Source organism: Lissotriton helveticus, chromosome 1_1, assembly GCF_964261635.1.
Source record: "Lissotriton helveticus chromosome 1_1, aLisHel1.1, whole genome shotgun sequence".
Classification (NCBI taxonomy): domain Eukaryota; kingdom Metazoa; phylum Chordata; class Amphibia; order Caudata; family Salamandridae; genus Lissotriton; species Lissotriton helveticus.
The window spans coordinates 1323926176-1323998264 of record NC_136057.1 but is presented as its reverse complement, the minus strand read 5'-3'; the positions used below and the strand labels follow the sequence as shown (position 1 = coordinate 1323998264).

The following is a 72089-nucleotide window of genomic DNA, read 5'->3' as shown; positions in this document are numbered from 1 at the left end:
AAACAGGTCAACGCCGTCTCCTCCTCCTGCTTCAACACCCTCCACATGCTCCGTAGGATCTATAAGTGGATCCCCACTGAAACGAGAAGAACAGTCACCCAGGCCCTTGTCAGCAGCAGGTTGGACTATGGAAACGCTCTCTACGCAGGAGCCTCGGCCAAACTCCTGAGAGGGCTCCAACGCATCCAGAACGCCTCTGCACGCCTGATCCTCGACATCCCTCGCTGCAGCCACATCACACCCCACCTGAGAGACCTGCACTGGTTCCCGGTCAACAAGAGGATAACCTTCAAGCTCCTCACCCACGCACACAAGGCACTCCACAACACCGGACCAACGTACCTCAACAGACGACTGAGCTTCTACACCCCCACTCACCAGCTCCGCTCCGCTGACCTCGCCCTCGCTACAGTCCCCCGCTTCCGAAGAGCGACCTCAGGTGGCAGATCATTCTCCCACCTTGCCGCCAAGACCTGGAACACCCTCCCCATCCACCTACGGCAGACCCAAGACCTGCTGACCTTCATAAAACTCCTCAAGACCAGGCTTTTCGAGCAGTAGCAGCATCCCCCACCACAGCGCCTTGAGACCCTTACAGGTGAGTAGTGCGCTTTACAAATGATATGATTGATTGATTGATTGCAGTATTTCAGGATGTATTTGTGGGGTACACGTTTCAAACTCTTGACAGATCACAAACCCCTTATTAGTGTTCTTTCTCCAGGCAGTTCTGGTAAGAGTTCTCAGAGATTGGCTAGGCTTGCGTCTAGACTTCAGGAATATCAATACGATATTTCCTTTAACCTCAGGACGAAACACGCTGGAATCAGGAGTCAGGACGGCCACAGCAATCGTCGCCAAAATGAGGTAAGTAATAATTGCAGGAAACCAGCGATGTCTTGTAATCAATATTAGCAGTTTATTCAGGAGCAAAGGTTAGAGCAAACCACCTCAGAGCTGACCCAACTCGTAACTGTCAAGAGTGGAATCTAGCTGAGTCAAGAAACTCCTAAGAACCTCATAAGGCTCTAGAACGAACGGCATATGTGACAGACACAAAGGAAGGGTTAGAGAGAAAGGGAAGATAAACATTTACAACAGATACATAAGTAGGTATGCTTTGTAGGTGATGCAGCTGCTCTTGAACTTGATCCGCACCTCCAATGAAAGCCTGTGGAGTTTCTCTCAGAATCGGGGAGATAGGAAATCTTTTTTCTACGCGATGTGTCTGGCAGTGGAGTGGAAAATGGTTTTGAGGAAGACCAATGTTGATGTGGGAAAAACTGGTAGACAACTAAATGGATTATGTGTGCCGGGTACTATCTAATGCTTGCTGTTGAGTGCTTGAGTACTGCTAGGAGAGTGATGGTGTAAGTTTAACGATACCCAATTATATTACGTATCCACAGTTTGTTGGCAATCAGAGGCGGCTCGTGCAGGTAAGAGCGGTAAGTGCCGGGTTGGGGGGGGGGGGGGCATTCAAAAGATGACATCTTGGGAAAATTAAATAAATAATTCATTTTCTCACAACATCGTCTGTTGAAACCCTCCCCACCCGTCCCCAATGCTCTTACCTTTACAGGCCACAGCTGTTGGCAGTGTGCATGCTATTCTGTCATATAATTCAGATTTAAGACAGAGCAGAATGTCCATATAATCTGCCCAATAGAAGCAGGGATATCTATATGAGGGAAGACTGGGGGCAGGGCAGCACATGATATTCTTTTACTGGTACACAGATCCAGACAGGTGCCGCCTGGCCAGACTATACACAACAAATACTGGAAGTCATGCTTCAAAGCTGGTTTGCTTTCATCCTCAACTACAGCATATTCAAGCACAGAAACCTTGGCAGGCAGGAGCAAATGGATTTCTGATGTCTCATCTTCCGCCATCTTCCAGCCAGGATAGGAGTCATGGTTGGGCCGCCATATTCCCTCCTCTTAGCTGTTGTAGTGGTTTAGCTGAACTTTTTAAACCTATCATAGCGGTTTCTCTTTCTTAGTCCAAGCAGGCACTCCATCTCCCACCTGGCCCTTGCTTTGGTATGTATGATATATTGTATTGTCACCATGAACCACTTCTCTCTCTCACTTGCTCATGCTTTTCCCTAAATTTCAAACCCTGGTCATTAGCACAAGGTCAGATTGTCCCTGGGTGTGGAGAGCCCTGATGTAAATGTAAATGTAAATGTACCGGCATTTATAGAGCGCACAGCTACTTCCCTGAGGGTAGTGTCCCGGCGCTGTACGTATACCGCTTAGGAACCCTTCCTGGTTTTCCCTGTAAGTGTCCACTCCTGGGCACCCCCAGGGTGCAACCAGGCATCCCAGCGCTTTTGGGACCGTTGTGGAGATTAAGCAAGCTATTGCCCAGAGTCACTGAGTGGGACCCATGATTAGAATAGGCACCGAGGCGAGAATTATCAGGTCCGAGGAAATTGAGCCCAAGACCCGCCAAGGCGGGAATTGAACCCTGGTCCCGGGCCAGATCTCTGCATCAGGGTCTGCCGCTCTAACCATTTGAGCCACAATTCTCCACACTGATCACCATCACTACTATATGCCCTGTGGAGATGGGCTGCATACAAACAGAGAGGTTCCTTCCAGCTCAAACAGATGGGCTCCCAGACCACAACACGACGAAGCACCACACATTAAATGCTTCCAACTACCTGAGGTCACTCTCTCTGGCGATGACCAAGGAGAGCCCCATCAAACCTTACTATGACCCAAATTGAATTAACTAACCTGTGGAAAGGCTCCAGCCATCAACAAGAAGGATATTAGGGCCTACGAGCAAACAGTGTAATGTGGGGATATGAGATTGGAAAACTGATGTTGTAAGAAACGAAAGGCCCGTGTTCACTACTCACTAAAATGCTCAGCACAGAAGGGGCACTGGAAAAAGCCTACGTAGAAGAAGGAATCTCAAGTAAATGGTGTGCAGATGAATGGTTCTTCAAAGAACCTGGTACCAGGAGTATTAAACTACAGACATCAATGTCAGTAAAGACACTACACAAGAAAGATCCCCCCGTTTAATCACACAACTCAATCCAAGTCCATATGATCACCCCTTGTTCTGCTTCCCATTGACTAGTTTTCACAGACCAATGAAGCCAGTCTACAAAGCTCAACACCAAAGTGGCACAAGCCCTCACTCTATCCCTTTTACCCATTGTTACTACCAGCCACCAATGAACACTCTTAAGGATAGAAAAGAGTGAATGGCACAGTCCTCAGCTGGATGTCATCATACCTTCAATGCCACTGTCAGGAAATGAAATTGGTAAACAGTGTCAGACCCCTCTATGCTCTACCAAATCAAATCCTCAACAGTCTATTCTCTAGTCCTCTCTTTCCAAATGTTTTATGGAACACCTAGCCACCTTTCTCAATCAAACATCTTATATCACTCACAGGCAGAGGGCAACTCGGCTCTATCAGAAAATGTAATCCCCTGAAGACATTGAAACTGTAGTCCAGTTTTTGGCCGATATCATCTCAGAACTAACCTGCTTACGGCATAGTTCCCTTTGATTGCCCCTACAAGTTGCTCCACTCGTGTTCAACACACAGTGTTAAAGTGACAATCTGCCACTGATGCGCCAAATATCCCGGCCTCTTCCTGGCGAAGAATCTCAACCTACAAGCACACCTCAACACATTGGCTAAAGGAGAACTGAAACAGCAGAGAATTCTATAAGCTAATAAATCTTTCATCCCAGAAGATTATTTCAAACTAGTGAGCAAACTGCAAGTGCTGCCAGGGAAAGACTACAGAAAATCACTAATTGAAAAAACTCCCAAACTACAGTTGGCCCCTCTCAAAGTGGCCCTACAAGACACAGGAGCTAGGCTAGACACAGGCTTGAAAACGTTTGCTTGTATTACCTTCTTTCCCGGTCTAAGGCAGTCCACTCCAGGTCTCTAACTATCTTGCCAAAAAGTTTCCCTTCTCAGTGAGCCAACACCAACGCTGGACTGCGGACAACCTACTTTTGAAATCTCTTTCTCGAAGAAAGCAAATATGGGCTGCCCCTAGGCTCTGGAAATCCATCCCACCAAACATCAAATCATCCTCTAAGTCTCTTTCAAACTGGCATTTGCAATGCAATAGGTCTACCATTTATGAGAATTTGAGCTATTGGCATTGTAAATGAGAATGCCTTTTAATTATGTGTTGTTTTTAAAACAGATAAATTAAAGGCATTGTCATTTACAATCAGGGCCGTCGCTAAGGCGGTGCGATCAGTGCCACTGCACCGGGCGTTGATTTGGGGTGGGGGCGTCATTTTCGAAAATGTATATTTTCATTTTAGAAGCACCTGCTGCGTTCCTGGCCTCCAGCAATTTTCAGACATCAATTAAAATGTCAAGCTAACTCTGGTGATGAATCCTCTTTCTGTAAAGAGACCGGAGGTTTGTCTTGGGGAAGTATGACTCTTACTAAGGTAGCTTAGAGGGTTAAAATGCCTGCTGCTAAGAACGTGTATTATGTAGATAACAAAGTGCATATAATGTAAATAGATCAGTGTGTTACTGCTTCTGTAAGAGAGCTCCTTTTGTAACTTGTCCTTTATAAGTCAAAATCATCCTAATATAGAAAATTGAGTTATTAACTGTCATCAAAGAGCTGCCTGCAAACTGCAAGGTATATATTAGAGCTACATGTTTTTTTTGCCAAGTCTTTTATCATCCTAATCTTGTGAAAAGGGTTAATTTGGGTTGAAAACAATTCTTATTATTAAAGAGAACCCTAAAAATGATGCTATGTTTTAACTTCAGAATTTGTGTTTTTTTCAGAATAAGAACTCAAACTATATTTCCTACCATGATAGATGACATGTCACTCCTATACGACACCTTGTAGTCCTGTCTGATTTAACATTTCCTATACACTGATTTACACATGTATGATTGTCTCTGTGCAATGTGTGTGTGATGTAAAGTGCTGCGACACCTTACACTGGTATGAGTGGCGCCATAAAACTAAATTAATCGGAGAGACAGTGGTTATGGTGACTTAAGGGGCACTGTTAAAGGGTGCTAGTGAGGGAATCCATGGCAGAGGTGGTCATTGGGGGGGGGGTGCCAACAGACATTGCTGCACAGGGCGCCACCAGTGCTAAAGCTGGCCCTGTTTACAATGCCAATAGCTTACACTCTCACAAATGCGAGACCTATTGCATTGCAAATGCCAGCACCCTTGCTATAAAAATGTTTAAAAAGCAATAGGAGAGAGCATGTCCTGCCTGCAAGAGCAGGCAGGGCAAATCTATTTGAGAAAATAGTGCTCAGAGGCTGTAATTTAAACCTACTGAGTAACAACACATATAACAGCGGTAGATATAACATCCTCCAGGCAGCAACGGGGTAAACACCTCACACAACTCAAATCCTACATTCCCAGCACAGATGACTCTGATTTTATCTGGCTCCTCTGTTGTAAATGTACCACGCTCTCTCCACACACTGTACACTGGGTGGGGAGACTAACTTCATACTAAATGGACAACTGGACTGCCCTCACACTTGGGGTTCCGCAGGAAACTTAAAACCCTCCTGTTCCCCAAATAAGGCACTCCCTCTCCCCCCCTCTGGATCCTTACAGGTTGATTAGCGCGGGGATGCCTACGGGTCACCAGGCGCTTTAGAAATCGCAAAATAATAATAATAATATTCCCACAGCACAGTACTCACTCAACACACAGATGCCCAATCTAACACTATGGAAATGCATGGGTTGCATGACATCTGGAAAAACAGCTTCCCCACTCAAATGGAGGGGACACACGTGTAAACAGCCCGCGGGATGTGGGCAAGTCTAAACTACTGCCTAGACAAACTGGACAGATGTGGGTGGTTGGGGGGTAGAACAACTCCCCCACACGCTATCCGATCACTTGTCGATTACTTTCACTACTGAAACTCCAGCCCCTAAACACTGCTCACTCATCTGGCATCTCTCTCCAAAGTCCCTGCTAAACACTGCATTCCCAGAGGAACTAAGGAGCGAAACCCGGAATATTTCCAGGTTATATCATCGGATATATTTTGGGAGGCCTTCAAGCTATATATGCATTGCATTTATGTAGTTAAACAGCACAGAGACCACGCCGCACTCCACACCAGCCTTGATTGGACTGATCGCAAGCTCAAGACATTGGAGGTTAACTACTCCACCACCCGTAAATCCCATTCAATGGGGGAAATCAGCCAAAAAAGTCCAGAATTCATAGGGGCAGCGGAAACAGAGGTCAAACATCTCCATAAACAAACTAGGGCTAGAACATACAGGAGAGACCCAGTAGAACCCGTTCAATACTATTGTGACCTGAAAGGCGCATGCAAGCCATCACACAGTTACTGAAAGACGATAACATCACAATCCATGATGCGATGAAATACTGCCAGAATTAGTTGACTATTACTCAGGGCTTTACACATCCTGTCTAACTCGAACCAAGACAAGATGAATCAATATTTTGAACGTATAACCCGAGAGTGGATAGAGGGACCTCAGTGAAGTTTCCTGAAGTTCCTTGACGTTGGAGGAAATTCGAGCCTCAATTGCGGGACTCCCTACATGCAAAGCTCTGTTGCTACAGGTATAAAACTGGGCATTGCAACAGGGTACTTTGCCACCATTACTGAAGGAATTCTCCACAAGCTAGGTAAACCGCCAGCTGACCCATACTCAAACTGGCCATTGTCACTAAAAATATACAACTAGATTCATCAAGCGAAATGCGCTCGCAAAAGGGCCAGATTCTGAGAATCTGGCCCTTTGCGAGTGCAATTTTTGCATTTGGGATTCATCATCCCAAATGCAAAAATCGCTAATAAAGAATTCGCAAATTTGCGAGGATTAGCATTTAAGGAATCTCTATTAGAGATTCCTTAAATGCTATTCATGAAACATTTAAAAATTGCGAATTCGCAATTTAGGACCGCTATTTACCACGAAGTCAAACCTCGTGGTAAATAGCGAAAACTTAGAAAAATGCATTTAAATGCATTTTTCTAAGTTGCATGTTACACACACACGTCCTTTGGACATGTGTGTGCACAACATCAGTATAAATTCACATTTCAGGGGTGCTACAGGGTGTCCTTTGGACACCCCTGCACCCTTGAAATCGCACCCTTATTTGTGATTAGCAAATTGCTAATCGCAAATAAGGAATAACTCCCGATTCATTCCTATGGGCCTAGGCCCATAGGAATGAATGGGGAGTTATTCCTTATTTGCGATTAGCAATTTGCTAATAGCAAATAAGGATTGTGTAGGAATCGCAATTTATTTAGCAATTCCTACATGAATCCCGTTTTGCAAGTCCTTAATAGCGATTCCTTATGAAACGCTATTAAAGACTCGCAAAACGGCCCTTTCATGAATCTAGCTGTAAGAGACAAAAATCCTCGCTAAAACGTTTGAAAATTCCACCTACTGCCCAAGCTGGTCCTTCCAGGACAGGCAGGGTTTATACCCTGCAGATCTACTATGCATAATTTGAGAACCTTCTTTGCCCTTATACATCAGCTGAACCCTAGGCAAGCTGTGGCTGTATTCCTAGATGCAGCCAAAGCCTTTGATTCTATTGAATGGCACTATATATTCATAGTCCTGTTGCAAATGGGTAAAGTTATTACCTACAGCCCGACCTCTCGGATGAGACTGAGTGGCCTACTCTCAGATCAATTTACTATTAGAAAAGCCACTCAACAAGGATAGCCCCTCTTCCCAATACTTTGGCTAGCGAGATTCACGGACTACGTTGGAGACATTGGCTAGCGTTATCCCCTCGCACCTTAGGTGTGTCATTGTATGCAGAAACAATTATGCTTTATATTGTACTGTTCCAACTCCCAGCGTGTCACAAGGTGATTGCGTGGTGCTCACCCATGTGCGTGGGAGTAATGGTTTGTTCCTCAGAGGTGTGTGTAATGATAATAAATTATCCGGGCGTGTCTTGGGCTTTACAGTAATGCGCCGGCCCGTGAGCACCATACCTGGCCTCCACAGTTTATTTCTAGTTACCCTGGGGCCCACAATATATGAAAAGGCCAGACAGTTCACTGTCGACAGAGTAGGCTGTTTGACCCAGCGCCCGGTCACCATCTGCTGCAACCTGTCTCTGCGAGGAAAGGCTGCATGTCTGCCACATCGCGAGACCACAGCCGGCCCGACAGAAGTGGCCATAACGCTTTAACCAGCCTCACCCGGCTGCATTGTCTTAACCAGCCCCACCCGGCAACCTGCGCTCAACATAAGGTTTACACCATGCCCCATCCAGCCTTCTATCAGGCAAGGCACATAGCAGCATCACGAATAATGCAGTGAGTGCCCCGGTACCCTGCAGCACTGGTCTCGGGCCTATGAACACGTGGACCTCAGAAGACACCTGTAATGCCCACTGTGGCTATGATAGGCTGTAATCCTGACATCAATAAGACCTGAACGTGGCAGCCCTGCACGGCCCCTACATTTACTGCTCCCAGTGTCCAGCCAGCTCACCAGCAGGGGCAAAGCAACCTTGGATGACCTTAGGCCCTGCCCATTGCTCATCTCCTTGGCAGGGAACTGCTGCCTCACAAGAGTACAAAATTAAATTAGATTAAATAAAAGCCCTAGCCAATACCGTCAACCAGCTGTACTGCCCTCCCTGCACCACCTGGAGTGGACTGCAATCGTAATTCGGGTATCGCCCAGATCAACAGAGGCTCTCGGACAGGCGGCTGCACAACACCACCACGTGGATCCTAGCGCTCGTGCCAGGAGGCGCCACAGACATAGCGAGTGACCCACTGGTATCCCATGGGTCCATACTCCACGATGACCTCAATACTGGCCACAGAGCCCTTGTTAGTAGACGGAGTGCCATCTGCGCTAGTCACAAAATGGAAGGACTGGGTTGAACGCCTTCAATTTTATTTTGATGGTGCCGACATGGCTGTTGAACAGCGCAGAGCTTTCCTCTTACACCTGGGAGGAAAAGACACTCACAAAGTATACAAGAAGTTAGTTGAAGCTATGTCCAAGACATATGCAACATTACTCAGGGCTCTCAACGCACACTTGATGGCGAATAGGGGTTATGAATGCTTTGTATTCCGACAAGCACGTCAGGAACCAGACAAATCCATGGCCACCTTCCATTGTTGCCTCAAAGATCTAGCAAGCACCTATGGCTACCACGATGAACAGGAAGAAATTAGAGGTCATGTAGTAATACAAGGGTGCTTTTCATCTAAACTGAAAGAGACGATCCTCCAAGAATTTGGGAAATCACTGCAGGGCCTCCTGACACTTGGGTGGTAGCAAGAGCTGTCCAAAGCGAGAGCATCTCATATGGAGCCTGCACTCCACTGGACAATTAAACCCAAACCAGTTTATATAGTCCAACATCTCCGCGGTCTAGTGACATTTAAATTGGCTCCAGAACGGCGCAAAGACTGTGGGTACTGTGCTGGACCTCCACACAAGCTGTCAGAGTGCCCTGCCAAGGGGAAGAAATGTTCCGCCTGCGGAAAATACAACCATTTTGAGGAAAATGATATTTTACCTGACCAAATATGTCCACTACATATACCCTATGTTACATGTCATGTGCATGTCACCCATGCATATTACCCGTAGTGGCCTGAATCACTAGGCCTCTGCAAACATGTCCTGCAAGTCAAGTCACAAGTCTCCCAAACGTTAAGCTAAAATGAAGGCCCATGTATTTGCATTTTGCATTGTGCTCTTTTAAATAAATATCGTACTGGTTGAGCCTGAAACCACTTTCTGAATTAATGTTTTCATGACTCTTGGCATACTGAGCTGCAGTCACGTCAGCAAGAAGTCTGCCAAGACAGTATTATGAATAACAGTTATCCGTCTGCTGTACAGAGTGGCATCCCTGCCCGGTGAGGAAAAGTAAACAGAACCCGTCCGATAGCCATTCTGTCTCCATTTAAGTGAATTACAGTGCTTGCACCCATAGAAAGCTCATGCAATGAACGAATAAATATGCCCTCTCTGTCTTTTAGTGACGAACAACCTTTTCTTCAGATAATACATCCCCTGACTCTAGATATCAGTTGTACTAGACATGCTCAAGTCGCCTTGACACAAGAGATCTCTCTACTAGGTTGAAAGTCAGCTCTCCTCCCAGTTACACGTCAATTGCACGTCATGCTCAAAGTTGCACAAGTAGGGCAGAGTTCCAGCTGGTCATGCAAACTCCTTCTAAGTACCCACCCACCTATGACACCTACCTATCACCTACCTATGACTCATCAAAGTACACACCCTCATGTACACCCACATGTTCTTATCTCATTTACTTTCTTGCTCTGCTTAGCCTATGTACAAGAAATGTATATATACTATGTTCAGTAAATAATTGTTAGAAGACTCTTCCTGAACCTCTGTGGTGATGGAACTAATTCTCCCTTTGACTCGAGTTATTGGAATAAAGCCCATTTTAACTCAGATACCACGGACTCTGCTTCTCACTTGATGCATGATACTTTGTTAATGCCTAGAAATTCTGCCAGGGTAATCTTTTATTTACCACATAATTTGGCGCCCGAATAGGTACATATCCCTTTCCCCACTCGCCGGAGTTGTGGGTCTAGTCTTTGCCCCCTTCTACAGCCGTGACGGACTTCAAAGTGCGCACGCCATCGGGATTTCCCGCTACTCCCTCAGGCCCAGGAGGAGGACGGACTGCGACCAGGCATCCATGTGAGGCGGTGAGGAACGCGGATCGTCTCAACCAGAGGCCCAGCCCGTGAGAGAGCAAGGTCCGAGGTCTCCAGAGGTCCACCTGTTCCAAGGCGCAAGCGTAGTCAAGTCAAGTTTCCGAGGCCTTCAAGTTTCAAGTTCTGCTTTCCCGGTGAGTACCACTATGGGGAATGCATCAAGTTTCAAGACGGGCTCATTTTAAATGAGAACGGTCAAGACGGGCCCACGGCAAAATGTGGGAACGGTCAAGACGGGTCCACGGTTAAACGTGGGCCCGGTAAAGACGTGTCTCATTTCTGAGACCGGTATGGTTGTACTGTATTTTCAGTGCACAAAACTGTTTTTCAAGTACATGTCTAACTCTCTGTAATGGTATCTGTTTTAGTGTTTCAATGTTATGTTGTTTAGTGTGAATGATTGTTGATTGTTTCAGTCTATTTTTGTGTATTGTGTTTTCATTGTATTGATTTCAAACATGCCACTGTTTTCAAAGTTGCGTCAGATAGGGACCAGAAAAGGTATACTAGAATAGACAGTTAATATCCGGCCTAGAGACACACCTGGTCATGATATGTGTTAAAAAGTCAAGACCCTCTCAGAAAGACGCTATTGAGTTATGGCGCAAAGAGTGACACAGGAGATCAGAGAAAGAATTCAATAAAGCAGAGAGAACTAAAACAAGCAGAGAAAAAATAAAGCCAAAGAAAAAGAACTACGGGATAAGGGGGAACAGGTCAAGACAGAACAGACTGTTAGAGAAAGAAATTCCGTCATTACTGGTATTTATCCCACCCTGTCAGAAGAACTAGTTCAAGTGACCACCTCAGAAAGACCCAGTAGGTAGAGAACGCCACCACCTGTACCCTTTAGAGTATGTAAAATAAGTCGACAGCATCTGAAGCGTTCATTTCCTTGTATCTAGACGAGTCCCTTCTGGACTGCGAAAGTGCCTTGTGAGTAACTAGTTGGTTTATTTGTGAATAAGCGCCTTGTGATTAAGACTTGTGAGTAGTATGTTGAATTTTCCTAAGTATAGCTCCTTGTAAATATGCCTTGTGAATAGCGTGTCATTTTTGTGACGTGTTGAGTTTCTTGTAAATATGGCTTGTGAATAGCGCCATGTAGTTATGGCTTGTGCAGAGCATGTTATCATCAGGTCCCTAGCCATTACGTTAGGCAGGAGAGAGCTGGATCTCTTTCAAGTGCTTGGAGAAAATGTTTTGAAGATGTGCGTATGTGTTATGTGATAACGCGGAGAAATGAGTTCATGACTTTCCCATGTACTGCAGTCATTGGGGAATGATTGTGCTTCAGCTGCCAAAGAGTTAATATCTTGTACTGAGTAGGCAGTATTTGTTTTAACATGCTGTTTAACAAGGTGTTGAGGGATTTTGGCGTTGTTTGGTGTTTGCGGGGGGGCGTGTTTTTGAGCGGAAATTCGTACCCGTTCCAGTGGAGGGATTTGGTTGCTTTTTGGTGAGGATTTAGGGAATAGCTTGGACTACTGTGATGCAAAATTTGAAAAGGATCTGAGCTGTGGAAGTGGTGGAAAGGCATGTTTTGTGTGGAGGTGCGATTTGCCATGTTATCCAATGGGCGTATTTCTGAAATGTGAGATAAGGGTTTGCACCACGAAGAGTGCTTTAATGTTTTCACGGTTGAGAAGAAAATATAGAACAGACCCATTAGAGAATGTGCTTTAAATTAGTGAAATGCAACAGTGTTTTTTGTTTAAATAGGAATGTTCCTACAGAATATTTTTCCCAATGCAAGCTGCCCTTTAGAATAGCGTTGTGACAGTTAATAGACTCAATTAGAAAACATGGGGGTTTTTATGTTTGAAAAATTATGAATCTGGCCCTTTTAATAGGTAGAACAGAAGAGCGTGCACGCTTAATTAGGAAAGTGGCTATTTGTAAATTAATGAACGTGGCCCTTTTTGATAGCTACAATACACTACCATCTTAATGCATTGCTAAGAGTCCCCTACATTAGTTTGATTTGCATTCATTTAGTTTCAAGGCTCACCTATGTACTTTGACAGGCTGCTGATAGAAAGGTATAATCTTGCACGGTAAAAGCAGTGTTCATTAAACAAGACTTGGAAAATAGGATTTATTATGTCTGATTCAGGGCTACAATACTTACACAGATGGTTTCAGATCAACATTTAGTGGAGAGGCTCAATTGATATATGCAGAGAACAGTCCCAACGCAACAGTCCATGATAATTCGTTTTTTTTCTCTCAACTGCAAAGTGCTTAGCGTTGTGTGCAGAAGCAAACTGTCCCTTTTTGTGTGGTAATTTGCATGCTAAACAAATGCCCATGTTTCAAATGTCTTGCCTTCTAGCTGAATTAGTTAGACAAAAGTGTTTTTTAGAAAGTGGAGCTTTTAAGTAGCAGTACAGAATTATTTTGAGATGCTAGCATGTCACTCAGTTACAGAAAAATACATGTCTTTATTAATTTGCTTTTTAACACGTTTTAAATTCGCTTCAGTTAGTTAGAGAATAATGGTTCTGGCCTGGGAAGAGATATGTTATGACGTACAAGGAATGTGTTTTTTAACCTTGAGACAGTCCGTCCGAGACCGAGATGGCCTGGCTCCCAGTAAATGTTTATGTAAAGGGAGGGCCCTGTCTTGTTGATATTGGCCATACTCCAATTCTTTCCGCGATCCTTTTGTTTATGTAAAGGGAGGGCTGCTCATCAGACTTACACTAGCTTCATTCGCATGTAAAGAGAGGAGGCTTGCAGCTCACTCTTTAAGGAACTTGGCAGACGCTTGACTCTTTCAATGAGCTCAGCGTTGGCAGCGACCCAATTTTAGAGAAGCAGAGACGAGTGAGAGGCTTGTCTCCTCTTAGTGATGTTTGACACTGAGCCAGCTCCTGGCTCTGAGGGGAGGGGTAGGTGAGCAAGGAGTGAGTTCGTAGCGAAGTTACCTCCCCAGCCCCTCTGACTTGTGTACAAATAGTTGCTCTTCCTTACAGATAAGTCACGCTTGCAAATGTATAGTTTAAAATAGTGTAACAAGCATAATTGGCAGGAGTCTTGCTCTTGCAATGGGTTCAGCATCTGGCAGTCATTCAATTTTAGATCACAGTGTAGCCCGGCTTGGAGTTGATCCAAAGTTCCGAGCGCGGACATCTTTCTAAAGGGAGGGGCTGTTTCTCACAGAGGCTCCAGCCTTCTGTCTATGCTGGGATAATTTGGATTTTATTCAAATACATTTAGAGAACATATTGTAGGTAGTATGGTCATACTATTCCCAAGATTTAGAGTAGGATTTTAGTGTAAACTGCAGAGCTTTTGGAACGAGGCTCCACTTAACTTAGAGGTTAACAGAGGTTCGTGGGCGTTTGTTTGAGGTTCCCCCAAAATAAAAATTGTGCTTTTGAATTGAAAATTCATTTTTATTTATTCATTTATTTTTATGTAATTCATTTTTGCTGGATTGATGACATAGGGTCCTAGCATTTGCAGTCAAGCATTAAAGCGACAGCTAGTCAGTGTTTACATGCCTACCTGCACAGCGCTGATACAAACTACATTCTAATTACAGCAAGATCAGAACCAGACTGTGACATTGCATCTCTGACAGTCTTACACTTTCTGTGAAAAGCAAGTGGTGTACAACACTTGCTTTCCAAGGAGGGTACACCAGGTATACAGCTAACAAAACCATTTATTGGCCTTACTTCTTACTGTAGGCAATGGATTCCCCAGTATGCATATCTAGCCAAACCACTCATACAGTTAACTACACAGGAGGCAGCCATTTTGACTGTTCTCCCTAGGACACAAGAACACACCTTGGCATTTGAGGAATTAAAAAGAGCATTATGTCAAGCGCCAGTTTTAAGCGACTCCATGTTACAGTAAACATTTTATGCTTTTTTATGCTTTTTTATTTTTATTTATTTTTACATTTGACTGTAGCGAGACTGACAGGATATGGACTGACATTATTTCAACCACACATAGAGATCAGACGTTGTAATATTCTGAATCCTGCAACATTTTTTCCCTCAAGTACAGTAAATGCACCGCCACATGACTGTGTGGAAGTTATGAATATAGTGACCAAGACAAGACCTGACAGATATTGTACTCCCAGACCCTGACCTGACACTCTATGTGGATGGTTCATGCATGAGAACAAGTACAGGAGACTTAGTAGCAGCGTATGCCGTGACCACAGAAGTCATAGAGACACAGAAAATAGACACACTGTCTGCTCAAGCAGCAGAGCTTATTGCTCTGACACAAGCCTGCATTTCTTTTTTGACCTCCCATGGGACCAAGATTCAGCACAGCCAGCTTATTCAGGCCCTGTTAGAGGCCATACATTTACCTACAGCCATTTCTATCCTGAAATGCAAAGCTCATACCAAAGTTACAGACACCAACAGACACGACAAGGACAGAGGTACCATTACTGACATAAAGTATGACAGTCAGGGACCCTACACAAGATGTACTTGACATACAGACACATGCCACAACAGATGAGATAAAGAATTGGACTGAACAAGGAGGGGTCCAGACTAACCAAGGTTGGATGACTAAGGGAAAAAGCACATGGTTTCTTTCAGCTTTTATGTTACAAGTAATCATAAACACAGCACATAGTCCAGCACACTTGGGAGAGAAGGCAATGCTAGACAGCTTACAGAACATTTGGTTTAACAAGCAGCGAACATGTATGATCTATTGCCAGTTCAATCCAGGAAAAGGCATTCCGGTGGAACAAGGCGGATTTCATCCTCCTGACCACCCTTTTGAAGTTCTCCAGATGGATTATATCCAAATGGACAGATGTAGAGGTTTAACAAGTATGTCCTAGTAGTTGTGTGTGCACTGTCTAGATGGACAGAAGCATATCCAGTTCCAGATTATACTGCTGTGACAACAGCCAGACAATTAGTGCGCAGTACTTCCCCAGATATGAATTACCTCATGTGATCTATTCAGATAACGATCAGCCATTCTCCTCTGAACTAATGAAACAAGTGTCCCTTCTGTTAGGTTATACATGGAAATTCCATTGTGTCAGACACCCAGAAGCCGCAGGCCTTGTAGAAAGACAAAATCAGACAATTAAGACATAGTTGCTGAGATCTGTACAGACAAAGGCGTGGATTGGATGGTGGCCTTGCCGGTTGCCCTCTTTTACATGCGTATGGTAGCTCATTCCAGAACAGGCCTATCTCCTTATGGAGTATATATGTGGGGTACGCCTATGCCAAAGAAAATAACTGATGTTGACAGTAACATGCTGACAGATTACCTGGCTTCCTTGATTTCTGCACTACTCTCTTTTTCATTCACAGGTTGCTGCTGCCTTCCCTGACAACACCCAGGTCAAGGAACATGCCATAGCACCAGAGGATTCTATACTTGTGTCCGGATTTTTGATCGTTCAAGTCCCCTTGAGCCACGTTGGAAGACGCCGAAGTTGGTGGAAGGACGTAAAGGCCGAACTCACCTTCATCACTATTTGGAACTTTGGAACTTTTATAAAGAACACTGACCTTTGCTAGAAAATACCTCTCAGCAAGAGTATAGGTCTAGATTAAGAACTAGCAAGTCAGACGTAGTTTAATTGTTTAAGCCCACCCGGTGGTGAATCGGTTAGACTCGATTCTGACATGTATAAGATCACATATGAGAATAGCAAGAAGAGAGATAAGAAGGAAAAGTACTGCAAGATAATACGCAGTAGATGTATAGTTACTTTGATCATCCTTTTTATTCTGTGCATTGTTATAATTGGTGTTAGTTTATTGCTACATGTTTTCTTTCCCATTTCCTCACATATACATTCTTCCAGTAACAGTACCATAGAGCATACATTTAGTGAACTGCCGCCTCATGAATTGTCATATCGACTTGCACTGCGTAACAATACTTTTATTCGAATGTTACACCATTCTCATCAGACCAGCAATGCGACCGATTGCTGGGTATGTGGCCAAATGCCACCTTATCAAGAGACAAAGGGAGTCTTGCCCTTCTACCCTTTACCGTTCTCACACAATGGTTCGTGTGGAGCATGGTTTGCTCTAATGACCTCAATAGATAGAAGGTACATAGCTTATCCAGGTGGCTGGATGTATGGAAACCTGAATAAAGTAATGAATGAAGCATGCTTTCCAGACAAAGACGGATTCCCCCAAAGAAAGGGAACCGATTTAGAGAATGAAGAGTACGAACAGGGAAATGCATCTGTTAATTTTATAATGTTAAACGTTCAGCCCAAGCAAAACACAGGTCCACCGTTTATATCAGTCCTGCCAGCAAAAGGTGATTTATGTGTTAGTAAGAAAGGCTCAGTACTAATGGGACACAGCAAGTGTAACACTGTAGTAGAGTTCGACGATAACGGACTTTCTTCTTTCAAAACATCACGCCATACCTATTTCATTTGTGGTCAGACAGCCTATGTACATCTGCCCTTAGACTGGGGTGGGACTTGTTATATAGCATTCTTATTGCCACCCGTTTTTCTAGCCCCATCAAATTATCATAGAGATTCACGACTAGAACATGTTAGACAAAAGAGAGAGACAGATTCCGCAGGGATCGATCAGACTGAAACAGCTTGGGAGCAATATACAGATTTCAACAGAGGATTCTTTTTCTTCATAGGTCCCGTCCAAAACAGTAAACTGATACGCAGGTTAACAAGGACTCTTGAAACAGTTGTAAATGTAACTGCATCTGCCCTGGCGAACTTGACCCAGGAACAGTCTGCTATTAGACTTGTCGTTCTTCAAAACCGCCTCGTTCTAGACGTCATCTTGGCGGATAGGGGCGGAGCTTGTAGAGTCATCCGATCTAGTTGTTGCATTTTCATCCCAGATAATGCACCATCTGTGTACGAAGCAATAACAAGGCTCCACAAGATTGCTCATGCCATACATCAAGATCCAGGCACATGGACTTGGTCCAGTTGGTTCTGGGGTGTAATATCTGCATGGGGATGGAAAGTTATGTCCTTCCTAGGAATGGCCCTACTTATGGTATTTGGTTGCTGTCTCTGTCTGCAGTGTGGTCCGGCGATTTGCGGCCTGTGTTCCCCATCCACGTAAACAAAGAGTTAAAGATGAACAAATGATTCTGTATGATGAACTATACGGTCTCATGAATATAGATGTATCCTAAAGGGTTATGTAGGGGACAAGGAGGGAATGAGGAAAATGATATTTTACCTGACCAAATATGTCCACTACATATACCCTATGTTACATGTCATGTGCATGTCACCCATGCATATTTCCCGTAGTGGCCTGAATCACTAGGCCTCTGCAAACATGTCCTGCAAGTCAAGTCATCAAGTCTCCCAAACGTTAAGCTAAAATGAAGGCCCATGTATTTGCATTTTGCATTGTGCTCTTTTAAATAAATATCGTACTGGTTGAGCCTGAAACCACTTTCTGAATTAATGTTTTCATGACTCTTGGCATACTGAGCTGCAGTCACGTCAGCAAGAAGTCTGCCAAGACAGTATTATGAATAACAGTTATCCGTCTGCTGTACAGAGTGGCATCCCTGCCCGGTGAGGAAAAGTAAACAGAACCCGTCCGATAGCCATTCTGTCTCCATTTAAGTGAATTACAGTGCTTGCACCCATAGAAAGCTCATGCAATGAACGAATAAATATGCCCTCTCTGTCTTTTAGTGACGAACAACCTTTTCTTCAGATAATACATCCCCTGACTCTAGATATCAGTTGTACTAGACGTGCTCAAGTCGCCTTGACACAAGAGATCTCTCTACTAGGTTGAAAGTCAGCTCTCCTCCCAGTTACACGTCAATTGCACGTCATGCTCAAAGTTGCACAAGTAGGGCAGAGTTCCAGCTGGTCATGCAAACTCCTCCTAAGTACCCACCCACCTATGACACCTACCTATCACCTACCTATGACTCATCAAAGTACACACCCTCATGTACACCCACATGTTCTTATCTCATTTACTTTCTTGCTCTGCTTAGCCTATGTACAAGAAATGTATATATACTATGTTCAGTGAATAATTGTTAGAAGACTCTTCCTGAACCTCTGTGGTGATGGAACTAATTCTCCCTTTGACTCGAGTTATTGGAATAAAGCCCATTTTAACTCAGATACCACGGACTCTGCTTCTCACTTGATGCATGATACTTTGTTAATGCCTAGAAATTCTGCCAGGGTAATCTTTTATTTACCACAATTTTGCCAAAGTCTGCAGGTCATCAAAGATAAACTCCCAGAAAGAAACCATCAAGGCTATTGCCAGCAGCCCTGCCACACCAGAAGACATGGATGAAGACATGGAAGACTACACTGTCCACACCTTCTTTGCAGTCGGTGGGTCCCGGTAATCTTGCTGTCCGCTCCTGCAGTGTCTACTTCTAGTTGGGCCTCAAAGAGTCACAGCAACAATCAACACCAGAGCATCCATCGAACTAATGTCAGCGGATGTATACCACTCCCTAGTCACTCCCCCGGAGCTGGTAAAGGCGAAAGAAAAAGTCTTCGCTTATGGAAAAGTACGTCCCATTCCCTTCCTTGGATGCTTCAAATCACTGGTGTCCCAGAGAAGTGCACTGTCATCTATGTAGCAGAGAATGGACATGGCATGCTGGTCAGCGAACATACCGCTGAAGCACTCAACTTGATCTCATTTACCCTTGGAGTACACGAGGAAGAACTGTTCACCATCCTCTATGAATTCACAGACTTGTTCAAAGGTATCAGCTGTCTCAAAGGTAATGAAGACTGCACATTGACCGCTCCATTCATCCAACTACGACACCAACAAATCGCTTTCCATCTCTGGCCACAGGTAGAAGAAGAAATAGAGAAGTTGGAACATGCAGGAATAATTGAGAAAATGATAAGCCCCAACCCATGGGTCTCGCACATCATGATTGCGAAGAAACAGAAACAGCCAGGGGAGGTCCGCATTTGTGTGGCTATGCGACTCCCCAATGTCGCCATCAAAAGAGAACGCCATCTAACTCCCACAGCAGACGATATCCTGGGGGAACTCAATGGAGCAAAGAGGTTCTCAAAGGTTGACCTCAGATCGGGATACCATAAGCTACCACTACACAAAGAGTCAAGGTATATCACTACCATTTCCACTCACATTGGCCTACAAAAATATCGCAGCCTCAACTTTGGCATATTCAGTGCTGCTAAGTCTTCCAGAACACCATTCAGTAAATGCTGGGCAGCCCACCTGGAGTCATCAATGTCAATGATGACATCCTCATACATGCCAAGACGATACCGCTACCCTCCAGAGGATCAAGGAGTCCGGACTCACTCTCCATCATGAAAAATGTGAGTTTCTGAAACAAAAGATCAGCTGTTTCGGATGCATGTTTTCAGCGGAAGGGATTGCACCAGACCCACAGAAAGTCCGAGATGTACAAGAAGCCCAGGCGCCAACCAACATCTCGGAAGTACAAAAATTCATGGGTATGTTGAATTACTGTGGGAGGTTCATCCAAGACCTCACAGGCCTCACACAACCCCTTCAGGAGCTCACCAAAACAAACGCTACCTGGACCTGGGACACCAAGCAAGAAGAGGCTTTCTGCAGGACAAAATCTGCTCTATCCCTGAATACCACCCTGCCCCACTTCAATACTCAGAAATCCACCAACATTGAGGTAGATGCCAGCCTGAAAGGACTTGGGGCTGTTCTTGCCCAACAACCAGACAAAAGTTGGACCCCCGTTTCGTACGCGAGCTGATCGCTCACGGTGACTGAACAGTGATATTCCCAAATAGACAAAGAAGCCATCGCCATACACTGGGTATGAAGGCATTTCCACTTCTATGTGTATTGGCACCAATTCATAGTCACAATGGACCATAAGCCCCTAGTGCTCCTTTTGCAAGGATCCGTTTAAAAGCTGCCACTGCACATTGAAAAATGGATGTTGCAGCTACAGGAATATGACTGTAGAGTCGAACACAGGCCAGGTATCACCAGTCGGATGACTGATTATCTCTCACAGCACCCTCGTGCAGCAACCTCAAAAGAAGATGAAGAGACTGAAGAATATGTCCGCTATATCGCTGAACGATCCCAGACACTTCTGCTGTGGTTGGACACCCTCAGGCAAGTCACCCAAGAAAATGAATGCCTCCAACTAGCAATCTCCACAGTCTGATCAGGAGAATGGAAAACCCTGAAGAGTCCCCAAGTCTTGATTCAATGTTCGCCAAGACCTCTTAACAGGTGCAAGTGGATGCCTGCTTAGAGGACCACGTTTGGTAATCCCAAGCAGCCCCACAGGACAGTCTGTGCAACTAGCTCACATCAGCCAACAGGGAATTGTCAAGACCAAAAACAGACTTTGCACCAAAGTATGATTCCCAGGCATGGACGAAATGGAGGACACAGCAGTAGGATCCTGCACCTGGCGCCAAGTCTCTGGATCTCCAGAAGCTCCAGCACCAGTACTCACAGAGGATGATCCACAGTAATCTTGGGAGCATGCAAGTTTAGACTTTAGTCATCTGCCAGATTGAAGGCATGCCCTCATCATCATTGACGACTTCACCAAATACCTTGAAGTCGAGCTCATTGGATCGCAGTCCGCCTCTGAAATCACGCTCAAATTAGAAGAGATAATCGCCACTCATGGTCCCTTGCAAGAAGTGGGGACTGATAACGGCCCTCCCTTCCAAAGCCTGGAATTTGCAGAACATCTCCGCTCATGGGGCATCATACATAGCAAGATAGCACAGAGATGGCCACAAGCCAATGGAGAAGGGGAAAGGTTCATGCGCACCCTAAATAAGGTAATCTGTATTGCTCATTCCGATAGCCAACCACTGGAGAAAGCAATTAATGGAATCCTATTAGAATACAGGCAAACACCACACTCCACCCCATGGCAAGCTCCAGGGCATGCCAGCATGGGGCGAGTTATTAGTGATATCATTCCACATCACCCAGGATGGACCCCAGATCCTATTTATACGGAAAGACTCCTCAACAAAAGAATTTCGACCAACCAGTGAGTCAGTGACAAGCGGAGAGCCCAGCATTCGGACATCCAGCCAGGAGATGCAGTGTTCGTCAAGGACAGGTACTCAGGAAGCAAATTCTGATTACCTTTTAAGCCCCAAGCCTGGTCAGTGACAAGGCGCTATGGCACCATGGTAACTGCCCAAAGAGGCGGTGTAAAAATGACCCACAATGCTTCCTTTTTAAAAAACGTTAACACGACACCTTCAGACACTACCGATGCCTACTCCGACATGAACATGAGGAAGAGTTGGAGGATAGGTTGCCTTCACTGTCAGTAGCTTCATCTCCAGGAGGACTTCCTCCAACTCTGGAGGTGGCTCAATCTGGTTCCTCCCATGGAGGAGATGATGTATCCAGTCCCACCACTTCAAAATCCTCCGGCCAAGGCGACTACAGGAGGAACCATCTGCGAGCCAACCCAAGATCATCCACCCGCCTGAAGGACTTCCTGATCTGATGGCACGATGGTGCCTGCAGATGCACAACCAGGACAAGGAATAGTGACCAAGGCGTGGTAACATTATCTGTAATGTGTTTTTACGAAGTGTGATAACAAATGTTCTTTTTATGTTTTACTAGCTTACTCGTCGCGCGTTGCTGCGATCTCCGAAGAAAGGAAATTCAAGGAAACTCGTTATGATAACATTCAATTTACATTGTGTCATTTTTATTGAAACTTATTCATTTTAATATGGAAAACATTTCAAAGTGTCATTTTAATTCTATTTATTTATTCGAGTGCTTGTTGATACACGATTTTTTGTTTTTCCGTCTGGTGCACACATCAGTATTCAAAAGATTATGAGGGCCCTGGGGGACGATATTTAAAAAAATTTTATGCCAGAAACCTTCGCGGGAGTGTACTCAACAACTTCCCCAAGTTTCCTGGCGATCGGATGAATGCTGTTTTAATTCTATTTATTTATTCGAGTGCTTGTGGATACACGATTTTTTGTTTTTCCGTCTTGTGCGTACATCTTTATTCGAAAGATTATGAGGGCCCTGGGGGGCCGATATTTAATAAAATGTTATGCCAGAAACCTTCGCGGGAGTGTACTCAACAACTTCCCAAAGTTTCCTGGCGATCGGATGAATGCTGTTTTAATTCTATTTATTTATTTGAGTGCTTGTGTATACACGATTTTTTGTTTTTCTGTCTAGTGCGTACATCAGTATTCGAAAGATTATGAGGGCCCTGGGGGGACAAATATTTTAAAACTTTTTATGCCAGAAACCTTCGCGGGAGTGTACTCAACAACTTCCCAAAGTTTCATGGCGATCGGATGAATGGTGTTTTAATTCTATTTATTTATTCGAGTGCATGTGGATACACGATTTGTTGTTTTTCTGTCTGGTGCGTATATCAGTATTCAAAAGATTATGAGGGCCCTGGGGGGGCCGATCTTTAAAACAAGTTTATGCCAGAAACCTTCGTGGGAGTGTACTCAACAACTTCCCAAAGTTTCATGGCGATCGGATGAATGGTGTAGTAATGCATAAAGGACAAACAGACAGACAGACAGACATACATTCGTTTTTATATATATAGATTAAAGTTGGAAAGAAATGTACTGTTCCAACTCTCAACGCGACACAGGGTGATTGCGCGGTGCTTACCCATGTGCGTGGGAGTAGTAGTTTGTTCCTATGCGGTGTGCATAGTGATAAGAAATGGTCTGGGCGTGGCTGGGGTTGTACAGTAACGCGCCGGCCTGTGACTCCCAAACCTGACCACCGCAGTTTATTTCTAGTTATCCCCGGGCCCACAATATAAGAAAAGACCAGACAGGTCATATATGTCGGACCAAGGACAAAACTTCAGCCATGTCATACAGGAAATTACTCTCCTCCTTGAAATCGCAGGGGTTGCTATCAATTGGAATAGGTCTACAATATTCCAGCTAACACCGACCGCACAGCCTGGCGAGCTAGACTTCCCGCTAACCTGGACCACCACAAGTTTTAGATACTTGGGAGTTTTGATCAATCAGGCCAAAAACTATTGTGACTACCATGATGCTCACTGAAGAAAACATCCGTTTCTGGGCATTGCTGCCATTATTGCAAATGGGTAGAATTGCATTGGTAAAAATGGCTATACTGCCCATGCTATTTTATCTTTTTCTATAACATTCCAATAGCATTGAACCAGGATACTTTAAAACCTTAAAATCACACTTGATATTGATTGCCTAGGTAGGTGTGCAATCGAAGGTCCAATTGCAAAACACTGACGCTTCCCTTTGATTGAGATGGCTTAGCTGTACCAGACTTTGAGCTGAACTACCTGTGCGCTCAAGCGCATTATGCATACTTCTGGCATCGCCTCCCCCATACATGGCACACCTGGCAATTGAAAATGATGGCGTTTACTCCACCCCGATGACAGTGCTGCGGGGTTAGACCCCAGGTTGTAGCCAAACAGAACTTGATACAGTGTCAAGCAAGCCAGCAACAGGGATAAGATCCGCAGGCACCTCAGCTACCGAATACTTTATTCTCCTAAGCAGTCCTTAAATCAATTGCTGTTAACCTTATTCGCCTGCAACGCAATTGCACTCCGAAGGCTAAATAGATGGGGAATACACATCCTGGGAAAGATATTCCCATCAGATCGGTTTTGGGGAGCCCAGCGAGGTAGAGGTGCATGGGGCCCTCTTCACTAGATATTTTTACATACTACCACCTTTGGGCACTATGCAGACAACATTATCCAACCGTCGCACAAAAAATCCCATAGTTAAAAACAGTAACAGTGTTTTGCCCCATGGTTAAAAATTTGATGACAAACCTATATGCCTCCATTCAAGCCTAAATCCTCATGCCAAACACCAAGACCAGAACACAGTGGGAGATAGATCTGGGGCGAGCCCTCTCAGATTCAGAATGGGCCTACTGCTGTATATCCATAGAGTCTGCAGCACACCTAATACATTATTTCTACATAAAATTAAAAAGCATTCCCACTACAATAAATGCAAAACTCCTGAGGCAGACATTTTACACCTGGCGTGACAGTGCCCGGCTGTGGCCGAGTACTGGCATGGGGTGGTTGATGCACTGTCCACCGTTAAAGTCGAAGATATAGAGATGATTCCTATTGGCAATGCGTGAATTATAACAAAAATGTACCGAACTCTTTCAGGCGAATTGTCTCGCTGGCATTATTGGTAGGAAAGAGATGCGTCCTGTGTGGGGAGGATACCGTAGACCCAGAGTACAGGACCAGTTGTGGGCCATGACGTACTGTAACAGCCAGTTGGACCTTTACTATGTCATGTTTCCCCAGATCCAGCAACCCAACAATGTATGGGGCCCCATAAAAGCATATGTTCAAAATGCTAATATCGGAAATATTTAGGCAGAATGAGCGGGTGGGAATGGCAAAATCAAAGGTATACTTGGTCAAGTGTGACATACTGTGACTGCGGAGGATGTGGGTAGATGAATCACAGGAGATACTGTGGATGATGCTGCCTTGAGCCAGGGGTACGAACTCGGATTGCATTAGGAAGATTAAATGGCAGGGGTATCACATGATCCCTATTTGGATAATGACTATGTCGAGCGCTGTGCTTCAGATATTACTAGCATGTGCTTCTATTTTTTTGCATTGGATTATATGACAATTTCATAATAAAAATCAATTAAAAAAAATATAACATTGATGAATGCTTTGTCCTAGAAAAGGGGTAGTTGGTATGGATCCTGCTTATTTTCGGAAGGTAGTAATGGGCAGCATTGGAAGATGAGGTCATAATGATATTTTTATTTATTTATTTGATTCAGACCTCGACTGAGATCAACAAATACAAAGTAAAAGTATTATTAGTCAATTAAGCTAACATTTTTAAAACTCTTTCTAAGATGTGAAAATGACAATGTGTTGCGAACCGCTTATAAAGCATTTGATTGTATAACTATATTACAATTATGCATTTTACCTTTAAAACAGCTTTAAAAAACTTTTTAAAAACTTAAACAGGTTATAACATACAAATTCATCAACTGGGGAATTACACAGCAAGAGTAATTCATTTGATTAAATAGCATTATACTTTAATTGAATTGGAGTTATATATCGTCGTCGAGCCTCTACCATACTTGGATTAGGACAAATTAATAAAACGTGGAGCAAATCTTGTCTTCCACCTTGACACAGTTCACATATGCCTTTAGGGTTATTTGTACCGTACCAACTAGCTAAGACAGTTGCTAACGGGAGTATGCCCATATGTAAGAGTAGGATACACTGCCTTACCCCATGTTCTAAGGAGGGAGCTTGGGTTTTAAATTCTATATTTTCTGCGAACGGTTTGTAATGTTTTAACTGGCTGCAATATTCTTTGTCCTTTTCATAACTGATTCTAGGGACCAGATGTTTTAAAAAGAGCTTCAGGTGCGCTAGAGACCACTCCTGTTACAGTGCTACCGTGCACTGTGAAATCTCAAATGCTTTTATCAAATTCCTATCAAAGGTATACCCAGATGATTCGTCTCTAAAAGTTTCCAATTTTAATAAGTGTCTTAATGTATTTGGTTCTGCATGTAGGAGATTATACGCCCCCCTTATGATGTTAGAGATTACACAGGCTAAAATTCCCGTTAAAGATAACTCAAGGCGAAGAGCATGAACTGGCAACCGAATGAGACACATTTAGCAGTTTTCGGAGTACGATACCCTCCTTTACTTTTATGTCTTGCCATGTTTTAATTTGTGTATATTCCATGGCATATGATAGAATTGGTGGAGTTTTCATACCATAGACTTCCAGCATCGGTATAAAATGTCTATTTCCCATAGAGCGATACAGATGTTTTAATGCTCCAACATGGGAGTCTGCCTTCCGACTTAAATGTTGAAAGTGGGCTGCATCTTGTAGATTATACGTAAAGATGCGGCCCAGATAGACATACTCTTTTACTGTCTCTATTGGTTTTCCTCCTACTGACCAAACATAAGATAGAGGTTTCCTTCTGCCACTAAAAGAAAGAGCTTTAGTTTTAGAAATATTTGGCACCAACATTTTCTGTTACATATTTAGTTCATTCAAGTTTCTTTGCAAGCCTATTGGGGTTCGATCAAATATCACAATATCATCAGCAGACATTAAACAGTGTATGTCAATTTGAGATAATTTTGGTGGATAGTTTTTAATTTGGGAGAAGCGCCCTGGTAAATCACTAATATAAGGTCATAATGAAAGAAACAAACATCCTCCTATGACAGTAGACCCCAGTATGGTAACAGAAGAGAGAAACGCTTCACGGAAAGAAAACATGAGGGGGAAAGTAGATGGGTAATTGGACAGTGGTCAGCACAATGAATGAGGGGAAGTAAATGACTGTTTTAGAGCAGTTTAACACCACCAGGCAGCACATTGGCAAGAAGATATTTGGTAGTTTGTTATGTGTTGTGTTCGAAAAGAAAAACTGTGCCCTACTGGTGTGGATATTCCTGGTTCTCCTTCTCCCACTTAATAGCTTTTTCCTAATGTGCCATTTCTGACCGCCTCTACCTACTGTCATTCTTCCCTGCATAGTTCATGTTTCACATCTTTATTCTTTCATAGTCTGGTTGTCAAAGAAGTGTAGCCGTAACCATATTAGACTCTGTGTTCTCAGGGAATTTGAAGTTCGAGTTTTTCCTGGCTCAATTGTTTAGACTTTCTTTTTTGGTCTGAGTTTTAAAAGCATAGCTGTTAAGCAGACCTATTGTTTACAATATACACAGAATTAGCTTTTGGTCCGCCCATTTCAGTCATCAACTTTTTAGACCAGCCACCTACAGCTGTTGGCTTCAGACTGTCAATCATGTCTTTGGGGGGGAGGAGCCTAGCTCGCGACCGAGATGGCCGCGTTTTAGCTCGGCTCCGTTCAACCACCTGTTTTCTTCGATTATCCTGCATTTCTCCTGCCCCGGGAAGCCCTCCTTGCGGTGTTTCGGTACCGCGGGCACTTTGCGGACACTTACCCGTTGCTCCGGTGATCCTGGGTGCTGTCGATCCTGTGCGGTGGTCCCGCTCGGAGCCTTCGGGGCGGACTGGCCTGGACCTCCTGGCAGCGACGGGACGTGACGGAGCGCGATGGTCGGCCCTTGCTGGCGCTGTGGATCTGGTTGCGGGGGCTGATGTGCGAATAGGCCGGCTGTGCCCGTTGGCGGGCCCGACTGGCCTGGGCCTAGGGGTGCGGACGCTGCCTCCTGCGGGAGAGCCTCCTCATTTATCCGGCTTGGTCCCCCCTTTGTTCCCCGGCCCGGCCATTTTGGATTTACCGCCCGGGCTCGGAGAACGGGGCCGGCGGCACGGGGGGGCCGCCGAACATCCTTCTTCTGGTGGGTCTCCTTCCTGCCTTGGGGCGCCCCGCCGCAGTTCGGCTGACCTCCTTTTGCTTTGGTGTTGCTCCGGCCGGGGCCCCCGACGACCGAGGGCTTGCTGGGCTCCTAAGATGGCGGCCGACCCTGGGAGTCTCTGCCGGGCCTGGGCGAGCGCTGGGGGCCCGCCACACGGCCCGGATGTCGGATCTTGTGAAGGGTTTCCTGCACTTCAAGTTGTCCTGGATGCACTATACTCCTGGCGGACTTCCGTGGCTGTGCCTGTTTCCCCTGTGGAGGCGGACCCACTTTTTGATTTATGCGGGCCCCCATCGTTGGATTTTGCTTCCTTGTTGCAGGGTACGGCTGGTGTGCTCCTGGTCTCTGTGCCTCCGGCGGAGACCGCATCCTTGAATTGGAGACTCTCCGACGCCCTTTGTCGTCCTGCTTTGTTGCCTCGGCCGCTGGTCTGCGGTCCGTTTGCATCCTGTCCAGGCCTCGATGATCCTTTCTGTTTCTCATCGCGTCGGCTCCCCGGCCGGGGCGCCTGTGCCGACCCAGCTGGGCTTGCCTCGTTGGACTTGTCCATAGAACTGTGCCTGCGGTGCGAAGATTGTACCGTAACTTTTTTATATTCTCCGTATTTTCTTTCACGTTTCTCCTCAGGACTGCCGCTGGATTTCCTCCTGAACCCTGTGTCCCTCGTCATTTGGACTTTGTTTGTTTGGATGATTACAACCTTGGACAAAAGCGGACAGGGCTGAAATGACTTATTATATGCGGTAGTCTTGTTTTTGATCTATGACCGACATGTGCTGTTGTGATGTTGCGTAACTTCGTGGGACTCCTGAAACTTATCCTGATGTCGTTTTAACTTCCCGTGGGCTCTGCCTCTCCCCTTTTCACAGGTGGTGGGATGGTTGCAGATTATCCTGTTTTTCGCCCTCTCCCGTGTGTGATGTTCCTTTCTTTCCCTGGCCCTTCTTTTTTGTCTTTGTTTCTACCTTGTTTCTTTCTCCTATATTTCGGGTTCTATTTAGGGCGACAGGCACGCTGCTGGGGGGTTGGCCGTAGCCTTCTGCAGGGGTGTAGGGTGGGCTTGTGGGGTGGGTGGGGGGGTCTGTTGCTGTTTTTGGGGGATCTTTTTCCTCCTTTCTTCTCCCTTTTTGGTTCTATGGCCCTTGTGTATCCCTTCTTTCGGGGCTCTGTCTCGTCGTCTGTCCCCCTGGTGTCTTTCTGGGGTATTTTTCCGGTATCACGATGATTCTGATTTGCTGGGTGTGTTTTCTGTATTTTCAATGTCTATTTTGTACCGGGTTATTGTTTTCCTGCTTCGTCGCCCGGGGGCGGGTGTTTGGATAAGAGTCCCTTCCTTTCCTTCTTCCCCCTTCCTTTCCCCCCCCCCCCCCCCTTATGCGGGGTTCTTTTCTTTATTGGGGGTCCGTTTCGTATTGTTCTTGTATTTGGGTCCTTTTTTGCTGTTCGGTGGGACAGGTGGTGGCTGCGGTGGGCGGGCATTGGACGATGTGTGCGATGGCCTTTCCTCATGTCTGTTGTTTTGACCGGTGCTTATTGGTCTGCCTATTTCGTATTTGTTTTTCCTGTGTTTTTTATGATCATTGTATTGCTGCCCGCCGCGGCCCCGCCCCTTTGGTTTGTCTCCCGGCCCGCCATACTCCTGTACTCCCTAACCCGTCCTTTAAAAATAAGAAAACTACCTTTCTAATTCTTATCTCCTGTGATTGCTCTAAGATGCTTATTATTTCTCCTGTTTCTTTGCCTTTGTATATTGTGATACTCTGTGCATTGCTCCTGACATTCGGCTCTGTGGTGGCCAGCCCGGTGGGTTGTAGGCCCGTATTTGTGAGCTCTTTCTGTACAATAAAGGTTTTCACAAAAAAAAAAAAAATCATGTCTTTGGTTTTCCCAGTGGAGCATGCATCTCTCACCTTATGCTGTTGGCTTTCTGAATGTATCATTCCATCTCCACTTAAATCTTTGCTTTGAACTGCACAGGGATCTACTCTCCAACGATAGTCCTGTCTGCCCATTCTGCCTCTTTAATATGCTTTTGCTGCATACTTTAGCACATTAAAACCCAGACCAATTGGCTTTGACAATGCATGTTTTTTATTTCAAACACTTTAAAAAACAAAATTATATTGGAATTTACGTTTTTTATGCAAGCAACATACATCGTAGACCAACTCATCTCCACATGGTAGCAGTCAGTGTAGGGAGCAATATTACATGGAGAAAATTTGAAACAGTTATCTCCTCTACAAACCTATTTTCCTTCATATTCCCAAACTACTGTGAACTGTAGAAGAAGGTATATTCTGGTGTTTCAATCCATTTGCAGTGTCCCCACTACTCCAATTTAGCTTATCTCCCTCCGAGCTCTCTCAAGTGTTTTCTTATGTCACAGGCCTGAATTGACGGCCGGGAGAAATGTGGCAACTGCATAACAAAAACACAGCTGAAAATCTAAAATAATAATGAAAACAAACAGCAGGTATATAATACATAACTAAAGTATCTCTGGAGGTTTGGGTCTCTTGTGTTATGATGTGTGGTGCTGGAGGAGCGACTGGCGGGTGGAAGTAACCTGTTTGCGTCTGTGTGGCTTCAGGTGTGTAAATGATTTAAGTCAGTGCGTGGAGGTGGTGGTATAGCTTATAACATAGTCTGTGTTGTGTCGGCTACATGTACCTTGCACTTGTCGCAAGGGAGGGTGTTTCAGCCACTCAGCTTTCTAGTCCCTTTCACGTGGCGTCTTCTAGTCCCTTTCACGTGGCATCTCATTCCACTCCTCGCCCTATTCATATTTCCATTCTTCATCTTCTTGGCCATCTAGCTCACTGTTCAGATCCTATATCTACCTCTGGATTTTTCCAGTTTTCCAGGACCTCTGCACTCAGCCTCTCTATATAATGTCTATGAACACCTCGGGTGTCCTCCCAGTGAAGGGCTCTTTCCTCTGCGCTAGCCCATGTAGTAACATCTCTCATCCGGGCTTCAATTACTAGTCATGTCCCCAACTTCCACCCCATTGCTATTCTGAGTCTGGCCACGGCAAGGGCCAGATCCCAAAATCTGGTGCCTACTTTCCGCACTTTGGGTTTTGGGAATCCTACCAAGAGGCAGATTTTCACAGTGCAGGGAAGAAAAAGTCCCAGCGCGGTACGGAGACGAAGAAGGACCACAGTCCAGTAGAGCTGGAGCGTGGGGCACCCTCGTGTCACATGACAAATATCCACAATCAGCATCTAGGATATTCCCGGGCCTCTCCACCGTATAAAACCTGCTATCTCTGCGGGTGAGGTAGGTTAATTTACATATAGTTGTCTCGTGTTGCTGGAGGTTTTCTTAGGGTAGGCTACCATCTTGCTCCATTCCCTATCTCTAACCTCACGGTCTCACATTCTGTCCCATCTAGCCCTAAGGGTCACCAATGGTCTCTGTCCCATGTCATTCAGTAACCGGTAAAACCACATTACCAGATGCCATGCCGAGCCCATAGAGAGTAAGAGCTGGAGCACAGTGTGGTGTTGAGGCTCATCTCATCGTCTGTCCAATAGATCTGCAAACCAATACCTCATAGTTCAGGTACTGACCTTGGGGCAGCACATTTTGTTCCAATAGCTCCTCTACAGTGGTATAAGGGTGACCATCACAAAGCTATCTTCCACTGTCGTCAGCCCAGCCTCTGACCAATCTAAGAGCTGAGCAGCCGGGAAACAGATGGCCGGATCACCATGGGGTAGGTCAACCAATGGCAAAGCCAGTGCATAAGGTGGGACTCTCCGTGTCCTCAGCATGCAACAGGTCCAGCTATATAGAGCTACCCGCAACAAAGGCTCAGCTGCGTAATGGTAATTTCAGAGCCTAGCAGTCTGGCTAATAGGAGTCCCTGGTGGGGAGCTAGGCCCAAAAGGTCCAAGTCGCTTCAGTGGGTTACATCCCGCCATTTGGCCACCCACTGCAATTGTGCCGCTAAATAATACAATACTCAATTACTCTCTCCTTAGCAACTACATCCAAATGTTGTGTTTTTACATGGCACGTGTGATTTTTGCTTCCATAATGTTTTCTCCCATTAAAGGAATTTCGTTTTTATGCATACACTCACCTCACTTCACGCACTTATCGAGTATTCATTGAGAACTAGCTTTTGATGGATTTTGAGAAATATCTGCTTTGCTCCCTTCAGTGACATTACCGTGTTATACCTGCATCTTTTATCCATTTTGTTCCATTCCTACCTCTTCCCTCCTTTAATCTTTTCTTTTCCTTTCTTGGTTAAAGGTTTTTTCCTCGCCATTTTCTTTTTGGCTCAGTGATTATTTGACATTATATTCTCAAGGCTGGTTTCATGTTCTTTGGATCTCCTCTTGAAAGAGGACCATGATCACCTATAAAAACATATAGTAAAATCTATTGAAGTTCCGATCTTATTTCTCGTACACATTTGTTTACTTTCAAGGAACTCTTTTCGTGTGCTCTGTACTTTGTTTGCTCCGCCCAGGTTGCACTCATGCAGATCATCTAATTGATGATATAACTGAATATCCAGGTATTTGAAAGTTGCAGGTGACCAAGTAAGTCCCTAGGGAAGGTCCAGTGGTTGGAGTGTTCCCTGATTACAGGGCACAGGCATGTTTTGGTCCTATTGACTTTTAGGCCTGATAGTTTGCTGAAAACTTCCAGGTGAAGGATCGCCTCCTGGGCCTCAGTAAAGCCACTACACTGGTATAGAAGGCAGTCATCTGCATCAAGAGAGATGTGCTCATGGCCATTCACTATTATCCCACTGCCACCACCCTCCATATGAAATATTTCAGACAGTGGTTCAATGACCAGGGCGAATAACAGGGGAGATAACGGGCAGCCCTGCTGTGTACCTCGGGAGACATTGTATGTGGTGGAAATTGTAGAGCCAGTCTGAACCCGCGTCATCGGTCCGGTGTAGAGCAGGGTAACCCATTTAATCCAGTCCTCCCCCATTCCCATTCCCACCTTGTGCATGACCCCCATCAGGAAGTCCCGCCGCACCTAGTCAAAGGCCTTCACTAGATCCACAGACATAAACATCGCTTCCGGCAAGGCCTGGACCTCAGGGTGGTAAAGGATGCGGTAGTCTCCAGAGGTTATGGGCGGTACTACAGTTCAGTATGAACCTGTTTTGGTCTCTATGGACTAGGACCGGACGGCATATAGGGGAGTAATTTGTGAGCTAGTATTTTGCTCAGGATCTTGAAGTCCGTGTTGAATGGGTGGAACATGGATGGGGCGCACCACGTGTTTTGGTAAGGGGGATGACAGATGCACATTGTGTAGTGTCGAGTAGACAGGCCGCCCTTAAGGACTTAGTGTAGAGCGCCTTCAGTCTCGGGGCAAGTAGGTATGTAGAGGACGAGTAAAACTCCGCCGGGAGTCCGTCGGGTCCTGGGGTTTTGCCAGTGGCATTTCCTCAATAACATGTCTTATCTCTTGTGGACTGTCACTGGACCGCTTATGATTTCCCCGTGCCCCTAGAGGCAGTGTTGTGAGAGGTAAGTAGTCCAGCAATCTGTCCTGTAAGTTATCTGGAAGTGCCTCTGGGCTGCAATACAGTATTGCATAATACTTTCAGAATGTGTCATTGATGGCTCCCAGGGAATAGATGTGGGCCCCTGTAGCAGATGTCTAATGTGTGATGCCAAGCTTTTCAGGGTGGGTGAGCCACGCTTGTAACCTCCTTGATTTTCCCTCCTTATAATAATCTCTCACTATGTAGTTGTTATAATCATAGCCTCTTAGTCTTTCTAAAATGGTATTATAGTACTCTTTTGTGTCAAGCAGTTTTCAATATTTAACCTAAGTTATAGTGCAGTGTATGAAGAGTAGGATCTAGAGTGTGTAGTTCTTCATTAACTTCCTTACTGATACCCACTGATTGCTCCCAGCAGCCGTGGCCCCGGACTACGACCTTGAGGTCCTCCCATTCTATATGGGTGGATGACACCGAACCTTGGTTGTTGTCAAAGTACTCAGTAATGGCTGTTTGTAGGGGTTCCCTATAACGTCTTTCAGTGCCGCCAGTTGGAGTCGCCATGTGGAGGATCACTGACCTATCGGTCAGAACCCCAGGATTAGAGAGCCACGATCAGAGAGGGTGCGCCCCAGATATTCCGTGAAGGTTGCATACTGACTCATTATCTTTGAGCACAGGAATCTGTCCAGTCGATTGTGGAGGGCGAAAATGTGGGAGTACAAAGAGTAGTCTCGTTCTATACCATTTTGAGTGTGCCATATGTCTGTCAAGTCCAGTATTGCAAACACTCCTAGAAGCCTGTTGCTATCCTATGGACTGGCACTCTTGGTTGAAGGGCTAAGAGCGATCTAGAAGCACATTAATAACACAGTTGAAGCCCCCACCGTGAGCAAGTCACCACCCATTAGCTGTACCAGGAGCGCTGATAGGGAATGGAGGAATGTCAGCTGGTCATGGTTAAGGCGCGGATATGCTTCCCAATGTCAACTTCTTTCCCCAGTAACCTGCCCTTCACCAGTACTCACCAGTACACATCACCCCTCCACATCAACCGATTGTATGAGTTCACAAGTGATTCCAGCTCTGACCCATATCAGCACCCGCCGGGCATAGGCAGAATAGGAAGTGGCATTTAGTTGCCTATGCCATCTACAGCGTAGGCACTCCACCTCAACCCCCCATGAGATGCGTCTACTGCAGCATGGTAATTTGTGCACCTCTGTGCCTACGGTATCTGTGTATATCCCATCTCCCATCTCCCTTCTCCCTTTCTTAGGGAAGCTCACTGAGAAATTTGTCAACCGACACTTATCCAAATACATCGAAAGTGTAGGGGGGCTCGATCCATCCCAGTCGGGGTTTAGACCCCGGCACAGCACTGAGACCGCCTTGCTGTCCGTCGCTGACGATCTTCGTATGCTCCAGGATAGGGGTTTTTCCGTTGTCCTGGTGCTTTTAGATTTGTCAGCGGCGTTTGACACGGTGTCACATGACATCATGACCTCCAGACTCACCGACATCGGTCTGGGTGGCAAGGCGCTGGCCTGGCTAAGGAGCTTTTTCACCAATCGCACTCAGAGAGTCATACTGGGTCCTTATCAGTCAGAGGAGGTTGAGATCTCAAAGGGGGTGCCACAGGGCTCGTGTTTGAGCCCAACGCTTTTTAACATCTATGTGGCACCCCTAGCGAACATCATGAGATCGCATGGGTTTATTCCTGTATCGTATGCAGACGATACCCAACTCCTCTTCCCGTTTAAAATCCTGACTCCTGAAGTGCGAAACTCCTTTGCACAGGGAATGAAAGAGGTGGCACATTGGATGGCAGTTAATTTCCTTCAGTGTAACGTCTCTAAGACTGAGGTGATGCTTTTTGGGGAAGCCAAACAACTATGGACTCCTGACTGGTGGCCTCAAGATCTCGGCCCAGTCCCTACTCCCAAAGTGGTAGTGAAAGATCTAGGAGTTAAGTTGGATCAGGAGCTTGCCCTTAAACATCATGCTAATCAAGTAGTAAGCTCCTGTTTCCATGTCATTGGCCTTCTACGACGGGTATTTCCCCTCTTACCTGACTCCACCAGGAAAACACTAATTCAGTCGCTCGTGCTGAGCAGACTGGATTACTGTAATGGTCTGCTGTTAGCCGCCAATGAGGGGGTTATTGCCAGATTACAGGTCGTGCAGAATACGGCTGCACGACTTGTCTGCAATGCCCCAGTCCGCACCCCCTCAATCCCATTACTAAGTAAACTTCATTGGCTCACTGTTAAACAGAGGGTGTCGTTTAAAATATGCTGCACCATTCACAAATGCCTTACTGGCAAAGGCCCTGACTACCCAACCAGGAGATTCATTCCCTATGCTCCTTCAAGGTCTTTGAGATCGGGGGACCAAGAACTGCTTTGTGTCCCTAGGTTCTGGAAGTCCCGACAAGGGGGTAGAGCCTTGTCAGTTGCTGGTCCAAAGCTCTGGAATAATCTCCCTTATGACATCAGAACCTGTAAGGAACATTTTCCTTTTAGGAAAAAATTAAAAACTTTCCTGTTCAATTATTAATCCTGATAGGGAATCTGTTATATATTGGATAGGGTCTCTGCTCATTGATGTTACCAAAGGCGCGGAGATACTCCTCAGGGAGTCGAGTTCCTAGCGCTGTATAAGTCAGTAAGTAAATAAATAAATAAATATATTATATCTCTTGGCTGCAGATCTCATCCCCCGGGCATTTCAGGTCATACAAATGAGTCCCGAATTCCAATTAGACATGTAGCTATGATTGTCCTGAACATCAACCAATCACCCCCAGGCCGGCTCTACACCTACACCTCCCAGCCTACCTGTTAGTGACCTACCCGAGACAAAAAACAGGTATACCAACCGTAAACTCCCCATTCCCCATTCCCAGGACAGCACTGTAATGGCTAGCCATCCAAACTTATCAATAAACAGGGTTACAAGCTTGGCTCCACTAGACTCCTAGGAGGGGTCACGTGTTAGGGAACTGGCAAAGTATTTCAATTTTTGTATGTCCGCAGTGGGCTTACCGGGGGCAAGTGTTGGCCACCCTCAAAGTGGGCATGAAGTCTGTATTGTAGCTGTTCAGTAGACTGGGGTTTTGGCAGTTACTTCATCTCTCATGTGCAGAATCGCCGAATAAAGGCAGCTCTACCTTAATTGGTAGGTGCTGCTTACTGTTGAATCTTGTGCACCACCAACCACTTTCCGTCAATGGGATTGTTGACCAGACAACAAAAGTATATCCAATTGTCCAGGGTACCTCAGAATCAGACCAGTTCTTCAACTGATTGCCGGGTTGCCACAGGGAGATCTCTGGCCAAACTGACCCCTCTGATTCTGCCGACTGTCTTTCCAATGGATAGTCTATCTCAGACTCTGATCCAGAATGCACTGCGATTTCGGCACCCACCTGCAGTGCTGCTGCCCTTTCCTGCTCTGCCTGTGTCTTAGTCAGTTTCTACAGAATGCTCCTGCTTTTGGCCCTTTGGGTTTTTTTCTTGGGTAGGCGTTTGTTCTCTCTTGCCTCCTGACGAGGGTCAGCAGGAGTTGACACCGTTCTGTAGCTGGCGAGCCAATCTCAGGCTACTTGGGAGTCCTCACAAAAGTGAGTTTTGCCATCCAATAGGATCTTCAGCTTGGCTGGGAATATCAGGGAGTATTGCAGCACTTCCTCTCAGTGCTTTTTTCACTTCTACGAAGGAAACGCTAATATTGTATAGCGGCTGTCTAATATGGAAACCGCGACACATTCCCATTGCCAATTCAGGTATGGCTCGTCTGCTCGGGCCCTTTGTATCCTGATGTCTAAAAGGGAGGAGCCTGGCCATTTCAGGGTGGGGCGGCCGGCCAACTTCCAGTTGTCGAGCAAGCACTCTATGCGCAAGTTCAGCGGCGAAGAATTACATCAACTCACTTGGGGCAACCTCCGTCCGAATCCAGTGTTCAAGATAGGACACCATTTCACTTCTCTCTTGCCCTCCACGAGGCCCACTACACAAACACTGTTCTGCTGATTGCAGCCCTCCGTGCTTTCTGCTCAGTATTCCAACGTACGCAACTTGTCAGATAGTCCTGTGACCTGTTGGGCCAAGTCCAATTGTTCCTGGTATATGTACTCAATCCCGAACTCTACCTCTTCCACACTGTGCACAAGTTTTTGATATTCCACTCACAGCAGTGCCAAGAAACTGCGCTAATGTCTTGTAGGGAGTGTGGACTATAGCTGCTAATATTGTCACACTGTATTTGATTGGAGGTGCCATATTATCGGGCCCATCATCCTCTCCATGTGTGGTTATTTTTGGCTCTGTTGTATCTGCCGGAGTACTTGGTTGTTTGAACCTGGGTTTCCCCATGTCCGTCAGTTGTTTCGTTAACAAAGGGCAGCATCCACAGCGTTGTGGAAGGGAGTGATTAGGTCTTTTTGGTTTGGCCGAGTGGCATTCATTAAGAACTCCATGTACACAGGTAGGCCAGGGCCGAGCACCAAACAGTGCTCCGAGAGGCCCCACTAGGCCCCCATATGTTCAGTATTCATTCTCTCCTCACCCAGGTTGTACTGTGAGGGGTCCCCATACCTAATGGAGTGTGAGGTTCGGCCTTGCTCGTCCACCAGTCTGGTGGGAGTGTCCCCGCATCTTGAGCCTGCCCATCCCCAGCCAGGTTGTCCAGTGTCCCCCTCAGCCCAGTCAACAGAGTGTGCTCCACGCGCCCGGTTCTCCCGCTTTTCAGCCTTGCTGTTCCGTGCCTTCTCTGGGTGCCCCAATTCACCCCAAAGGACGTTAGCCAGTGGAAACATCTCTTGGACATTTGTTTTCTTGTGGCTAGCTTGATGGTAGCGGGTGGCCTAACCTGGGATTCGTGGCGCAGTCTTCGCCTGTGGCTCGCGGTTCTACAGGAGGCAGTACAGCTTACATGCTTTTCGCTGTATAGGTGTGAATATATGCAGGCAGGACAGGAGTAGACTTTTGTAGGGTATGGAGGCTATGTATGGTACCCTCATCCTGTCCGAACTACTCAGTCATCCGTTATCTTGTTGTTAGGAACCACCCGGCTAATGTGTCACTGCCTCGGTTACCTACCCAGGCAGGCATGAGCGGTCAGCATTGGAGCCTGGTGTGGCTGGCGATCAACTGGGTCCAGTGCTCGTTCATGGGCAGCGATCCTCATCCGCTTCAGCTGCAGGCGTACCAGGAATGCCCAGCAGATCCAGTGAAGAGGCAGGTCAGCGTAAGCTAGGTCCTGTACATTGGGCCACGGGTGCGCCTGTATTTCTGTAAGCGGTACAAAAGGGGGTGGTGATGGACGGAGCATCTGAACCAATCAAACACTCACACCCAGTCAAAAGATCTGGGTTTAATCCATCACTGTTCTTTAGCCCACTCTGCCACCCCAGTTCAGACATGGCTATATGCAAATCAGTCTGACCCTGTGCCTCATGGGAACAGTACAGCCCGAACTGCCAAGCCATGCCTTCCCTGGACCGGAAACAAGCTTCCGAGGACCGGTTTCTGGGATTACAGCCGTCTTCGGCCCGGCTTGCTTGAATCCAGTGGCAACGTGAGCAAGGGACTCACGTCTGAGCATACCCTGCCACACCTATGGCGGCCAAAAGCGGTACAAAAGGGGGTGGTGATGGACGGAGCATCAGAACCAATCAAACACTCACACCCAGTCAAAAGATCTGGGTTTGATCCATCACCGTTCTTTAGCCCACTCTGCCACCCCAGTTCAGACATGGCTATATGCAAATCAGTCTGACCCTGTCCCTCATGGGAACAGTCCAGCCCGAACTGCCAGGCCATGCCTTCCCTGGACCGGAAACAAGCTTCCGAGGACCGTATTGTTCGCCCTAAGTGTGGCAGGGTATGCTCAGACGTGAGTCCCTTGCTCACTTGGCCACTGGATTCAAGATAGCCTGGCTGATGAGGATTATGAATCCGAAACCGGTCCCAGGATGCTTGTTTCTGGTCCATGGAAGACATGGCTTGGCAGTTCGGGCTGGACTGTTCCCATGAGTCACAGGGTCAGACTGATTTGCATATGGCCATGTCTGAAATGGGGTGGCTGAGTGGGCTAAAGAATGGTGATGGATTAAACCCAGATCAGTTGACTGGGGGTGAGTGTTTGATTGGCTCAAACGCTCCGTCCATCATCCCCTTTTGTATCGCTGTATTTCTGTAAGGCCAAAAGCACAGGCTGTCTGGTCCCGCCATCGACCATTACCTCGTTCTTAGTATTCACATAGTCCCTCATGGCCAATCAGGCCAGCACTGCGTGTCAAGGGCTGCCGGGCTACTGTCTCATCACCTGTGCAGCGCAGTCTCACCTCCCCAGGTAGAGCCGAGCAGTCAGCGAAGGAGCCTGTTGGGGCTGGCAAACAACCAGGTCTAGTGTTTATTTAGGGGCATTGGTCCTCATCTCCTTAGGGCTGCAAGGGGACCAGGAACGCCTAGTGGACCCAGTGAAAAGGCGGGTCAGCGTAGGCGATGTCCCGTACAATGGGTTGCAGGCACACCTGCAGTTCTGTAATGCCAACACTTTCTGCAACATTTGCCTAAACCTCAGGCTGTATGGGCCTGCTGGGACCAGTTAGGTCGCTCCTCTTGCCCAGTTGCGTGTTCGAGCAGGCCGTGGTTGGTGTTGCCGTCAGTTGAGTGGGTGTCCGCTCGTCTGTGCTGGGTCAGCCCGCCCTCCGTCACAGTGCAGCCCTGACTGCCGCAGCTCCCCCAGGTCCTCCCGCGCCGCTCCGGGGCTGTCCGCAGACACTCAGCAGGGCAGTCCAGCACAGCTACAAGCAGTACGTTTTTGGGGTCGGATGGGCCCCAGGGACAATGATTACCCAGGATAATTGCACAAGCCCGAGTGGAGCCATACAATTACATGTCCGCCATCTTTAGCTAGCTAGCCACCCCACCTGTATTTCAAACACTTGATTATCATTTTCTGTTACATTTGCTGGGTTGATGCCCTTCTTTTGGGGGGCTGCTAAAGCATCAAACCACAGAATTCCAATAGTGAATTAATTCCTACACATTCACATCTGTTTAGCAGTATTTTTTATGAATTCATGAAGTTTCCTTTTTTCTTCTGAGCAGACATTCACCCAATGTTTGATCTCTTTTGAAAAAAAATATAGATTTTTAACACTAAACGAATATATCTTTTTCACTGCTTTGAAACAGCCATTGAACAGCTAGGAGCTTTGATTCATAAATTATACCAGGAGCTACTTCTTTTCCCCTCGTCAATTCATGTGTAAGCATTGAAGATGCCCAGACTGAGGAAAGGCCTTAATATAGAGTGCTCTATCTGGGTGGGCCTCTACTCTAGTCAATGATGACCTAAAGTTGTCAGTTGATGAAAAATAAAGAGGCGATTTACAATCTTGTTTGTTTCAACACGTTGAAATGGAAATGTTTAAAAGTAGGGATAATGCTAAAATATTTAACTAGGTCCATAACACCATCCTCCGCTCGTTCAGAAGTAACTGCGTACAGTCCATTCTTAATAGAAATACAAAATCAACATGCAGATGCCATTTGCAGATGAAGAAAAAACGAAAGATGGGAAACTTACATACTACTTTATTATTTAAACTAATGCAAAAAACGGAGAAAAAGATGCATACACAAAACACGAAATTTGCATGTAACCTAAATGATTGAGGCCCCCTAATACTCAGTTCAATACACTGAGCCAATCTTTAGCATATACAAATGGAAGTTGTTGGTACCGATAGTACTTCTCTAAACAGCTATAGCCCTCTTTTCCCATTATACATAAATATCAGAAGACTTTATGGAGTGTGTGGTACCATACATTTCTAAAATGTATTCTCATATATAATGGTTACATTAATCATTTAGAACCCGAATTATGAGACAGAAAGTAATATTTCTTTATTCTTTTTTATGGCTTGATTTAACTCTTTACATATGAATTAGGAGGCAACGATGCATCTCAGTCACACTGTCAGCCATTAAGACAGGAGCTTTCTCAATGAAGTATTACTGAAGGAAGTGTTCCAGAGGTAAAAGTGAAGTCTACTAGTCTACAAAATATATCCGAAAGGAAGTTATCAATGCAATTGATGCAATGCAATTGGCAGTACTGGTCTAGTCAACAGCCATCACAGATAGAATGCAAAGGCATGGGACTTTGAACGTTAAACCTGAGAGCCAACTGCACTGCTAATCAACAGATGGATTTTTTTTTTCCAGCTAATACACTAAACTTTGACTTCAGAGACAGTTCAAGAACACTTACATAAAATACTTTTGACCTGCGTTGAGAAAGTCCCAGGTTTAAAGACAGGCAGAGCAAAACATCTGTTGACTGAACAACATTGCTGAACCATGTTAAGATTTAACTCTACAAAGACAAAGAAGAAGAAGAAATAAATAATTCTGTCTCTTGTAATGAAAGTTATAAATTATTGATGCAACTATTATATATGAAAATACAAATCTGAAATGTAAGGTACCTCACGTTCCCTCAATTTGTATAATACATTTATGTACAGGAACAAAAAGAAAGTACTTGAATCCTCTTTCTAGACTGAAGACTAGAAGGTCTGTGTTATGAACTCCAACTTATCAATACATCCATAATACAGATATCATGTGTACAAAGAAAACAGTGGGGCACATGAATCCATGTCTTGAATATTCACCTGAAAACAAAGTCACCATTTATGTGGGAAAAAAAAGAAATGCAATAATTTGTTCCTAGCAAGCAGATGTATTTTTTTCATTCATCAAACAATGGAGATAGTTGTAGCTGGAAAAAATAATCTACCCGCGCCACAGTAAGAAGCAGCAGTCAGTAGGACTGATGCACATATTCTATTGTCCTGGGCTCTTATCCAAAACTAGATTTCCATGGGCAGTGGATCAAACAACCATGTCTGTTTCAAGTGGTGCAAAATGTAAGTCTTTTGTACTGAGATGCCCGGTACGATGTCAGAGTATGGTTCTTTTCTGCAACAGATTCCACACACAGATCAATCAGCCTGGTTGCTTATCGCCCATCCAGAGCCTTGTCTCGAGCAATGACGGACTCATCAAACTTGATCATGAGCGTGGTGCCCTTGTGCCAGTGGGCAGTGACCTTGGCAGGAAAGCCGCTGAAGGTCAGGATAGCCTCTACAATGCCTGCAGTGAAGGAGGCACAGTTGAGTGTGCTGTTTTCCTTTGGCACAGAGATATAAGTGTTGATGAGCGGCTCCTTCTCGATGATGTAGTAAGTTTTGTCATCGTCATTAGCCTGCTCCAACTTGTCTGCCTCCTTCCCGAACAGCGCCTTCCACACGTTAACCTTGATAAAGAGAAGGATGTTGATTACCTTAGTCTCTCGCTTGCCATTCTTCTCACGCATCACTAGCACGTCCAGGATGCGGGCACCGACCTGCTGACCCAACTCTGCCAGCTTATTCTGAAGCTCTGAAACAGAGTAAACCCGGTTCTGGCAATACTGGATAATCTCAGAGAAAAGCAAGGAGAAGGCGCTCAGGCTAACCTCTGTCTTTGGACGGGTTAATGAACGCTCCAGGATTGCGGACTTCCCCCGGGTAAATCGGGCATCCATGATCTATAAAACAGACAGAAGAGGTTTTAATTTAATTTTAATAAGAGAGGTCTAGTTCTCAAGACAATGCATTATACATGCCTGGCCTGCTTTTTCCCCATTGCCTCTGCTTTTACTTACCCAACCCAATCCAGACTAGATCTGCTGTCTCTTTATAACCCTTTATATTGGGTGATCACGCCGTTTTCAGCTACATACAGGGCCCCAACATCTATGCTACCCTCTATAGTGACTTATCACTTGTTCTATTCCAATATTACCCTTTAATGCCACCCACACAGCCCTGTCCTACTCGATTATATTATCAAGTCCCCTATAACAACCCTTAAAGCCTCAAGTACCCTCTTACAGTATGCATTAGCATTGTTTTCCCTGGACAGGCTTTGTACCTAATTGGGTCACATAAGATGAAGTCACTTGCAGCTATTCAGTGTTGCTGCTGCATTCTGATCAACATGAGGGGGCATTTTAAAGTTGAAAAACCTAGGAACAGTGAGGTCCCAATTTGGACCTTCATAATGAGCCAACGCCCCTTTCATCTTCCACCTTAAAATAACTGGTCACATTTGTAACGCTCTAGCCTTCTAAAAGTAAGTCTCGCTCTAGTAAGGGCATCAATAGAATGGCTGTTAATATGGAAGGCCATCCTCGCATCCCCTGCCTTTTCAAGGATATACATGTTCTGAGCTCATATCCATGTCCACATTTACTTATCTTTCATACAGATATTTCTGTCTCACTAAAGTCTCAATTTTCTGACTGGAGATCTTAAGTGTATTCCACACAGAGAGGAACAATATATCAACTTGGGTATCATTAACTTCTCAGTTAACCCCAAAGTGACCTGGAGTTGCACATCATTCTCAGCAGCCAGGCATTTAAACCCACTCAGCCATCCATAACAGCTTACCGGACTACACACGTAGAAATGCACAAGCAGCAACTTTCAGAGCTTCAACTCCTTGCAGTGACTCCTCCTATTCCATTACAGCTTATTGATCTCACCTGCTAAGAAGAGACAACATATTTAACAGCAGTAATATAATATACGCTGATTAACAGATCCTAATTTTTTAAAAATATAAACAATTTAATGGGAATATTTGATACGTCTTCTGTTTGAGGATATGAAACATAATTCAGTCCTTGTTGATAATGCAAGGGAAATACTAGCCGCCATGAATCTGTGTATTGGAGGGAATATGAGACTTCAAGGAAGTGACAAGTCCATTAAGAAGGTGCCAAATGGCAGAGTGTTATGTAATTGAGAGCTTTGTGTAGTCATGGTTTTTTGCTCAATAGCACTTTTAACTTACGAAAGTAGGTATTGTAATCATTCATCTTAGTAATGTATGATTTCTTGATTCAAGGATATGTATTTTCCTTTAACGTGTTCTGGGGTTCCTCTACTTATTGCATTCAATAAATCTCTTTCCTCGCTTTATCTCCCATGACACGATTGTTTGGCTTGTCTTCCAGTTGATTGTGAAACTGTTGACTCGAATATTTTCAATGATGAATGTGTGGTAGCTAGCACAGATGTTTTGAGACAATGTCAAACTACCGTCAAGATGGAATGGTGTGAACTATGTGGAGAGGACAATGTTCTGAGGAAAGCTTAGGAGTATGTTGAGAAGGGTTGGCCACATATTAAACATTTGCAAGATGAGCTTAAATGTTTTTTCCAAATTGCTGATAAACTTATGGTTAAAAACAATATTTTGCTTAGCTCAGATAAATTAATTCCACCTACCAGTTTTCAAACTAGAATAATTGTGTTGGGTCATACAGGTCATTTAAGGTTCACTTCTACAAAAAAAAAAGTTCTTATTCGTTCATTTTGGTGGCTGGGAATGGATGGTGGTGTGGACGCTGTTGTGATGAAGTGGGATAAGTTTCTATTATCCAATAAGCACTGGAAGCTGTGTGGCACACCATTGGTACCAGTGCCGTTACTGGATGCGCCATGAGAAAAGTTAGCTTGGGAATTTGGAAAACCTTTACCTTCTTTACCATATAATCAACAGTACATTATTGTGCAAGTTGATTTTTTTTCTCCAAATTGGTATGATTTTGTTGAAGGTATGACTACTCAGTGGCAGTGAATTTACTAGCAAACGTGTTTCTTTTAGAAGGTTCTCTATTAGAACTGATTACGGATAATGGTGTGCAGCTGGTATCGGACAAGGTGGGATGGTTTCTAAAAGACAAAGTTTTTAAACATTATACAGTTTTGTTGTATAGCCCCCAATCTAATGGAGCAGAGGAGTGAACATCATGTTGAAAGAGAATGTACAGACAGCTTTGACATGTGGTGTAAATGAGTTTCTCCGAAAGAAAATGTGGGCTTCTTACAATACCCCATTCTATAACCGGAGTATCCCCTTTTTAGGTCTCACCCACGCAGCGGGCATGCGTTGCATAGGAGGAGACCTTTAGTAATCGATTCACTTATTGGGCCAAAAATGTGCGCGCATTGCACTACTTTCAATGGCAACTCGTGAACGTTTGGCGATTCCCTTGCGTGAGCGAGGTTTGAAACCATCTGTTTGTAATTAACAGATGGTTGCTGCTCGCTCCCGCAAGGAAAACAGGCCCCCTTCTCTCTTTCCTCCCCCTGCTGTTTCCTCCTCTCCAAACTTTTTTTTTTTACTTTCAGCGCGGGTGTTTAAACTACCATCGGACCGCATTCACTCTGCTTTTCCAGCACTGGAGCTTAACTTACTTCAACAGAATATGAGTGTTTCCAGGGCCGTATCCTGGCACCATGCAGGGCAGCCCAATGCCCTCCTCTTTCAGGAGGCCGCAGCTGATGCTTTGTATACATAGTTACAAGACTAACAACCTAATTGAAATCTTAGGGGGCCACTGCCAAATTAGCTAGGCCGGGAAGCGTTTGAGGCGGTCTGTGTGCTGTTGAGAAACTGTAACAGACGTGCGACTTCTGAAAGTCACCGGCTTGTCACTAAGAATTTCCCCGCAGCAGCATCCAGCCACTGGTACTCTGGGAGAATTTGTGGAAGAAGCTGATGACAAATCTCTCATTTGACGGGCTCATTGAAGCAGAAGGCGGACCAAAGCTCGTTATTGGTTCAAAACCGGTTCAGGCCCTCACACACCCTCCTGGCTGAGCAAATAGTTAGCTTGAGCAGGATGCAGTGACGCCCGAGAGAAACCACGAGGGATGGCCGGGACTGCCTGAAAGAAGCACATTGTAGAAAGCCGGCAAGTGAGGAGAACACCGCATTTGCTGAGCCTGGGCTTTTTAAGTCATGATTGCGTCCCACCTACTAGCGTATTTCTTTACAGAGCTCAACCATGATCAAGTGCAGAAGGTGAGAACTTGGGGAGGGAACTAACGGGGTGTAAAATTTAAATCCTGAAATAGGTGTTTTACGAGGGAGGATGTAAAGCATGCGGGGAGGAGCTGCTTAAATCTGTGGTGGTGGATGTAAGTTGTAAAATACAATTGCTGGGATTCTGTGAACCTCGAAAAGAAAGTGGGGTGCAGTGGGATGCTTTGAAGCAGGGCTTTAAGTAAGCCAGGTCTTGTCAGTGCTCAGCACCAGCAGCTCTACAAAGCAGGTGCTGCGACGGTTCCCTATCTGGCTTTCCATTTTGCCCTCACCCTCAGGATAAAAACAATCTTAACTCTGCAGCAGTGCCGCTCTTCACTGCCTTTGGTGTAACTCCAAAGAGACTCGTTTTAGTTCTTTCACAGTATCATCAATTCAAACCTGAAGCATTTTCAATATTATATACAACGAAGCCATAGTTCTTGCATATTTATCTTATGCAGAAAACAACCATTGACAAAGCCAATAGTTATGGCCTGTTGTAGGTATAATGTTACTTGTTGTATTATATATCTGGATGCAATGACAAACAGCAAAATATCAGTGGGTGGCGCACTATGCTAAACACCGTTTTTTAGCTTGCGTGTTTTAAGCCACGTTCTTAATTGCATCAGCCATGCCCTTTTGAGACCCCCCCCCCTCGTTTTTCATCTTCCCCCTTAAAGCCCTGCCTTGAAGTGTAAAGATACTGTGTAAGTCCTGTGTTCTGAGGCGGGAGAGTAGTTTAGGAAGAACATCTCGTGGTGGAAGGGCGAGCTAAGCATATACCCCGGCAAGGACGATATGTAAAGTCTGTGGGACGAGGTGTACCTCATGGATGTGTTTTAAGTGGAGTTTGGAGGTAGAGAGTAACGTGGGTGGTGAAGCATTGGCATAGCCAATAGGTCTCGCCTTTGGGACCTTATAAGTGTTTAGCCATGCAACAGTTGATGTTGTTGCACCAAGGATATTGTGCTGCATAATTAAATACTTATAAGGTCCCAAAAGCAAGACCTATTGGCTATGCCAATGCTTGTATGTTGTTGAGAGGGATATGTCCTCGTACTGATCTTATTCCAAGTTGGTTGAAGTTGTGTGGATTAATTCTGAGGTTTCTTCTAGAGGTAAAATGTCTCAACAAAAAAATGAAGTGCAGTTATGATGTAAATATCCGTTATGATGTAAATAAGAAGTTGTTTGCCGATAGCTGAAAGTTAGTACATGGGTTGTTAAGGAACATGGGAAGTAAAGGTGGTAAAAAAGATTTTCATTTTAATGGACCATATACAATTGTTGAAGTTAAGAAAAGTTCTGTAAAGGTTGCGGATGGTAGGTGGGCGGCTCTCAATAATTTGGTTCCATTGAAGGATTTTCTAAAAAGTATTATAGAGAGATGATTGGAAATTCCTTGAGATTTACAATTTTATTCCACAGTTACAAATGGACGCAAAACGGCAGAGGCAAATTGTGGTAATTCCAATGATTCGAAGATAGATCATGATTTCATGATTAGGACTCCCGGTTTTCCGTTTAAACTGATTTTTACATATAAATACAGACGGAAAACAAGTTTTCCTTTGTCTGTATTTATATATAGTAAAAGGGGAAAATAACGGCCGCTGCGGGAGCAGTCATGGAGGCTCAGCTTGGTCTGTCCCATTAATGGCGCTCACTCCATGATGTAAATTAGTGTCATGGTATTTACCTTCTTTGACACACTTCTTAAATCTCAATTTCCAGCCCGCCCGGCACCCAAGAGTTATTTGCCGCCCTGTGCCGAGTTCAATCATTACAGGAGGAGGCCGGTATCAGGCCTGTCACCTCCTGACCATACTGTAACCAAGTGGAGGCAATGGATCCTACAACTGACCAGCCCGGATCTCAACAATTGATATAACAGAACAAGATGGCTGGTCAGGATACTTTTCAGGAAAAAATCTTGACACGCGCAGCCCAAATGTACTGCGTGGCCAACAGTTTTATATTCCAAAAGAATTTATTTTAATTTATAATAAAGTTTCATTAAATTCACATGTGGCATGAAGGAAAAGACTGTCAGCACAGTCAGTTCAAAAACAAGCAATTGTGTGTACAGTATATACAAATATACAAACACTGAAGGTGAAAAATCAACAAAAGAAATATCATAACACCAAAATAGTACTTTGCTACAATGAATCACATTTCAAACCAATTGCAAAGTAAGGAGACCTTTACACAAAGCACATTATTTATGCGTTTGAAAACCAACCAGTCCTATAAGCTAGAATCCAGTGGACAGGCGGAGCTAGGATGGAATGAAGTTGCCTGCCTGTCTCACAGCACCTGTGATAGAGTGTTTTTAGGGGTTGGCAGCAAGGGCCCACAGAAATGGTATTATTTACTCCCTAGCTGCACCCTTCTATCTTGCCACAGGCTGGGTGTCAACGCGTTTCGAACCGTAGATATTGTTGGTTCTCCTCAGGACGGGGACTGGGTAAGGACTTATCTGCACAACGAGCACAAGGGCTCCAGGAGTGTAGGTCTACCGCAAGTTAAGGTGAATTTCTGTGCTGGGTAGAATGTGGGTCAATGTCACAGTGCCCGCGAAGCGGTGCGCACTCAATGCCGAGGGCGGCTCATATACTCATTATCATATGGCGTAGGCTGCATAGAAAACTCAGGCAGGAGGACTGACCCAGGAGACTAATCCGTGAGCTCACGCGGGTGTACTTTAACCGTGAACCGTCGTGATAGGGATGGAATCCTCTTCCGATGCCGCACTCGTGAATAGTGAGCCGGTCTGTGTAACGCGCCGGTGTTTATTTGCAAATGAGGAGGAAGTTTTTCCCTTCATGCCACATGTGAATTTAATGAAACATTATAAATGAAAATAAATTCTTTTGGAATATAAAACTGTTGGCCACGCAGTACATTTGGGCTGCGCGTGTCAAGATTTTTTCCTGAAAAGTATCCTGATCAGCCATCTTGTTCTGTTATATCAACCTCCTGACCATGACACTTCTTGCCTGCTTAGCCCCTGTCCTGGGGGATCCCTGAAGGTTGTGTCCCGTCACAGTGCGAGTCTTTGAGCAGGTGCTGTGTGTCTTTAAAAGGCACAAGCACGGCTCTCAAGTCAACTGTGCCACTTAGCAGTTTATCTCAGGGTTATACCTGAAATCAGTGGTGTAACACAGGCCCCCACATCACCCGCGGGGGGTGGGCAAGCTGCAGGGGTACCCCCCTGCACAGTAGTCAGGCCTGAGAACTCCTGCCAATGAATTATCTCTCAGACAGTCCTCCGAACTTTCCCTTTCCCTGTAGTTCCAGCATTAGATCATCTTGTCAGTTTAGCGTAGATCAAACTCAGGAGAAGGTCTCTACTGTGACGGCAGACTGGACTATTTCATCCTTTGTCCCATCTCCGAGCCTATATCCAAAACTCAGTGGATAAAGGATGCATCTTCTGCCCCGAAATCACAGCGGCGTCTCTCCAACATCAGTACCAGACATCCCGGCTCTTGCCTCTGCATGGACCAATGGTTGTTGACTCATCACTTCCTCTGATATCTTGCTATTGCCTACAAATATTGAAACGATTTCTGGGGAATATAATCTTCCTGAAAAGATAGGGGAGATACGAATCGCTTTGAGAACTTGTTTAATAAATTCCTTAGGCCATGGCTTAGTACAATTAGGTGAATCAAATAACTTTCTCGTTTTAAGGCTGTCAGTTTTTTTTAGATACAATGATTAGTTCATTTGAATACTGCAAACTGTAATCATGAAATTGTCTTGCTATGGTATAGAATGGTATGGTTAATAGAGAGAATAATATGCGTTAACAGTGTGTTCCATATTTAAAGGTGTGAAGTTAACATCAAATTTTGGCTAGTGCTTAGATGCAAGGGTTTTACGTACTGAGATGTAGCACTACTGCATTTGTGATGCAGTAAAGCCACATCTATTAAAACAACAAACTTGCGTTAATTGCACGGAAATCAGCTTGATGATGTTTAATAGGATTTTTCCACTCCCTTAGATTCTGTAAATGGGCAACTGAGCAGGAGGGAAAAGAGAGACCAGAAGTGCAGAGAGGGTGGAGAGCAAAGAGAGGTATACATTAGAATCAGATCAGTCGAAAAGTGTCTAGGACATATCAAGAGCAATAAATGTGCAGCTCCTCCTAGAAAATGGGTGGAGGGGTGTGAAGGTGTCACAGCAGTGTACCCGAAGCACAGAAAGGACAAGGATTAGTTAGAGAGAGGTTAAAAGAAATTATTAATTAACCAGTGAAGGGTAAACTAGAACAGAAATCACAGGAGACTTTTTGCAGAGGTCTTTAAACTTTTTTGCCCTCTCAAACTTTATCAATACGATTGTAGGAGCTGAGCACCAGTGGCCTAACAAACGGCCTCACAGCCCCCACAGTGTGGAGGGGCCCTGAGTTCCAAGGGGCCCCCTCAGCACAATACCATGGCCTGAGAGCTCCTGAGTGAGTCCGGAGGGTGCCCCCCACCATGTACTTTGCATGGGGGCCCCCTCAAGTTTCGTTACGCCACTGCCTGAAATATATCTGCAGTCAAGGAGGGTGAGTGACTCAAGAAACTTCGGAGGCTCATAGCTAGCAGTGTTTATATCTCCAGCTGCAGCACTGAGACTCAGAGTCTTGCTAAGTATAAAAACTGAAACCTGCTGACATTATAAATGTTCCTGCTAAGGTCGGAGTTGTAGTTTTAACATCATGGTTAGACAGAGGCGCAGCTAAAGCCAAATTTCAGGGGGAGAGGGGGTGCTAATTCTTCCAGCAATAGGCAGAGTGGAAATGCAGGGGCTCTCAGAAGCGGTGAAAAACAGCAAGGCCTCATTAACAAGTAAATTGTCTTTTAAAGACCTGTGAAGTACTTTGGTGCGGCTGCAATAAAACGGACGCCAGCCCACAGCAGCTCAAAAAACTGTCTGTGTGTGTGTGCCCAGGAAGCTGTCTCAGCCCAGGCATCACACACAACGGGTGGTGGGGCGGCTGGGGCAGAAGCACCTTGGGCCCTATGGGCGTTGTGCGCCTGTAGTTAGATATATGTTTTACGGTGCGATCAGGTTACTTTTATTTTCATGTTGTTAGCTATTTAGGCAAAAACACTAATTGATTTACGAATAATGGGTGTAAAAGCTTTAAGTCGTATTCCCTATGAGTGTTTCCTTTTTTTTCAGGCAGCATAGTACTCTAGTCTAGTGCATAATTTGAATTGAATTGCTTCCATGTGTTTATAGTGGGGCACAATTGAGCTGTAGCTTAAGGCAGTGTGAGTTTCTCTCAGTGGGCAGTATGGTGTTCATTGGGGGGAGAGGATGTGGCACTCTGCAGATGACAGAAACTGCAAGGCTCTGAGACAAATGGCTTGTGATAGCACTTTTAAGTGTATTTGGGACATTCCGCAAATGGCAAAGTTTTCAGATGAATGTATAGTGTTGACACTATAACAACCGAGTGCATGTGTGCACTGTCAATTTAAATAAATGTGGAAAAATAAATAGATGCAGCGTCGACTTTTTCCTGTGATAAAAATAAATGTGGATAAATACAGATAAAATGGCCAAAAAATAAATATGGATAAATACAGACGGCAATGGCAAAAATATAAATACCATAACACCGGGAGCCCTAGTCATGATGTTGTGTCAATCCCTTTCAGTGATTCTCATGATAATCAAAAAGTGTTTCAATGCTGAGTTCCAAGGAAATCAGAGGGCTCGAAGGGGGGATGTGTAAAAGATTTATCAAATGTTATTAACACTGGAGTGACAACTAGAATTAGACGTATGTGTAATAAACGTGGGTATTTGCAAGACGTCTAAACTTAAATGTTTACTTATTTTGTCTTGTTTAGAAAAGGACAATATGTTCTAATCATTCATCTTGATTATGTAGGATGTCTTTATTCAAGGGTATGTGTTTTCCATGATCTTATTCTGTGGTATCTCGTGAGCTCCTCTTGCAATATGTATATTCAAGTCCCAGATCGCGACGGCTGACAGCTGTTCTGGACTGAAAAAGCGTTAGACCTGTTGTGGCGGGCACCGCTACTTTTCCGCTTATTTAGCTCGATACATCCCCAGGTCAAACAGGATTACTTTAGAAGCCATCCCAGAGTCATTGGATGATCATCCAACTACCTTAGAAGTCATTTACACGTCATCAGACATCATCAAGCTCTTGAAGTCATCAGCAAGCTGCAGAAGCTCAGCCTGATGATTTGAGGACGACTTGAAAATGAGTATCTGATGACTTTAGTAGGTGTCATTATTCGTGATGATTTAAGGAGGACTTGAAAATTAGTATCTGCTGACTTCAGAAGGTGTCATTATTCCTGATGATGACTTGTAAATGACGCTCCGATAACTTTACAAGATGACATTGTTCCTGATGACTTTGGGGTGATTTGAAAATAAGCATCTGAATACTTCAAAGGTACTACCTATTGTGTTTTCAATAAGATGTTTTTGCGTCTGGTGATTTTAACAGGAATTGTTTGTCTATTTAAAGAGCACGTCCACCACTTTGGTTTCAGTTTTCCAGAAAAATGCAAACTGTTGGATGATTGCACAATGAATTGCAGATAAACGTCTGACCTCCTGCAGCTGGGAGCCCCAAACACACCCTGAACCCCCAAATTAACCCTTGCACCCCAAAACTCAAACACACCCTGAACCCCAATATTAACCCTTGCACCCCAAAACCCACCCTGAACCCCAATATTAACCCTGGCACCCCAAAACCCAAACACACCCTGAACCCCAATATTAACCCTGGCACCCCAAAACCCAAACACACCCTAAACCCTAAAATTAACCCTGGCACCCCAAAACCCAAACACACCCTAAACCCTAAAATTAACCCTGACACCCCAAAAGCCAAACACACCCTGAACCCCCAAATTAACCCTTGCACCCCAAACCCAAACACACCCTAACCCCTAAAATTAACCCTTGCACCCCAAAACCCAAACACACCCTGAACGCCCAAATTAACCCTTGCACCCCAAAACTCAAACACACCCTAAACCCTAAAATTAACCCTGGCACCCCAAAACCCAAACACATCCTGAACCCCCAAATTAACCCTTGCACCACAAACCCAAACACACCCTAAACCCTAAAATTAACCCTGGCACCCCAAAACCCAAACACACCCTGAACCCCCAAATTAACCCTTGCACCCCAAACCCAAACACAACCTAAACCCTAAAATTAACCCTGGCACCCCAAACCCACCCTGAACCCCCAAATTAACCCTTGCACACCAAACCCAAACACACCCTAAACCCTAATATTAACCCTTGTACTCTAAAACCCAAACACACCCTAAACCCGAACACTAACCCTGGCACCCCAAATACAACCTGAACCCCCAAATTAACCCTTGCACCCCAAAACCCAAACACACCCTGAACCCCCAAATTAACCCTTGCACACCAAACACAAACACACCCCAAACCCTAATATTAACCCTTGTACCCTAAAACCCAAACACACCCTAAACCCTAAAATTAACCCTCGCACCCCAAACAGGCTCTAAACCCTTAAATTACACCTGGCTCCCCAAAACACAAACCCACCCTCAACCCTAAAATGACCATGTACGCACTAAAATCTAAAAGCCCTACAAACCCCCAAACTTTTTTATGAATGCGGAATGCCGGGAGGCGCTGCTGTGATATGATACTTTCTGTACCCCCAGGCTGCACTTCCTTCTTAGAGTATTTCCATAAACACATAGTTTAGTGGAATTCGATTGTTAGACTCTTTAAACAACTGCGGACAGACCTGCTCATGGCCCGAGGAATAGGTCTTGCAAAGGAAAACAAGCGTTGTCGTCATGGTGACTGCCGAATTCACTCCATCACAATACTAAAATACATTTTTAAAAAGCACAGTTGCCTCGAACACAATGCCAAAATCACCTACTGTAAACCATCAGTCTGCCGGCTGGCTGAGACTCGAAACGCAGATCCTCAATGGAGAGCAGCTCTCTCACCTTTTCATATACCGGAAGCCGGTGGATTCCTCTAGCAAAAGCCTACGCACATCTGGGAGCGCCGGAAGTGACGTCATTGTTCTGCGGCAAGAAATAAGACTGCCGTGAGTGCAATGGCCATTAAAGGGACAGATGGATTGGCATCGGTTTCTTTATTTTTCCAACTCCACTTCCTTCATCGATTCCAGCGTATACTCAGATAAGTGCTGCAGCTGTTAAAAAAGAGCAGCATCGATCCTCCGCTCTCGGTCCTAGCTGCTCAATTTCCGTCCCAGAGCAGCTTCCTCATTTTTCGGAAAGCATGAGTTTTCATTAAGGGGGCAAATTCAGACGCAGCTCCCTGCATGTGTGTGCTTCGTACGTGTTATAATGAATGCCTGCGTTGCAGTGTGTGTGCATTATGTGTGTTTGATGTTTGTATGTATCAGCCTGCCTGCTTGTTTAATATGCACCTTTTGTGTTTGAGCATGTGTATTTTTGTGTATGTGTGACGTAGTGCGTGCCTGTGCAAGTTATGGAAAATTGCAAAAAGCCTAAAAACTGTGTTTTACAGCAAGTTCTTCGCCGTAAGGAAAAATAAATTACTGCCCGTATATTGTAGGTCCCATGTTGGTTCCAAGTGCACCTGCGTGTATTCAAGATTCTCGACCAAATGGAACAGTTTTCGATCTACTGAAAAGTTGTCAATCAAAGAAGGCTAAACACATTTATTTATGTGAATGTTGTATATTGTTGAGCATTACTTGTGTCCTTGCAACTTGTAGTGAGCTTTCATTACTAAATGAATGTGTGCTCAATTGTTGAATCCTGGTCACGTTCCCCAAGCTGTGTAGTGTGCAGAGCAGCACATCTTCTAAAACACTGGCAGTTTTCATGGATGCGTTTCAAAGCATAAGGATAAATGCTTCAAATAACTTAGCCGTTGTAATGCTGGTTCCTTATTTTGTTTGCTATTTGTGTAATTGAAATGCCTGGTTGCCTGTGGCGATTGAGGTTTACGCCCTATTTAGGAAACGTATTCCGACGCATTCCAACATCTTGCAATATCTACTTTCGCAAACAAGCATTTGCAATGCAATAGGTCTCGCATTTACGTGAGTTTGAGCTATTGGCATTGTAAATGACACTGCCTTATATTTATGTTTTGGTTTTTAAAACAGATAAATAAAAGGAATTGTCATTTACAATGCAATAGCTTAAACTATCGCAAATGTGAGGCCTATTGCATTCCAAATGCTTGTTTGTAAAAGCGCCCCATAACATGATTTCACTTTAGTGGCAGCCACACCCCTTCTTTAGATGACCCGAGCCTAAAGAAAGGTGTGCGATCCCCATGAAAGTGAAAGCGTGGCATGGGGTAGTTCCTAAGAATCTGAGTACTATGTAAAAGCAAGGAATACATTGAACATTACTACACAGAGAAATTTGCAAGGTGCGAGTACGTGTCATGTTCAGCTATTGTGAATGACACAGATGGTGATAACCGAGCTTAGAAATGACTCCAAGTAAAGAATGCCTAAAGGAACCAGAGGTTACCTTGTTAGCACCCCTAACGGTGCACTTTAACTGATTCAGTGAAAGTGAACCTTTTAACAGTGTGCCAAACGTGGAGTAAAGAAAATATGCCTCTTGTATTTAATCAAAGAGGATAACAACTTTGTTCACAATTTAACTGCAGATGTATGGTAAATGGTGGCAAAAATTAAAGTGCAAATGCTCACTAAGGGTGTGCGACAGTGAAGCAGTGTAAACTTTAAGAACGCATAACCTTGAACACAGCCACCCCTCTTCCGCAAAAGTAGAGCTGTGCTCAACGTGGCTTGGTTGCTCAAATTTCATCCAGTTAGTAAATATAAGTGCACACAGTTCACTCCCTATTATCCAGCACTCACAAGAGGGTCAATTCTGCTCACCCTAGTGAACTGGCCCTTTAACCGTGCCTTCTGAATAAGCCTGGTTTACAAGATGCCCCATGGCTGAGGTAATTTACTCCAGTTTGTAAAAGAAGTACTTCACACAGTCCACCCCTCGCAAAAAGGTTCCCTTGTGCACACAGTAATGAACCTGCCCTGGAAGCATGCTCATGCTCTCTCAATAAGTGTGATTACATACTCGACTCTTGGCTTCTGTAATTTATTGTTGTTTGTAGAAATAGGACTGTGTGCTGTATACCCCTCATTATCCTCCACTCAGAAGAGGGATCTCTTGTGCACACACTAGTGAGCTGGTCTGGAGTCATGCCCTCTGAATAAGCTTGGTTTACAGGGACTGTTGGAATTTACTCTAGTTTGTAGGAAAAGTCAGCAAATAGTCCACCCCTCAGTATCCAGCACTCACAAAAAGGTTCTCTTGTGTGCACACACTAGTAAATCGGCTCTGGAGCAATACCCATGTTCTTGAGATCAACCTCGCTCACAAGACGCCACTTGCTTGTTTTAATTTATTCCAGTTTGCCAGAAAGATGACTATGCACAGTCTATCCTCAGTATCTGGCACTCACGAAAGGGTTCTCTTGTGCAGACACTAGTGAGCTGGCACCAGAGACATGTTTGCTCCATCACAATAAGCATGCTCCCTGGTGACTGTAATTAATCTAGTTTGCAGAAATAGGAATATGCACAGTCCATCCCTCAGTATCTGCAATCATAAGAGGGTTTTCTTGTGCACACACAAGAAAGTTGACTCAATAAAGAACATCCTTTGGAGGTTGTGATTTACACCTGTTTGCTGAAATAGTACAATGGAAGTCCATCCCTCAGTATCCAGCACTCACTAGAGGGTTCTCTTGTGCACACACTAGAAAGCTATATCTGGAGCCATGCCCCTGCCCTCAGAGTAAACACTGCTCACAAGACATCTCTTGGCTGCTGTAATTTACTCAAGTTTGTGGAGCTCCGGCAGCACTCCTTCGGAGATGCATTACCTCTCGGCTCAAGTGGGCGGGAGCTGAAACGGACTGTAAAACCCCTTTGGTTCCTTGTTGCCGTGGTTAGTTGCTAAGCAACACATGTGATGGACAGGCCTGTTTTCCTACATTATTTCTAACATCTTAACTGCATGCTACAGTCACCGGGATATACCAGTTTCAGTGTACTTACCGCTTACGGTGCCTGCCAATCACAGCATTAGTCGTACCCGCCATGTGCTCTTGCACAACAAAATTCTCTATTTTCATGTTGAAAATACTGACTCTTCACTAACCTGCTTGTAAAAGAAGAAGAACATTCCAGGTGTAAAAGTATTGCATGTAGCAAATAGGTTTGTCTTTTTCCATGAGTTCCTCAATTAAGTTGTGATTAGAATGAGACGTGATGTTCTTCCCAACGTGACTGCTTCCCTGTCCCGTCCACGGGGAGGAGAGTTTGAGTCGCAACTTCTACGCCTGACTGGTTTAAACAAGCTGAAGAACTAAAGTGACATCGCGGGGCGCACTCCCGAAGTCAGGCAGCCTTTGTTTGGACGTGCTAAAAAAACAGGAAGGGGGGGGCGTGGCCGAGACAGCGATGTGAACAGTCGCGTCTCGTGCGAGCTCCGTTGCCCCGCTGCCTACTTGAGCCTGTTTCAGCGGATACCGGGGGGTTTCTGTCCCTGGGGACCCTCCAACCATTGCTGGCACTGCCAACGATCTCTTCTGGTGGCATTCCGCGGCTGGGCAAGTTCGTGTTGACGGCGACCGGAGCCCCGGGCCCGCCGCAATCGGCTCCCTGGCCGCCATCTTGACTGGGGGTCCGCTGCCGAGACGTCCTGGCCGGCGCCTGCGGAGTGGACCTGCGTGACGGTCCGAGTGCGGCATCGGAGCCTCCCTGACCTCACCTGAGGCCATACTTCCCTGGCGGACCTGCCTGTTGCCGCTCTAAACACCGAGGCGACTGGAGCTGAAGCCCCGGGCCCGCCGCGATCGGCTCCCTGGCCGCCATCTTGACTGAAGGTCTGCTGCCGAGACGTCCTGGCCGGCTCCTGCGGAGTGGACCTGCGGGGCGGTCCGAGTGCGGCATCGAAGCTTCTCTGACCCCACCTGAGGCCATACTCCCCTGGCGGACCTGCCTGCTACCGCCCTACGCACCGAGGCGACTGGAGCCGGGCTACCCCCGGCGGGGAACGTGGCGGCTGCCTGGACGCCGCACACACGCGAGGCCCCGGCTTTGGCGGGAGCGGCGGGCCTGGGCTGCGGAGACCGTCGGAGGCCCCCTGCTTGAGAGGCCTGGCAGCGATACCACCGACGCGGGACACCCCGGTGAGCAGCAGCGCGCCATCCCCCTCCCCCTGTCTCTTCCTGGAGGGGCCCGGCGTTGGTGAGGCCCGGGCGCGGGTCTGCCCGCCGCTTACCTCCCCTGGCTGACCCCCGGCGGCGGCGCTCCTGGAGGCAGAGGGCCGGCTCCCTGGCGCAGGTGGCCCCCGCTTGCGTGCCCCCTGCTGCCCTGGACATCCCGGCGGGCTGAGGGGCTGACCGGGGCCCACGTGTGGGTGAGACCAGCCTCGGAGGACCCCGGCACTGCAGGATCCAACCACACACCGATCCGCCCCTGAGGCCTTGCTGAGCCTAGCGACCTATCATCGGGGCAGCCCCCTGCCTGGCTTGCGGAGACTCCGGGGGGCCCCCGCCATAGCCAACACCAGCGCCAACACCGGCTACCCCTGCCTTGGGCCTGCTGTTGCTGGGACACTCAAGGGGACCCTCCTGGTCGCTCGCGGGCCACGACTGAGGGGCCACCTGAACGTTGTGCTGGGAGCAGACCCTTCACCAGGTGAGAGCGGGTGGTCGCATCCCACCCCAAGCTATCGGGGACCTTCCGCCTGTGAGCCCCGAGCCCTGAGACACCTGTTGCGGACGGCTCCCTACCTGCACACTGCCCTGCCTGCCCAGAGGACCCATCCCCTCCCTGCACCAGCAGCACTCCAGCACCCTGGCCTTCAGCAGTATGTTCTGACCCTGCCTCGGGCTTGTAGAGCCTACACCCCCCATCGCCATCTTCTACCACGTGGCCTTGCCCCCTGAACGAGCGGCTCGGGCTACTCGACTCTACCCCGCCAAGGTACGAGGGATACGCGCATCAGCTGCCCCTACCCTCCGCAATCCCTCGACGCCCTACGTGGACCATGACCCGCGGCAGGGGGAACAAACCGGAACCCCCACCAACGACAACAAGGGGTACATCAGTGGCCTCCATGTGGGGCAAGACGGGCTCGCCGTCCTCTTCTGGGGGCCCCGCATCGGCAGGGGGGAAACCCCCGCCGCCGGCCGACTCTCCACCGGTGACCCAGGCCTTCATGTCCTCCTTCATGGCCAATTTGAAGACGGAAATTGGGTCCCTCAGGACGGAGGTCCATACATGCGTCAAAGAACTGCGCAGGGAGGTCACCGACCTTGGCGACCGGGTCGACGGCCTGGAAAAGACGGTCGACTCCCGCACCGAGGACCTGGAGCAGATCTGGCAGAGAGTAGCAACCCTTGAAGAGCAACATATCCAGCTCCAGATCAAGCAGGAGGACCTGGAAAACAGGGGGCGCCGCAACAACCTCCGCATCCGGGGTGTGCCACTCGGAGAAGAGGGGACTGATACCATGGCCTACGTGGCCCTACTCCTGCAAGCGGTGTGGGGTGAGGAAGACGCCCCCCCGCCGCGCCTCGACCGCGCACACCGAGTCTTTGGAGCGGGAGGTAAAGCGGGCCTCCTGCCCGACATCGTCACCAGACTCCATTACTTCACCGAGAAGGAGGCCATCTTGAAGGCGGCTAGGGACAACCCGGACCTGCGGTATGAGGGCCACAAGATCCAGATTTTCCAGGACTTAGCCCCAACCACACTCCATAGAAGGAAGGTCTTCCGCCCGGTCACTGAGAGACTCCGGGCCCTCAACATCTCCTACCAGTGGGGCCATCCTTTTGCGCTCATCTTCAGGTGGGAGGGCAAACGCAGGGCCCTCAGGTCCTATCGTGAAGCGGCACAACTGCTAGGCATGCCGGAATCCCCGGACCACAGCCCGACTCGCCCCCCCCACTCGGAGAAGGCACCTCCGCGTTCAGAATGGTCCACTGTGCGCAAACGTCGACGGTCGCCCCCGGTGGACGCACTATCTACCTCACAGACCAAGCAGGACATCATAGCGCACATCCGCTCTCTTGAGGGCGATCGTGAGGAGCAGACCTCCCAGCCTGTCGCCTCTGGCTCTGACGGTGGGGGTCGCCCCTCGACCCCGGAAGGCAGCTAACCATCGCTACGGTGACCCGAACTGCCCTAAACACGCCCTTCCCCCCTGGACACTTTGGTCTGTCCTCCTGCACTATGGTGATTTAACCCCGCTGTTCTTGGGGGTAGGGCCCCCCCTTCTCACTAGTGGGGTTCTAACGGGCTGGACGATGCCCCCTACCTTTACCAAGCCATGAGCCGCACCACTGAGCCCCAGCGCTCTATAGGCATCTGCATAGACCATGTATACCCCACGGCTCGACACCCCCCCGGACTACCTGGAGGCAGCGGGGTGCACGGACTCTGAGACGACTCAACTTCATTCCATCTACCCGCATCTTCACCCCCCCCCTTTGTCCTGTAGGAAGTGACATTCCTGAGTTCATCCAAACCCTCGGGTAGAGGATGTCCGGTACCTGGGACATTGTGTATTGGCCCTGTTGGCCTGTTCTGGTTCTGTTTCTTCCCTGTGCCTCCTCTCTTTTTTCTCTCTTTTCTTCTCCTACTTCTCCTTCACGCTGCCCTCTCTTACTACTCTCCCCCTGCGCTTACGGAGGAGCGGCATGGTGGGTCCTGCGGGGGTTGGCGCGCTGGGGGCGAGACGAGGATGCCGCTGCTCTCTCTGCGGGGGTGTCTGCTAAGCTGGGACCTGCGCGACTTCACTCCCCCTTAGTGCTATGACAGCGAACATTCCTACACCCCTGAAGGTCCTCTCCCTCAACGTCAAAGGGCTCAACTCCCCCAATAAGCGGAAGCAAATATGGCGCTACCTCCTACACCACTCCCCTGACATTATCCTCCTCCAGGAGACACACCTTCTCAGGGGGGACATCAAACGCATGGCGCACCCTAGATACCCCACACAGTTCTGGGCATCCTCTGACACCAAGACAGCGGGGGTGGCAATTCTCTGCAGGGCTGGCATCCGGCGGGGACCCGTGAAACCCTTCAGGAGCGCTGACGGGCGGTTCCTCCGAGCCTCGGTACAGATGGGCTGTGCGCGGTTCACTCTAGGCTGTGTGTATGCGCCCAACCAGTCGCAGGACAAATACCTCCAGGCATTTCTGCGGGATCAGTTCCCACCGGGCGAGGCCAATGTGATCTTGGGCGGAGATTTCAACCTTGTTTGGGACCCGGAGCTAGACCGTGCGGGAGCCCCCTTCAACGGTGCGGGAGCGATGTCCTCTACCCTTAGGACGCAACTTATCGACCTGGGACTCGTGGATGTGTGGCGCTATCACAACCCGGGGACCCGGGATTACTCCTTCTACTCTCACTCCCACCGGACGTACTCCCGGATCGACTACCTCTTCACTTCCCTTGAATTAGCCCGCGACTCCTTAGCAGCCGCTATATCCGACATTTCCCTGTCGGATCACGCCCATGTGGAACTCCTGCTCCAGGATCCCCTGGCCCGCGCCACTTGTGAACGCAGGTGGGTGCTCCCGCCGAGGGTCCTTCGGGACCCGGACGACGCCGCTAGCATCCGTGACGCCATAGACTCGTATTTTGCCGTCAACGACACCCCCGACCTGCCCTTCCACACGGTCTGGGATGCCTTCAAGGCCACCATTCGGGGCCACATCACCTCCCTGGCGGTGGCACGGCGGAAGGAAGCGTTCAAGGTGGAGACCGACCTGGCTTCCGAGATCAAACTGGCAGAGGCCCGGGACCGGGACACCCCCTCGCGGGCGTCAAAGAGGACTCTCGCCAACCTCAGGGGGCAACTCCGCACCTTGCGCACCAACAAGGCGGAGCACTCCCTGCTAGCGCTCAAGCAGCGGTACTACGAGGGGGGGGACAAGGTAGGTCGCCTACTAGCCGGCAGGCTGAGGGCGCGTGCCGCTCGGGCCCACATCGCCAATGTCAAGCGGCAGGATGGCACTAGTGTCACCTCTGAGAGGGCCAAGCAGGCTGCCTTTGTCGATTACTACTCCTCTCTGTATGCTGAGGAGCCCACCTCTGCGGAGGCACGGGAGGCCGTCCTCGCGGACTTCGAGGGGTCTCCACTGTCCCCGGCGTGCGCAGCCTCGTTGGAGGGTCCTCTGCTGGAGGAGGAAATAACGGAAGCTGTCAAGGACCTCCCTGTGGGGAAAACCCCGGGGCCGGACGGCCTGCCGTTGGCCTTCTATAGACTGTTCCTGACCCAGCTCCGCCCGCATTTGCTGCGGCTCTACGGCTCCTTCTCTGACGACACTGGACCGTCCCCCGATATGGGTCTGGCGGAAATAGCCCTGATCCCCAAGCCCGGGAAGGATCCCGGCCTCTGCGCCTCCTACCGCCCCATCTCCCTCCTTAACACCGATCTCAAGATCTACACTAAGATCCTGGCCAAACGGCTGGACCCGCTCATGCCGGGATTGGTGAACCCGGACCAGGTGGGATTTATTCGAGATCGACAGGGGGCCGACAATGTCCGCAGGCTGGCGCACTTGGTGGGAAAGGTGCACCATTGGAAAATCCCGGCCTGCCTCCTCTCCCTGGACGCGGAAAAGGCCTTCGACCGGGTCGACTGGACCTTCCTGCGGGCGGTTCTCAAGAAACTGGGTCTTGGCCCTACCATGATCTCCAGGTGCATGGCCCCTTACCTCGGACCACAGGCCAGAATTCGGGTCAATGGCCAACTGACGCCGCCGCTTTCAATCCACAGGGGAACACGACAGGGATGCCCGCTCTCGCCGCTCCTGTTCGCTTTAGCGGTAGAACCGCTGGCGGAGCTGACTAGACGCGCTCCTGACATTCACGGTATCCCCCACGGGGGACGCACCAACAAGGTAGCGTTATTTGCGGACGATCTGATCCTTACCCTTACGAACCCTCGGATCTCCCTCCCAGCGGTGCACGACGCCCTCTCACTGTTTGAGCAGGCGTCCGGCCTTAAAATTAATCACACCAAATCTTGGGCTCTCAACCTCACCATCCCCGAGGAGGAGGTTTCCTTCCTGAAGGAGATCGCACCCTACCGCTGGGCGGATGACCACATTACATACCTGGGTCTGGACATCACGCCTCACCTCGACTCGTGGTCCTCCAGAAACTGGGCCTCTTGCCGCAAAGAAGTCCTGGCAGACCTGCGGAAATGGAAGCCCCTGATGATATCCTGGCTGGGGCGGCTCAATGCGGTCAAGATGTCGGTCCTTCCCCGCATTCTCTATGTTTTCCAGTGCCTCCCCACTCCGATCCCGATCCACTGCATCAGGAACCTCCAGCGCGACCTCACGTCCTTCATATGGGGAGGTAAGCGGCCTCGTTTTTCGCAAAAAGTCCTCATGGAACCGAGAGACAGGGGTGGCCTCGCCTGTCCGAATCTCCTCCACTACTATTGGGCGGCGCATCTCCGGTTCGTGATCGAATGGGGTGCACGCGAAAGCGACAAACACTGGTTCCACATGGACCGAGTGGTCACGGGGCGCACCATATGGGACTTGCCCTGGTTACCGCGGGTAGCGCGCTCCAGGAGTGCGTATATGGCGGTCCCCACGAGGACGGTGCTTGAGGTATGGGACCGAGTGGCAGTGTCCAAGGGTTTAACCACGTTCCCCTCTCCGCATACCCCCATTGCTGGTAACCCGCACTTTCCCCCTGCTGCCCGGACCCGAGCCTTCGAGAGCTGGACGCAAGGAGACTGCAGGGTTGCAGGGGATCTCTTTCTTGGTGGATCCCCCAAATCATGGCTGGACTGCAGGGAAGAATTTAACCTCCCCCTAACCGCTGGCTTACAATATGCGCAGCTGCGCCATTGGATCTCGGGAGACGACATGTCTCAGGCTGCCTCCAGGGAGTATACTCCATTTGAGAAGCTGGCACGCTCCCTCGGGGGACTGAAACGGCTTATCTCCCAAATTTACAATATCCTGCAGCACCCTCTCACCCCTCCCGCACATCCCTACCAGAGGCAGTGGCAGACGGCGACTGGCACTGAACTCACGCCATCTCAATGGTCTAGGCTCTGGAGTGACATTCCCAAAACCTACCGCAGTATCCCACAGAGGGAAAACGCGTACAAGATGCTAACGCAATGGTACTACACCCCCCTGCGTCTCAACAAAATGTTCCCCGCCTCCTCACCGCTGTGCTGGAGGTGTAGCACTGCGACTGGTGACTTCATACACATCTGGTGGTCGTGCCCTGCCCTGGCTGTCTTTTGGAAGGAGGTCCTTAGTCACATTAAGAAGGTGTTGGGTTTTCCCCTCCCTGAAGAGGTTTGCACACTCCTGCTGGGCGTCCGACCCCCCACACTCAGAGCACTCACGCGCAGCGATTGGACCCTCACCCTCCACATGTTAGGCGCTGCCAAGCAACTCATTGCTCTGTACTGGAAGCGGGCTGAGGCACCGCCGATAGCTTCCTGGTTCGTGCGCCTCTGGCAGGTCCTGACCATGGAGCTGCTCACGGCGCGGATACAATCAAGGGGGGTGCGATTCAAGGCAGTGTGGGAACCCCTCGTGCGTCACCTGTGCTCCATCAGCTATGCCCGCCACATGCCCCCCAGGCTCCGCGCTCTGCAATTGTTCGAGGACGCCCTCATTCCTGCTGACCCAAGCAGACTAGGCCCTTAGTTGCCCCCCCCAGTGCTGGTTTGCGCTCTACGCCTCTTGTAGGCGACCGTAGCTATGCCCCCCTAGCCCCTCTCCGCCACACCACTGCTCTTCTACTTCCGACTTTTTCTTCTTTCTTGCTTGCCACTCTGGCTTCCGCCCCCCTTTGGGACAGTTTGGCCCCTGTTGGGCCTTTGAAAATGTGACACCACTGCTCTCCCCCCCATACGCGCCCCCCCCGTACAGCGGCGCGTTGCCAGCGCATGACCACCTTCTGCTATATTTTCCCCTAAGCCACGCGGCCGGCCCCCCCGGGGGTTGTAGGCAGGGCGCTGTGTTAAGGATCTCATCTCCCCTGGTCAACTACATCTACAGACTTGCATATGCGCGGCCGGCCTCGATAAGGGGTTGTAGGCTTATCGCTGTGTTCACAATAAAAACAGATTTGAACAAAAAAAAAAACAGGAAGGAACCGCCGGGGAGAACGTCCGGAACCCTGCAGGCTCCATGCTGAAGTCCCGGCCCCATCAGAGGGACCGTGCGAAGAGCGAGGGCAGACTGTATGGCAACACGGGGCTCCTGAGTGCTGAGGAGACCCCTGCGACATGCCAAGAGACGGCCAAGCAACCTGCCCACCGAGCCGGTGAGTGAGAGCTTGGCTGGGTGCATAGTCGGCACCGTGAAATGTGTGCGCGTTACGGACATCCAGAGTTGAGCGCGCGTGCGCATAGAAAACAACAAGCCTTTTCCGTGTTGTTGAAGCGAAACTGACACGCGCACGTTACACAGGCATGAAAGCGCAACACGCAGCCAAGGCGCCAAAGCGCGCCCATGAGGTCAAATCTCCGGCAGGAGAAGCGCGTGACAGTCTTCTGTCCACATTCCCCAAAAAGTGATAACATAAGTTGTCTCGCCCTAGCCAGCAAAAGCTTCGCTTTTGCTTTCGTCTAGGCGAGACCTAAAAAGGCTATCATTCTGGTTTCGTTCCATGTGCATGCAATGTTTTTAACTCGTTTGTATATATTATTGAGACAGGGCCAATTACGTATTCCCTGTTTGCGCTAATTTACCTTGACCGCTAAGATCTCAGTAAAAATGAAGCAGGTCTTGTTACATCTGCCACTATCGATCCCAGCCATATATTATCCAGGTACAACCTGACCTACTGCTAAAGTACTGAGGCAGAGGGATCGAGCCCTGAGATAAATCACATTAATATTTACTATTCTCTCTCTCTCGTTTTCTCTCTCTCTCTCTCCTCCTCCCCCTTACTTTCTCTCTTTCTCTCTCTCCCCCTCCCCTTACTTTCTCCTTCTCGCTTCTAGCATTCAACTGCCTCGGATCATGTGTTAAATATTTATAAGGTGAAAGCACACACAAGTTGCAGTAACGCGTGCCTTCCCCATTGATTGATATCTTATAAGAGGTTTCCCCATGCCCTCTTCTCGTTTGAACTGCGGGTACTGCATGTGTCAACGAGGTATGGGATCCCTTTATGTTAAATTGCATCTCTTACCAAAGTTCCAAAAACCTCTTGCAAAAAACTTATACGCTCCCAGAGGGGAGACCTATTGGCTATGCCAATGCTTTTGCTTTATGTATTTGCCATTGTAATGCCTTTTGTTTCATTTATAAAGCCATTACATATTGCACAATTAACGTACAATACTACTAGCAAAGCTAATATCTTTAGCTTAATAAAAGGTGAAACCTATTGCATTTTTAACGCTTTGTCCTTTCATGTTGGGGGTGCCAGTGGGCAGAGGGTAGCAGTCATCTGACTCTCTATGCATCTGTGGGGATAGGTAACTTGATTTTCCGTCACAAACCCCAGTGTGAAAGTTCACTTATTGATAGTTCTTCAATTTCTCTCATAATGCCTCTACTTTGCTATTACTATTTGTCCTGAGGAGCAAGACCTAAGCATACACTCTGGCTCTCCAAAAATAAAGTTGATATTAGGTAATTTCCTCAATGGCCTTCAGTACATGCCCAAACACTTCTTTGTAGTCCAAAATCTAGGCATATTAGATAGAAATTGCACCAGGTCAGTGTACTTTTTGGGGTGCTTTTCTCCAATTAAATCTGTTAATCAGTTTGATATGCTTTGTATTTTACCTCTGAAACTTACACGACACACAAACGAATTCCTGATTTTTATATCTAGCAGGACATAATCATGGCTTCATTCAACGTCCTGTTTTTCACTTGCGATCATTCTGTGTGTGTTCGAAAACATGGTGACTTCCTGCTTTTGGACATTCCCGGGGAAGTTCTTTGTAAATGGCTGGTTGAAAATGTACATTAAGCTGGTTGGCCAATCGCAGAAGAGAGATTTTAAAGCTATGATTCTGTTCCAATCATCTGGTAAGCACAATAAGTAAACCTTTATAATAAGTTTGCAACTGCAGGATAACGCTACAAATTACCAACCTGTTTCAGTAAAAACTTACATTTGTGATTAATTAATCCAATAATGGACAGTAAAAATGAACATGCAAATCCCCACATATGCCTTGGATTGCTCTCCAGAGACAAATGTAACACTTATGAAAAGGACTGAAACGTTTAGCTTGTGGCACTACTATAAGGCAGCCATTTTTGGATAAACTATTTTATTTAGGCAACTTTTTTCAGGAGGTTCAAGTTCAGGCTTACAATGTGTACTGTCTATTAAGGAAAACGTACTTACTTGGTTATGGATAGATTGTACATTTGTCCTTTATTATCAATACCTCTTTATTTATATATTATGGCTAGAGCGTGAAGATATATTGCAATTGGTCAATGTGTTCTTTTCTGTTTTGAAGTTTATATGTAAATATATTTTTTTTTCTCTTGCTTTTTTTTAGTGAAGAAACTGTCTAATGATTCAGGATATTTTTCAAGAGATAAATGCAAGCTATTCTGGCACAACAGAGGGTTTAAAACAGGTGTTACTTCAAAGGGCACTGGAGAAAAAGCAGATGTTAATGGACTGTGGCAATCGGGGAAGTGCTGGTAGACTTAAGAGGGTGTTACGTGAACTACAAGAGGAAGAAATTGCAGAGAATAGATGCAAAGACAAAAAAGCCAAGCAGAGTGGACTGGATTATATAAGAGTTGGTAACAAAGCTCATGCTGAAAGCACAACTTCTCAGCCTGGTGACGCAAGTTCGCGGATGAATTTGCAGAAACTTGAAAACCTGGCCCTTTTAGCAGGGATGGCTAGTGTCCTTCATCAAAAATCCACAACTAAAAATGACGCATCAGACCGTGAAAATGAACTTGTCTTGGAGTCCCCGTTTAAATCCAAATATCAAGGACAAAAACGTGCCTCCCTTTCACCACGTCATCCTAGAGTAATCAACACTCATTCTGAAAATATAATGGGGCCATTCTGATGTAATCAATAGCCATCCTGAAGCTGTCATAGGATCATCCAGGAATAATCCACACTCATCCAGAAATTGTCATGGGATAATTCCAGAGTGATCCACTTCCATCCAGGAGCGGTTATAGGATCATCCTGCAATAATTGACAGTCATCCTTAAATTAGCTAGAACCCATCCTGGAGTAATTCTCCCTCATCCTGAAGTTGTCAATTAGTATTCGTGGAGTTGTAAAAGGTAATCACTCCCTGCCAGTAGAAGTCATCAGAACACCATCCTACTGTAGTTTTTGTGATGAGTCTAGGTTCGTCATCAAATTTTTTGTCCTACAGGCATACTTCAGGATGGCTTGAGATGACTTCCCCAGATAATTGCAGGAATAGCCTGACTGTAATCATCAGATGAGTCCAGAATGACTCCAGGATGATCTTCCTTTTTGACATGGGTCTCCATCTACAAATCACTGATAGCGTAACTCAGAGTGTTAGTCACACTGCACAGAAAGGTGAAACATAAGGACACTGAATCCTGGAAATGTCACACATGAGCAAACAGAAAATTTTACAGCTATGTCATCTGTTCTCCTATAGGCCTCATACACGCAGTGCAGTATTTACGTCTGTGTATCACTTCGCAGCACTTAAGGTTTCCCTTAACGATCGTTTGCATTCTCTACCGTTCATCTCATCTGCTAACCATTTCAGTCTGAAAGAGGTATACACAAACATAGAATACATAAGCACACAGCGAATGTTTCAACTTTTCGCCAATTTTAACTCACTATCCACCCCACCCCTCCAAATGTTCTGCCATCATATTACTAACCACGGCCTGTGCTCTTCTTTTATTGCAACATACCCGCCTACTTTTCCTCCATTTTCCCCTGAAGTCTGTCGAAGCTGACCCTGCACCCCTCCAGGGGTGCTGGAGGTTAGGTGTGAGTGTTTGGAGGGGGGAATAACTTGCGAATAGTCCCTTTTTATTTTAAGTATAATAGGCTTCTGCTTTAACTGTATTGTGTTGTAGAGTAGGGGCTGCGACAAGCATCACGGCACATAGCATAGTCGGCCTGTTGGGCGTTTTCCTCCCGGCCACCGCACTTATACCGGTTTGGCTCCTGCCGACCTGAAACACACCTCCTAAGGAGTAGAAAGAAGAAAACAAACCCTCCACCACACACAAAGAACCCCCTTGTAATTCTGAATCGGGGATGACACTGTTTATCCCGGGGATCTCGCCTGACACCGCTGAGACTGCTACTCGGCAACGCACGCCCTCCCCTCCACTGACTACATCCTCCTCGGGGACCTCAACTTCCACCTGGAGAACAACAAGGACCGCAACACCACCGCCCTGCTGGAAAACCTCGCCAACCTCGGACTCCAGCAACTAGTCAACACCCCCACCCACTACGCCGGCCACACGCTTGATCCCGTCTTCTCTTCCAGCAAGTACATCACCTTCAGCCACGCCACCGGACTCCACTGGACCGACCACAGCTGCGTCCACTTCAGCTTCAAAAGATCCACAACCCACCACCACCCGCAACAAGTACCTCACAGGAATTGGAGCAAGATCACCGCAGACCAGCTCACCACCTCCCTCAGCCAGAGCCCACCCGCCAACACAACGGATCCCAACGAAGCAGCCCGCAACTTCACACAGTGGCTGACCGCCTGCACCGACGACCTCGCGCCACTAAAGAACCCTCCCAGCAGACCCAGAAGCAAGAAAGCATCCTGGTTCACCGACGACCTCAAGGACTCCAAGAAGACCTGCCGCACCCTCGAGAAAGCCTGGCTCCTCGACCGGACCACCGACAACATGACCGCCCTCAAACACGCTACCTGCAAGCACCACCAGCTCATCCGCACCACCAAGAAGAAATCCCTGAAGGAACGACTGGACAACAACGCCCACGACAGCAAAGAGCTCTTCACTATCGTCAAGGAGTTCTCCAACCCCAGCACCGGCACCAACGACATCACTCCGTCACAAGACCTCTGCGACTCCCTCGCCTCGTTCTTCCACCGCAAGATCGCCGACATCCACAACAGCTTCGGCGCCCCACCCACGCACCCAACCATCGAACCAACGCCCCCCCACCGCCACCCTTCGCACCTGGACCACGGTGACCACCGAAGACACAGCCCGCACGATGAACACCATCCACTCCGGATCACCGACCGACCCCTGCCCACACCACGTCTTCAACAAGGCCGACTCCACCATCGCACCCCAACTCCGGAACATCATCAACGCCTCCTTCAACACCGCCACCTTCCCGGAGAGCTGGAAGCACGCCGAGATCAGCGCCCTCCTGAAGAAACCTACAGCGGACCCCACCGATCTCAAAAACTTCCGCCCCATCTCGCTCCTCCCTTTTCCTGCTAAAGTCATCGAGAAGATCGTCAACAGACAGCTGACCGCCTTCCTCGAGACGAACGGATCCCTCGACCCCTCGCAGTCCGGCTTCAGAGCCAACCACAGCACCGAGACCGCCCTCATCGCAGCCACCGACGACATCCGGACCCTGCTCGACAAGGGGGAAACAGTGGCCCTCGTCCTCCTGGACCTCTCCGCTGCGTTCGACACGGTCTGCCACCGCACCCTAGTCCAGCGCCTCAGCAACATCGGTATCCAAGAGAAGGCACTGGAGTGGATCATGTCGTTCCTCGCCGGAAGAACACAGAGTCCGCCTCCCCCCGTTTCGCTCCGAGGCCACCGAAGTCATCTGCGGCGTCCCGCAAGGATCTTCACTCAGCCCCACCCTCTTCAACATCTACACGAAACCTCTCGCAGCCATCGCACCCCGGCACAACCTCAACATCATCTCTTACGCCGACGACACACAGCTGATCCTCTCCCTCACCAGAGACCCAGACACCGCCAGAACCTGCCTACACAAAGGGATGAAAGACGTCGCCGAGTGGAAGAAGGACAGCCGCCTGAAGCTGAACTCGGACAAGACGGAAGTCCTCATCCTGGGATCTTCGCCCTCCGCCTGGGACGACTCCTGGTGGCCCCCAGCCCTGGGCACCGCACCCAAGCCAACCGACCACGCACACAACCTGGGCTTCATCCTGGACCCCTCCCCCTCGATGACCAGACAAGTCAACGCCGTCTCCTCATCGTGCTTCAACACCCTGCGTATGCTTCGCAAGATCTTCCACTGGATCCCGACCGAGACCAGGAAGACTGTCACCCAGGCACTCGTCACCAGCCGACTGGACTACGGAAACGCCCTCTACGCCGGAACCACAGCCAAGCTACAGAAAAGACTCCAGCGCATCCAGAACGCCTCCGCCCGACTCATCCTGGATGTGCCCCGACGCAGCCACATCTCCAGCCACCTGAGGAACCTGCACTGGCTCCCCGTCGACAAGAGGATCACGTTCCGGCT

General features: G+C 47.2%; 1 protein-coding gene across 5 annotated transcripts; it reads right to left on the bottom strand.

Moving 5' to 3' along the window:
* Positions 1 to 41221: 41221 nt before the first annotated feature.
* TRAPPC5 (trafficking protein particle complex subunit 5) lies at positions 41222 to 54658 on the bottom strand. 5 transcript variants are annotated; one of them, XM_078682115.1, is made up of 3 exons: positions 54589 to 54658; positions 44150 to 44247; positions 41222 to 43242 (listed from the first exon to the last, which is right to left on the bottom strand). In XM_078682115.1, exon 3 carries the CDS (start codon positions 43237 to 43239, stop codon positions 42673 to 42675), a length of 567 nt encoding a protein of 188 aa, XP_078538241.1. In that variant the 5' UTR covers positions 43240 to 43242; positions 44150 to 44247; positions 54589 to 54658; the 3' UTR covers positions 41222 to 42672. The 5 variants fall into 5 exon arrangements, with proteins under 5 accessions (XP_078538241.1, XP_078538258.1, XP_078538234.1 ...); XM_078682132.1 differs by having other exon boundaries at positions 44150 to 44244; positions 54589 to 54631; XM_078682108.1 differs by having other exon boundaries at positions 54519 to 54619.
* Between the last annotated feature and the right edge of the window lie 17431 nt (positions 54659 to 72089).

Coding starts and splice junctions, on each gene's coding strand:
- TRAPPC5 (XM_078682115.1), bottom strand. CDS start 43,239: ATGGATGCCCGATTTACCCGGGGGAAGTCCGCAATCCTGGAGCGTTCA.